The 72089-nt window shown below is 41.3% G+C and overlaps 2 protein-coding genes across 2 annotated transcripts; both read left to right on the plus strand.

Moving 5' to 3' along the window:
* Positions 1–6637: 6637 nt before the first annotated feature.
* GRPR (gastrin releasing peptide receptor) lies at positions 6638–37682 on the plus strand. The gene is given in 3 exon segments (NM_001278448.2): positions 6638–7703; positions 34464–34815; positions 36415–37682. Coding segments are annotated over 3 exon segments (1155 nt in total). The 5' UTR covers positions 6638–7290; the 3' UTR covers positions 36805–37682.
* Positions 37683–55655: 17973 nt separating this feature from the next.
* Positions 55656–59633, plus strand: MAGEB17 (MAGE family member B17). The gene is made up of 2 exons (XM_028842068.2): positions 55656–55948; positions 58502–59633. Exons 1-2 carry the CDS (start codon positions 55776–55778, stop codon positions 59559–59561), a joined length of 1233 nt encoding a protein of 410 aa, XP_028697901.2. The 5' UTR covers positions 55656–55775; the 3' UTR covers positions 59562–59633.
* The last annotated feature ends 12456 nt before the right edge of the window (positions 59634–72089 follow it).

Raw genomic sequence — 72089 nt, forward strand, 5'->3', positions numbered from 1 at the left:
CTGTACAATCAAAGGTCCTTGCTGAAGCAGGTTCCAGATTTTATATATGAAAAAAATGGAAGCATAGAGTTTAAAAGTAACTTCATCAAAGGCAGGCAGCTAATAAGCAGTTCCAATATAATTCAGACTCTGATATCTTGTGGTGGGGAAAGCAGAAGCTTAAATTCTGCAGTATGTGAAATTCTACTGGAGTAGGTTCCATTGTTTAAAAACAATGCTGGTTTCTGTTACAAAATAGCTTTCTTTCAATACATTGAAAACGTTGTCCTAGTTAGGCAATTAGCTACTTGAGGGCAGGAACCATTGTTTGCTAATTTTTGTATTTCTGGGACCTAGAGCTGGGACTGTCTGGGAAAGGAACTTAATATAAATGGCTGGGCATGGTGGCTCACACCTGTAATCCCTGCTCTTTGGGAGGCCAAGGCGGGTGGATCACGAGGTCAGGAGATCAAGACCATCCTGGCCAACATGGTGAAACCCCATCTCTACTAAAATGAAGGAAAGAAAGAAAGAAAGGAAAGAAAGAAAGAAAGAAAGGAAAGAAAGAAGGAAGCTGGGTGTGGTGGCGCACACCTGTAGTCCCAGCTACTCCGGAGGCTGAGGCAGAGGAATTGCTCAGGTTGCAGTGAGCCGAGATCGTGCCACTGCACTCCAGCCTGGCAACAGAGCGAGACTCTGTCTCAAAAAAAAAAAAAAAAATGCTGTCGAATGGCTACAAAACGTCAACATTATTACTTATTTAGGTGTGAGTAAAATCATACTTTTAGCAATGAAAAAAAATCTATCACCCCAAATATAACTTTACAGTGGAGAAATCCTAGCAGATACCACCTTAATCAAGTGGTCAAGGTTAACCTCACCACTGATAAATCATATGGATAATCATGTACCCTGTAGTAGGCTAAATAATGGCTCCCAAATATATCCACCCCCTAATCCCCAGAACCTGTGAATATGTTCCCTTATATGGCCAAAGGGACTTTGCAGACACAATTAAATTAAGGATCTGCAGATGGGAAGATTGTCCTGATTATCCAGGTGGGCCCGTTATACCACAAGGGCTCTTATAAGTGTGAGGCAGTGGGAGATTTGACTGCAGAAGAAGAGAAGGCAATTTGGCAACAGAAGAAGAGATTGGAGTGATGTGGCCGCAAGCCAAAGAATGCTGGGAACCACCAGCAGCTGGAAGAAGCAAGGAACAATTCCCCATAGGGCCTCCAGAAGGAGCCTGCCCTGCCAACACTCTGAATTTAGCCCTGTAAGGCTCATTTCTGACTTCTGGTCTCCAGAGTTGTAAAAGAATACATTTTTCTTGTTTTAAGACACTAAGTTTGGGGTATAATTTGTTACAGTAGCAACTAATACATACTCCCTGATAGGAAGTGATTAGAAGGGTGCCTTACCTCTTATGGTTTTTCTCCCCCAAATTTATATCCCTAGTCAAATCATGGAAATATACCAGGCAAACCCCAATGAAGGGACATTCTACAAAATACCTGACCAATATTCTTCAAAAATATCAAGGTCAGGAAAAACAGGAAAGTCTGAGAAACTGTCACAGCTAGGAGGAGCTAAGGAATCATGTTGATTACATGCAATATAGTATCTTGGATTGGACTCTGGAACAGAAAATGACAGTAATGGAAAGACTGGTAAAGTTTGAATAAAATCTGTAGTTTAGATAATAGTGTTATATCAATGCTAATTTCTTTATTTTGTAACATTTTAATAATAGAGGAAGTTACATCAGGGGTATACGGGAACTCTTTGTACTGTCTTTGTGACTTTTCCATAAACTGAAAGACATTTCAAAATCTAACATTTAAAAAGGAATCCATGCCAGCAACATGTTTTCTTGTCAGACATCTGTTATTGGAGGTGGAAATAACACAGGAATGTATTTCAGGGAGTCTAGGACTGTGCTGATCAAACACTCTCAGGGGAGAGGAAGAAAAGGCTAGAAATAGATGGCTGAGGGTAGAGAAACAGTACCACTCTCATTTGCCTTCCATGCTCCTGGTGGTGCTAATGCATCAAGTTGTCCTGGGGCATAGGCAAGGGGAAAATGTTCCTGTACTTTATGAATGGAGAATCCATAGCACAGAACAGCTCAGTGACAAATCATGTTCATTGAATTTATTTTACTTGTCCAAGTTCACTGAGCAGATGCAGAAATGAAATATAAACGGTCTAATTTCCAGGTACATGGTGGCTGAGCAAGAAAGTTCAGCTCATTTACAATATTTTAAAAATACATATTTCGATCCAGATAAGAAACTTTGGTGTTGCAGAATGACAAATGAATTTCAGTGTGCACGACCTTTCTAGATTTGACTATACTTTCCTTCCCTTACACCCTGTATAACCACTCCAGGTTTAAAGCACTTGCCTTTTCTGGTCTTCCTTTTCTGTTTTCTTTTGTCTTTGGGGTGATTTTCTTTTCTTCCTCTTCTCCATCCATTCTACTTACCAGGTGTTACCTGTGGGTGCATAACAAATTACCATAAAACAATGGGTTAAAACAACAAACATTTATTAACTCATGGTCTCTGTGGATCAGGAATTTAAGAGTGACTTGGCTGGGTGATTCTGGCTCAGGGTCTCTCACGAAGCGCAGTCAGAGTCAGCTGGGGCTGCAGTTATGTGAAGGCTGGACTGGGAATGGATGATCCATTTCCAAAATGACTGACTCACACAGCTATGGACAGGAGGTTTCGGTTCCTCACCATGTGGATCTGTCCGTAGGGTCACTTGAGTATCCTCATGACATGGCTGCTGATTTCCTTCAGAGCAAGTGATCCAAGGAGAGAGGGCAAAGAGGAAGCTGCAATGCCCCTTATCATCTAGTCTTGAAAGTTATACACTCTTTCTGCTGTGTCATTCTATTTGTTAGAAGCAAGTCACTAAGTAAAGCTCACACTTAAGGGGTGGAGGTGGGGGTTAAATTAATCTACATCTCTTGAAGCAAAGAGTGCTGAGAACTGGCGAATATATTTTAACCACCACACCAGGTGTTCTCCTAGCCTCACATGTATCTGAGAATTTCGTCTTCCTCTTTAGGCTTTCTTTTGGCATCTACATTTACTTCTGCAGTTTCATGTGACTCAAAACGAAACCCGATTCTTTTTTTCCTTCCAGAAGACTCCCTTCATCTTTCTTCTAAGTTTTTAAGCCCCATAAAAAGTCACAGAATGTTGAGAAAAGAAAAGGGAACTTGAAATGATCCCAGCATTACAGGATCTGGATAGAGTCATCTGCCTCTTTTTTTGTTGCTGCTGCAGTACTAAAATTTGACATCTCTGATTCTTCTCAAGCAATAGTTGCTGCAATCTTTTGAGCAACTTCTCCGTGGTGCTGTCACAAATCTAATATTGAAATCACCCTTAGTCTTCACTGACTTTTACCACATAATCTTCCTCTCAAAGCCTAACTTCACTTGATTCTCTGTGATTCTTTTACTGTACATTTAAACTATTTGGCGTTCAGGGTTCTAGTCCTGAGTCAGTCCTCTTCACTATTTACTTCTATGCTTTCAGACTTCACCTCTCATTTTCCATTGGCTTTCTTACATTCCCTTGTTCATCTAGCAAACTCAATATGCCTGAAGCCAAATTCAGCCTTTCCCTCCAGAGTGGCTTCCCTTTTGACCTTGCTCATAGCCAGTGGGAAGAGGCTTTGTCTCCACACTCCGTGGTCCCATTGAATCTACCTGTTCTCCTAAATTCTATCAAGTCACTGTTGCCCACCTCACATTAAAGCCCCACAGAAAATCCAATCTTTTGGAAGGATGAAAAAGGTGACTATTGACTGAAATAGAAACAGAAGTGACACGCCTGGCCCAACACATAAGAAAAGATGCTGAGTCATACTCCAATTCTATTCAGAAATTGGACTCCCTGAGGACAGAGATTTTATATTACATTTGTTCCATGTCATGTTCACATGTCAGAGTGACATCCCTGCCCCAACACACAAGAAAAGATGCTGAGTCATATTCCAATTCTATTCAGAAATTGGACTCCCTGGGGGCAGAGATTTTATATTACATTTGTTCCATGTCATGTTCACATGTCAAAGGCATCTCATGCTGACCAGTAAATAAAAAGCTAAGCAAATGTCTGAATATGTTTGGTGCTCTGCCAGAAGGTGACACATAATGGTAGGGATGGAAAGAGTCATTACAGTTAATTAGTTGAAATGACATAGAAAATATCGAGTTAGCTTTTTTTTTTTTTTTTTTTTTGAGACAGAGTCTCACTCTGTCGCCCAGGCTGGAGTGCAGTGGCATGATCTTGGCTCACTGCAAGCTCCGCCTCCCGGGTTCACGCCATTCTCCTGCCTCAGCCTCCCCAGTAGCTGGGACTACAAGTGCCCGCCACCATGCTTGGCTAATTTTTTGTATTTTTAGTAGAGACGGAGTTTCACCGTGTTAGCCAGGATGGTCTAGATCTCCTGACCTCGTGATCTGCCCGCCTCAGCCTCCCAAAGTGCTGGGATTACAGGCGTGAGCCACTGCACCCGGCCAGAATTAGCTTTTTAAAGCATCCTTGATTCCAGAAAATATTTGATGTCAAACCTCAACATACCTTTACTCCTAAAATATCATTAGAAGAATCCATAGTGCTGTGGAACACATAATGCTAACACCAGCTATGAGAAATCAATATCTATCAGCATCCCCTTCACTTACATTGGAAGAAACACTAACCACCCAATTAGATTTAAGTAGTGAGGCTGACTCAGGACACAGGGGTGTCTAAAGAAATAAAGGGAAATAACATCCAGAAGTTATCTTTGTGAACCAAAAATATGCCCTTTAGACCAAACTTCTTAGCAAGAATACAAGATCCATCACAATCTCGCCCAAACCTGCTTCTAGCCGCATTTCACGCTGTTCTTTTTCCACCCCTGTCTTCCAATCTGGGTGACCCTCTGGATTTATAGATGTCCCTCTGCTCAATGCCCTGCTCTTTCCTTTATGCCTTGATCCTAGGCGCATACGATTTTCTTCATTCAAAAGACCCTGTCAACACTTAACCTTTAAAGGTATCATCTTTTCTGGAGAAAAGGTAGTTGCTGCACTCCAGAGAGGGGTTGAGGTCTGAAGAGCTGTGAGACTACACATCTTCATGCTATTTTTCTCAGCCTCTTGCTCAGTGCCTGGCAACTGGTAGATGTTTGATAAACTTTTTTCAAGTGAATAGAGGAGTTGCTAATTCACTCGTATGAGTGCTTGCCTATTGATCCGAGGTCAATCACTCTTCTGAACTCATTGGGCTTTTCCAAAGTAAGCCTTTCCCCCTCAATCTAATAATGATAATAATAATAAGTGCTAACATTAATTGAGCACTTACTATGTGGCAAATACTATGCAGTCTTAACATGAATCATTTCATCTAACTTCACAAGTTCTCCTCACTCTGCAGATGAGGAGATGAGCTTAAGACACTAAGTAACTTGCCATGATTATAAATGAGGGAGCCAGGATTGAAGCAGAGCTTGTGTACTGTATCATTAAGCTACATTGCTAGCAACTAATCAACACCACTGGGCTCATGGCTATCGGCTCATTATTGGTGATACTGATCTCTGCCGAGAAGCTCTTCCACCTCTAGCCATGCAGCATCAGTCTCCCTCCTGCTGGCAGAGAGGAGCGCTGACTCTTTCATATTTACATAGGAAGCATGGCAGCAGCCTCAGTGTTGGAACCTGCCACTGGAAATGTCCATAACAACACACTTGGGGGACTTTCTTTGTGGGCCCTGGCATGGTAAGTGCAAGTTTTGTCATTCCTTATGGGTTCTGAAAAACGAGACTTTACCTGTTAGTGACTGGCTTCACGCCGTGTACCTGGAAGAGCTGGCTTCACATAAGCCATAAAGACGCACTCTAATAATGTATTTAGAAGTCGTTAGCTAAAGGTCTAAGCCTGATTCTAATAGTACTCCCTCAATGAAGCTTTTTCTAGCACTCCTTCAACTACAACTTACTTCTTTTACCACCCCCTCAATTCCTCAGTATTGTATCTATCACTCTTTCATAGTTCTTTATTTTCCACACAGGGCTATAAAGAGGATATTTGCCATAAAACATGGAAACATTCAATTCAAAAATGCAAATAGCTGCATCAAAATGCCAATTCATAAAATTTTTAGATCTGATGAGAAAAGACCCATTTTTCTGCAAAAGACTATTGATCTTTGAGAGTTAAGAATACAGCTGGTTCCCAATGTAATTTCTCCCTGGTAAACAGAATAGGAATGGCTTGGCAAATCTACAGGAAAGAGCATGTGTGCATTGTGCTTCTGGCTTTTCTGGATGTCAGTTGCTGAAGGTTTAAGGTGTGAGTCTGTGCATGTGTTTCTGAGGAGCAGTCCCTGTTCAAAGAGGCAGTGGGAAGACTGAGTGGGATAAGTCACACACGGACACCCTGTGCATCAGTGTGCATTTAATTCAAAGACAGACCTCATTTGATAGCAATATTAACATGTCATTCTAATGAATTAGAGAAAATGAGATGTAAATTCCCATCTGGATTCATGGGGATGGTATCAGAAAGATTTCCAGTGCCTTTGCAGAATGCTAGCAACATTTATTAAATACCTACCCTGGGTGCTATGTGCTTACATGAGAAGCCAAAGGTATCTGTTAAGCTAGGTAGGAACTGCAGTCGGCTGGTTGCTTCTCATCTGGAGAAAGCAGGCAACTGGGCAGTGATTGAAGTGTCCAGCAGGGGGCTGGCATTCTCTGTCTATAAGTAACACTGGTTCCTCTTCAAAGCCTCGGCTCAGCGGAGCTGCCGTTTGCTGGTGAAGCCCGTGACGTGCAAAGCATCCTGCCTATAGGATTTGAGGATTTCTCAGTGCAGTTTTTTTCTACCCACTTTAAACCTCCAGATTCTAAATATCAGGAAAGACGCTGTGGGAAAATAGCAGGCCAAAAGTTCTTAGTAAACTGCAGCCAGGGAGACTCAGACTAGAATGGAGGTAGAAATAACTGACGCAGAGTGGGTTTAATTCTAAGCCTTTCTGTGGCTAAGTTTTTGTTGTTGTTAACTTATTGAATTTAGAGTTGTATTGCACCGGTCATGTGAAAGCCAGAGCAGCACCAGTGTCAAAATAGTGACAGAGAGTTTTGAATACCATAGTTAGTATATATGGACTCAGAGTATTTTTATTAAAGAAGACAAAGAGCCCAGCACAGATCTCATCTTCATCTTCACTCGGTTGCAAAATCAATAGTTAAGAAATAGCATCTAAGGGAACTTTCAGGTGGGAAAAAAATCTAGAGATGGCTCTAAATGACTGTTTCCTTCTGAACTTGGAAGTGGACCATTTCGTGCACTGCAACATCTCCAATCACAGTGTGGAACTCCCCGTGAACGACGACTGGTCCCACCCGGGGATCCTCTATGTCATCCCTGCAGTTTATGGGGTTATCATTCTGATAGGCCTCATTGGCAACATCACTTTGATCAAGATCTTCTGTACAGTCAAGTCCATGCGAAACGTTCCAAACCTGTTCATTTCCAGTCTGGCTTTGGGAGACCTGCTCCTCCTAATAACGTGTGCTCCAGTGGATGCCAGCAGGTACCTGGCTGACAGATGGCTATTTGGCAGGATTGGCTGCAAACTGATCCCCTTTATACAGCTTACCTCTGTTGGGGTGTCTGTCTTCACACTCACGGCGCTCTCGGCAGACAGGTAAGTACCGGCTGAAAGTTACATGCTCTCCAAGGGAGGTAGACGCCTGGGTAAACGACCTACCATGTCGGGACAGGGAGCTGATTGCACAAGGGAAGTTTTACTCAAACACGGATTCCCTTCCAGGCAGGTTTTTGTTGTGGGGATGACTTCTGGAGTGTAACATATTGGTTTAAGAAAGAAAAGTAAGTGAATGATGGCGACAGAAGGAGACAGATGAGAAAAATAAAATCTCTAAGCAGAAAACTGAGGTGTCTTTTTCTGGAGACATATCTATTTAGCATTGCCTTTACCTAACTTCTCCCTCCTTGCAAAATTAATTGACCAGTGAGAAAGACAATCACGCCCAACAGAGTTTACACCTCAGGCAAATGTTTTTTCGAAGCAATTCAAACCCCTCAGAGAACAGGAAAGTTCCACTGGATTTCTTCAAAACGTTCTTTCAGAAATAACCAAGAGGAGAAAATAAGCCTCATTTCTCTGAAATTCATTTTCCTCAGACAGTTTAACTTTCCTCACAGCTGGTTTTGTATTTGACTCTCTGTGATAGAACAATTGTGTGCCGTTTTTTCTAAGTCTCTCTTAAATGAAAGCAAGCATTATTTGAGTTCTTAAAATTTTCTGGAGAAAACTCTATTCAAGGTTGATTTCTAATTTTAATATCTTTATTGACAATACTTCCATATACCATGTTTTTGGGGCTTATTGTGGGGAGAAAGAGGGAGTTCACTACAGTTTTTTATTCTGGGAAATATACATATTTGCAAATTGCATTTCTTGTGTGAGCACATTGCATAAAAGTTTACATTTATTCAGTCTTAAAACTTTATGTTCATTCTTTGAACATTTATCAAGTGTCTAGCAGGTAAAAAAACACTTGCCTGAATTAACAAGTCAAGAAATAGCTGCAGATTGTTCACACAAATAACATACTTTGTGCGCTTCTGTGTTCTGGGAATTGGACATAGTAATGAAGAGACTTTCAGACACAGCATAGGCCGTATGGTCAAACCCAGAAAAACTGCTGCAATGAACCTGAGACTATAAATTTTTCACTGATAATCAACTGTATGTTATGTGTTAAAGAGACAGAAGGATTTGAGAGTGTTCCAGAAAAGGCATAGACGCTGCTCTTGAAAGTTTATACTCTGAAGAAAATGTCCCACATGTTAATACATGTGGTGCTGGATTTTCATTTTGTAGAGGAACAAACAGTCCTCAGGTGATCTGGCTTTGTTGAGTAATGGACAAATAAAGATAGCGTTATCAGTATTTATGGACATGTGTTTATGCTTAGCTACCTGAAGCACACTGCCCAGCACACGACATTTTCAACGACTGAAAAGTAATAGCATAGATGTAAGGTTTTCACATTGTACCGACTCGACAGCGTTTCTCCATCCCCTCCATTCCCCTTTGGCTTGCTCCTACCCTGCACATCTGCCCACAGATACCAATGACCACAGACAGTTTCATGTACTGATTCATGGCTGGCAAACTCTGGAGGTGGCAGAAGGGCTGTGGCTTGTTACCAATGGCCGAGGGCTCTTCAGGATGAGGGTAATTTTCTTAATGGGAAGGAGAGATTTTGGTTTCCGGGTTGGGAAGTGCAGTGGTACAGATGGTGTTTACTCTCTTCTTGGAGAGAAAAACAGAAAGGAAAGTGAGGGCATGGAATGTAAAGATGCAGCTGCAGGGAACTCTGGAGTTTCAAAGCAGACCAAGTCCACCATCAACAGAAAGGGAAAGCTCTTTCAAAAGCCGGGTTGCACTCCTTCGCAGCTCCAGTGTGTTCCCAGTAAGTTTGTAGTTACTGCCTGTCTTTGCCAAGTTCAGAAATTACTAGAAGCTCCCATATAGCTAACTTTTGGTGTTTTGCTAAGTCTTTTAAAAGCTGATGGATTGCCTGAATCACAGGCAGTGCATCTAACCAATTCCAACAGAAAGAATAGGTATTGAGCTAAATGATTAAGACTGTACTTTTCTATTCATCTCATTTTTGAAAGCAATGGGATTCTTCTATCTTATATCTCATGAGGTTGGCAGGGTGAATATAAATTCTATATTTTTTCTTCTCAACAAGGTGTAATCTATATACACAGTAAACTGAACAAGTAACAGCTCAACACATTTTTGCATATGTCTATAGAACTGCATAACCAGATGGAGATATAGAACAGTTCCAGCATCCTCCAGAGTTTCTCTTATGCCCTTTCCTAGTTAATACCCCCATACAGAGGCAATCACTATTCTGATTTCAATCACCATAGGTTATTTTTGCCAGTTCTTTAATCTCATATAAATGGAATCATATAGCAAGTACTCCTTTGCATCTATCTTCTTATGCTTATCATTATCTCTGTGATAGTCACCCATATTGATACGTGTAACAGTGGTTTATTCTTTTTCATTGTGTGTGGTGTTCCATTGTATGAATATACTTTGGTTTATTTAGTTGTTCTAATACCGATGGACACTGGGTTGTTTTTTGTTTGGGGGATGGCGATAACCTGCTCTGGACATTCTTATTCTTGTCTTTGGGGGAACATAAGTGTTTATTTCTCTTGGGTATATGTCTGCGAGTGAAACTGCTGGGTTATAGGGGCCTATATTTACTAAATATTGCCAGTTTTCAAGGTGGTAGTCTGTATTAGGTAGATTGGTGAAAGAGTGAATGAACCAGAAGACCCTCCAAACCAGATGGTCACCAGAATCACAGGGGAGCTTTAAAAACATACAGATTCCTAGGCCCTGTCCTAAGTCTACTAAATTCAGGGTTCTGAGGCATGAGTGGAGCACATAGTGATAATCATCCATCCCTGCCCCCTATACGTTGCCCAGCATTGCCAGTCCTCATTCCAGCTTCCTTTCCCCCCATCACTGGGTGAATTCGAGTCTGTCAATATGAAAAGAATATCAAGTTTCTAGAAAAGTTTGTACTGGCATCACCGGGTAAAAGGGAGACTTCAAGGCAGTCCCAGAAACCAGAATTCTGGGGATTTGCACAGCTGAGCAGTTGCAGGTTTGCATTCAAGCACGTTCAATATTGATCCCCATCCTCCCTCTCCTCCCATGCTTTCTGTCCTTACACACACACTGATATCCTCATACACAGTGGTTGCACTGATGTGTTCCTGGCTTTGTTTCTGGGCTTATGCTGTGTCCCACCCACTCTCCAGCATGCTTTCTCCTTTCCTAAATACAGACTGTATTCCTCATCCCATGTGGCGTATGGGCTAGGAATGGGTATCAACAAACCTGTATTTTAGACATTTTCCTGCCATTACTACCCATATGAGAAAGTGGGACTAAGTCACTTAACTCTCTGACCTTAGTTTAATCATCTATAAAATGATGGAGTTGAGCTAGGCAATTTCTATGGTCCCTTCAAGTTCTAAAATCTTGTGATTTTTTTTTCTATCTTCTTCTCCATCATTCAGAATCTGATTCAAATCTCCTCCTTAAAACCCTAAGTTGAGCCATTCTAGCTCAAATTTCCTGACCCTCTTGAAATATCAGACTTATTATCTGAGACATGAATTATCTTGTGACACCTTTTATATTGCTGTTTTGAACTGTTTTGTTTGTCTGTTTATTTTAGCCTCTCACATATTCATTGCTTTACATTTTTAGGTAGATTATTAAGAATGTGAGAGGGCAGAGATTTTTAATATATTCTTAAATCTTCCATAGTGCCCCACAAGTTTTCTTGTACCAAATGGGTGATCAATAAATACCGACTAATTAAAATTATGTTTAGTTAATGCATACAATTTTCCTCATTCTTATTCTTCATTCTATTTTGAGGATTAATCTGAAAGCATACTCTTAAACATAATGTACTGGCCGGGTGCAGTGGCTCACGCCTGTAATCCCAGCACTTTGGGTGGCCGAGGTGGGTGGATCACTTGAGGTCAGGAGTTTGAGACCAGCCTGGACAACATGGTGAAACCCTGTCTCTACTAAAAATACAAAAATTAGCCGGGTGTGGTGGCAGGTGCCTATAATCTCATACTTGGGAGGCTGAGGCAGGAGAATTGCTTGAACCCAGGAGGCAGAAGTTGCAGTGAGCAACCTGGTTGCAGAGCAAGACTCCATCTCAAAATAATAATAATAATGTATCACATAGTCATCTGCTCATCTGTTCTCTATTAAGCTCTCATCTGGGTAGATGAGAGAAAAACTATTTTTTGTGAGTCAGTAAATAGATTCAGGGGATAAATAGATGGGTGGATGGATGGATAGACGGCTGGCTGGCTGGTTGGGTGGGTTACATGTATGAGTGGACAGATGGGTGGATAGATGGATGAATGGTTGGATAGATGGAGATATTTTTTACATATTGGTCGTTCCTATTAGATGTCCACCTTTGTGCTAGGTGCCTCATTATTATGTAAATGAAATTTGAGATCTGAATTGGACCCTCAACAGAAAAAGGGTGAGAGTGGTTTGTGTTTTCTTTTCCAATAAGGTTTAAAGCTGAATTTCATGTTGACAACATATACAATGCCCAACTTATATTAAGCCTGCTTCAGTGCTATTATTCAGTGTTATTTTTACTCGAATGTGGCTGGCAGAATGGATTCTAAGGACAGATGGATATGGCGGTTCCACTGTAACATGATTCTTGTTTGATTCTATGGAAAGACTGGTTATAAGTTTCTTTGTTACTTGGAATGTGGAAAGAAACAGGAAGGTGTGATATTTCTGCAAGCTTCTTGAAGTACAGATTCTTTGAATTTTCTGCAAGGAATGTATGTGATAACATGGTTTGTAGCTTTCCCAACATCTAGAGCTGTATGGTCTAACTTGGTAGCCACTAACCACATGTGGCTATTTCAATTTGCATTTAATTTAAATGAAATGGAAAATTTCATTTCCTCATCACACCAGCCACACATCAAGTGCTCAGTAGCCACATGTGGCTAGTGGCTACTCTGTTGGACAGTGGAGATACAGAACATTTCAGTCATTGCAGAGGGCGCTATTGGACAGTTTAGAAAACAGTTTGCTATATGCTTTGGGGTCCAATTCTCTTCCCCAGGATACACGTTTACTCCTCTCTCTCACAGAGGGTATCAGGAATTCCTCAGATAGGCAAATATCAAATGCCTCCCAGCTGCACAGGCTCTTTCTGGCTGGGAAATATCTTCTGTTGGAAGACACACACAAGTGAAGAGGGAAGAAATGAAGCAGCCCCATATCATCTGCAGTCACAGGGTTGGGGAATTTAGGCATCCCATTGATGAGGTTTTGAGACTTTCCAAAGACATGAGGGGTCAGCTTTCCAGGTCTCCACTGTGAACTTGTGTCTGATCTTTCCATTCTTTCTTGTAGGTCCTCTTCCAGCTGCCAGTCTCTCTTTTATATCCTCCTGTCCCAAGACTTGCCAGAACAAACACTGCTCTAGCCAAACTCTTCTCACTGCCTCCCACGTGTGCCGCCAGACTTCTCCCCTCTCTAACTTCATTTCCCCTTCTCTGATGGCTGGGCCCTGTGCTTTCCATCTACCCAAATCCTATCAGTCCTTCAAGGGATAGTTCAAGTCCTTTCTCTTCTATGAAGCATTCCCTGATCTTTTGCTTTCATTGATTTTTTTCCCTTCCCAAGATGTTTCTGCCTGTATTGTTCATTAAATGCCTAGTCTATCCTGTACTACTAGGTCTTTGTTAGAGATTTGTTTTATACTTCCTTAATCATATGGGGTAGTTCAGAGGGATCTGTGTCTTCTACAGTAGCCAGGCCCACTCTGCATTCAGTAAGAGTACAATAACGACACCTTGGTTGATGTTTGAGCAGTGACAAAAGGATAAAGTCCAGCAGCTAGAAGTAAAAGTCATCTTGAAGTTCACACCCTTGTTTGACACAGAGCCCAAAAGAGGTGATGGGATTTAACTTTGTCACAACAAATTCAGAATGGAGTCAGATTAGAAAGAACCCTTTCATCCTCATTCCAAGTCTTAATTCCTTCAGGGGAACTGGAAACTTTTCTTCAGAAACCATCAGACACAGAGTCTGATTCCATTTCCCTTTTCTGGACAGTGGGAACTACTGATGCCAAAACCTACCCTTCTGAAGGAAAATACCCTGAGTGACTCCAGGGTAATCCCCTTCTAATGGGGTCACCCCAGTAATTCTAAAGGCTCCTCTACCACTCTAGAGGCCCAGCTTCATTGATTTCAAGGAGATTGGCCCCTTTCTCACAAGCGAAGACTTACTTAATTTCATTTCTTGTAAAGCATCCTTCTAGAAATGCTTTACAAGAAAGTCCTTCTGTTGGAACCAGTTTACATGAGCTGCCAGTTCATAACTTCTGTATAGTTTGATTTTTCTGAAACACACGCTGCCCCTCTCTGGAAGGAAACTCAACTCATGTCTCTCCATGGCAATGGAACTACCACAGCTGCCAGCAGCCTCTGGGAGTGATGAGAGGGCAGGTGCTGTTGAAGTGAGGTTTCCCAGCAAGGCTCTTTCAAGTGGATCGGGAGAGAAGGGCAGCAAAGCACTTTGACCTTGTCTCTCACATGTTATCTTTTAAAGTGTTAGGCTTTTATGTGACTAATTAAGTATCATTTCTGGCAACTTAATATGCACAGAGGCAAAAAGGAAAGCACAAGCTTCATCATAAAACATAGAGTATAGCCGGAAAGGGCTCCCTGCTGAGGTTTTTTGAACTGTGCCTGTCAATAACATCCTTTGAAAACAGGCTAAATTTACATTTTTGAACTTGTAAGTCCTCCTATGGGTGGGGTTTGCATAAATTCTCTCTCACTTAAAACACATATTTTTCAGAATAAAAGAAAAAAAATTTCTCCATTTCTTCTTTTTATTTCCTAGTAATAATAGAACAAGGGTTTTTGAACAAGTTCATTTCACATATTACACATCATTTCCTATAGGAGGTCTTCCTTGACCACTCGATCTGAAGAAATCACCAGTACTATCCCATAATCCAATTTCTTTTTTTCAGGTCTACTGAGGTGTAGTTTATATACAATAAATTTTTTACACTCGTGTGAATTTTGACAAACATACAGTCACATCACTACCACCACCAGCACAGTCAAGATAGAGGATATTTTCGTCACCCCCCAATTCTCTCATGCCCCTTTGTAATCTATCTCCTTCTTCCACCTACAGATCCTGGCAACCACTGATCTTTTCCAGAATGTCATGTGAATGATATCACATAGTATGTGGCTGTTTTAAGTCTGGCTTCTTTTAACTCACTTTTTTGCACGTTTCAGTGATCCATTCCTTTTTATTGCTGAGAAGGATTCCATTGTGTAGATATTCCACATTTTGTTTATCCATTCTCCAGTTAATGAGCATTAGGGTTGTTTTTGGTTTGGGTGATTATGAATAAATCTACCATAAACATTCTTGAACAGTTTTTGTATGGATATATGTCTTCATTTCTCTTGGGCAAATATCATCCATTATTATTTTCTTGAGAATTATTTTGTTCATTTGTTTGTTTACTGTCTGTCTGCCACCACTGGAATGTAAGCTCCAAAAAAGTGGGAGGCCATCTCATTCTTTGGTGTATTCTCTGATACTAGAATAGTCCCTAACCTGTAGTAGGTGCTTGATAAACATTTGTTGAATTGATGAATGGATGGATGCATGAAGAGAGGAATAAAGGAATGAATGAATTCTAGTAGGTCCTACTGGGTAAACCCAGAATACTGGATTATGGTCTGTAAATCACATTGCTCCTTTCTTTTCATGATTAACAGAGTGATTGCAGGAGAACAATGGTTCCAACCCTAGATGACAAGAGTTTATCCAGATTTTATGGGGACTCTTGGGGTGGGGGCATTTTAAAAGAAAAAAACAAATAAAATTATGACTACAAAATTAGGAAGAAAAGTGGATATTTTTAAACCTTTAGAAATCACACATTAGATTTAGAAATCATAATAAATCACAAGTTTAAATAAGCTGGTAAATTTCACCATCATCATAAAATCCAGAAAAAGAACATAATATCTATTAAATAACTGCCTGACACACTTCTGTCATACTTGTTTTCTTAAATATTTTGGCTTCATCCTCATTTGTCTCCCTTTAAAATGACATTATTTGGTAAAATCCATTTCTATAGAGAAAATAGAAAGAGGAGGTCAGTCTTCTAGCATGGTTTATTAAAATTGGCTTTTTATTAACGAGAGATTAGAAAAACTTTCTTTCAGCTTCATATCTCATTATTGGTAGTGTCATATATATGTTTAGGATTAACATCCAACTTGGAAAAGCCATTATCAAGTTTTTTTCTCATCTGGACTGTAAAAACCCAAAGCATTTCAAGTTTTCTTGTGTTTTGAGTAATCTTAAATACTTATTCAACTGATGACTCCTAGTAACCTATTTATCATGGATGTCTTCACATTATGAGTTTTGTGCTATCTCCATCAATGTCAGTATTTTGTGAGTATGCACAACATCTGTGACTTTACACAAATATATTTGTTGTTTGTAATTTGGCTACATGTTTCTGCCCTATAAACACAGACACTCATAAATTCAATTGTACTCATATATTTGGATTTAAATCTGCCATCTAATTGTTTGGTTTCCATTGGTCTCACCTGTTTCATAATATTTTTTCCTTCCCTTCTTGCTTTCTTTTAAATTAGATATTTTAATTATTCTATTTCCCTTGTCTCTGAGTTTGTTAATTATACAAACTCTTCTTAATTTCTTTTAGGGGCTTCCCTAGAGTTTACAACAGCATGTATCCCTGACTTATTAGAATCTACTATAAATTGGAACTTTCCTACTTCCTGGAAGATGCAAAAATAATAGGACACTTTTAACTTCATTTAAAATTCCCTCTTGCCTTTTTGTTGGTTATTGTGATTCTCTAGTTTAATTCTCTCTAGATTTAAAAACCTACATTATTTTTATTGTTGGTACATACTTTACATATACTCACACGTTTACCTTTAGATTTAGATTTAGATTCCACTTATTTACCTTTCCTGTTGTTCTCCATTTTTTCTGGCATCTCTGTGGCTTCATCTGAGATCACTTTACTTCTCCCTGAAAATCTCCCTTCAGTATTTCATTTAGTGTACACATCTTCTCAGTCTTTGTCTGTCTGAAAGTGTCTTTGTTTCATGTACTTTTGGAGGATATTTTCAGTGGACGTAGAAATCTAGGTTGGCAGTTCTTATCTTTCAGCACATTGAAGTTGCCATTCATTGTCCTCTTACTGTATCTGACAGTCATATGTCAGTTTTATTGTTGCTCCTTTACCAGTATTGATTTTTTCTCTTGGACTAATTTTAAGATTTTTCTCTTTATTTCTGATTTTCAGCAGTATTACTATGATGCACTTAGGCATGGTTTCCTTTATTTCTGCTGCTTGGAGTTCATAGCATTTCTTAAATCTGTGGCCCGAACATTTTAGTTAGTTTTGGAAAATTCTCAACCATTACACTTCAAATATTGCTTCTATCTTATTATGTCTTTCTTCTTCTTCTTCGTCCTGGCTACACATAAGTAGAATAACTACAGGTTAACTTTAAGCTTTTAAAGTGTTTTCCCCTTTGGTTATCTTTGCTTTTACTAAGGCAGGCAATTTCATACTAGAGTCAGACCTCTATTACTGAGAAGTGTTTTAAGCACAATTTCATTTCACTGTTTTGCCATGTCCCATAAATTTCCTACTCTCTTTCCTGTATTTGCCATCTTTTGTTTCTCACCGTACTTCAGTCTGGCCATTTTCAGTTCTCTAATCCTTTCTTCAGTTGTGTGTAGGCTGCTTCTGAAGCTTCCATTTAATTCTTCATTTCAGTTATTATATATTGCAATTCGAAAATTTTCATTTCGTTCCATCTTGTAGTCTCATTTCTTGAATTAGTCCGAATACATTTTAAAATACCTTTCTGGTAACTGTTAACATGTAGGACCTCTATACATTTATGTATAAAGAATTGTAGATCATTTGAAGCTCTAGATGGTGCTATCTTCCAGAAGAGATTAGCTCTTGCTTCTTGAAGGTAATTAGGAAGTGGCATTACCTCTGATGCAGTCAGGGATTGAACAGATTGGAGGGTGGACTTTGGTCTTTGTGAGAGTTGGTCTATTTCTAGTTTTCCCCTGTCACCGAGGCTTACCCTTTCGGGCATCTCAACTAAAAGCCTGAGGTGTTATCCTGGGCTTCTCTCCTCGGTGGGCCCTGGATTCTACTTATCGTCCCCCTTCATCCTAAAACTCCTGGAAGTTGGGCTCAGCTCTCACTTTCTCTGCTGCTGCTTGACATTTGGTTAATGCCTTAAGGGGGAAATGATGCTGAATAACAACTTCATGTTTTTGCACATCATTTCTCTCCAGGATTTTGGACTGTCAAATCCCTATGACCTCGGTATTTCTCTGATGTTTTCAAATAGATTTTTAAAACTTTTCCTTCCAGGAGAGTTGGTCAGCAACAAACCAGTTTGCCATTATCAAAAAGAGAACATCCCCTACTACTACCTCCCTTAAAGACCTGATCTGCTGCCCTCAAAACGACACACAACCCAGTTTCTTTAAAGAGGCATTCGTAGCTACCTATTCAGGCCTGTGGGATCAACATTCACAGCCTCAAATTATCTCAGCAATTCTGAGTGAGAGAAGTGAGTTCTGGCTAACCTCAAAGTGAGTAAGTCAGGAATCTCAACTGATGCCTGCAGCAGTGGACACTGCCAACCATGTAGGTACATCAAAGCCTCTGGGATCTTTAAACTAAGCCAGGACTTTTAGCCCCAATAAGCAGGAGCTACAGATGACATTTCGCTATTCAGTGATTGATAACAGCTAAAATTTCATGGGAAGGAAAAAGCCAGAATGTTCCTAAGGTACATTTCTTTAAACTTCACATCTTTATTACTTTTTCTTTCTTTCTTTGTCTTCTTTCCTTTTTTTAATATTGTTTTTGTATTGTACTCAGGCCAGCTGGCCAGCGGTGATAGCTAAAGATTACATGGGAAAGAAGTAGGGGGAAAATGCAAAATTTGTCACATAAAGAATTTATTTTCCAGTGTGAGGAGAATTTACTGTGACAATAATGTCACAGTATGTGACTCACTTCTTTCTTCATGCTGTCTACATATACATAGAATAACTACAGATCAACTTTAAGATTTTCAAGGTTTCTTTTTTCCCTTTGGTGGTGGTTATTTTTTAATTGAGTCAGGCTATTTCATACTAGCCACAGGCCTCTGTTATGAGAAATACTTTAAATATGATCTTAAAACAATAGAAAATTATGTAAAAAAACAAAATCACAGTAGTTACCCCATGAGTACATATGGGAAATGCTTATTTCTTTTTAAATAAATGGTGATCAGAACAGATTTCTAAGAATTTCATTATTATCTTTTCTTCTCCCTTTACACTTTAAATGATTGGGAACATCATAGAAAACCAGAAAAATCAGAATTTGGCATCGTTTCTTTCCTAGATGTGAACAGAAGTGAAATTGAAGTTTAAAATGATGATTTAAGGAATACATGTACTGTGGGATGAAGACAAGTACAGTCAATATCTAGTTTTAAGTATTCTTCACTTGTGCTTTAAAAAGACCTGCGCATCTAAAGTGCTATAGGTAAACATAAACATCTCTGCTGACCTGGGGATCAAGAAACCCAGGTCTAGTCTTGGTTCTCAGCTAACTGGCTGTGGGACCTCTCTGGGCCTCAGTCTCTGGTCTGTCTCCTCTTCTATGACCTCTAAGTTTTATATTCCATAGTTACATATAAAACAGATTTGTAATTAGACATAGACTCATTTGTCTGTACCAGGATAGCAGCACTTTATATGCTGAGCTAGCAGCATCTAGTCTAAGAGCTCTTCATAAAGGCGTATGTCAGTATTCTTATACGGTTCATTAAGGGCTTTTCCTAGATGTATCTTGCTTCCCCATTTAGATTTTAAACCCTCAATGGCCAGGAACTATTATATCCATAGTGCCAAGCAGAGCCTGAGATGCCAAATTAGTGCTTAACTGTGCTGTTAGACGAAGCATCCTGAGCGATGAGTGCTTAGTACTGGAAGACCAACGACAGGGGTCAGTGGCCTATTATCTTCATTATCACAAAATAGTAAGTCTAACAGACAGTGCTGTGTGAGATGGAAAATGAGCTTACCTCTGTTTAAAGAAGGAACCAACAGCTCTGGTGTGGACAGTCAGAGAATAACAGAAACAGTAAAACTTTTGGCAAACTTTTTCTGCAACATATTAGGCTTTGTGAACCATACGGTCTCCATTGTAACTGCTCAATTCTACCCTTGTAGGGTGGAATCTGCCACAATGTGTAAACAAATATACACGGTGATGCTACAATAAAGCATTATTTATGTACCTTGAAATTTGAATTTTATGAAATTTTTACATCTCAAAATGTTCTTCTTTTGATTTTTTTTTCTCAACCATTTAAAATGTGAAAACCATTTTTAGCTCACGGGCCATATAAAAACAGGCAGTAGACCATACTTGGTCAGTGGGTCTTAGTTAACTGTCCCTGATGTAGAGTGTGCATGCTTTCTGAGGTGGTTATTTAGCAGTGAGAATTTCCTATATGAATGGAGTAGGACCTCGGGGAATCCACGACCCCTTTCCAGTTAGCCAGGACAGACTTCCTAAGGAATACTGTGAAGAGGAGGCATACATCTGTGTGATGCTTCAGGGTTTTGAGGCACCGTGATATCATGAACATTAACTTTTTAGATCATTTGGAATCCTTATCATTATCCCTGTTTTTAGATGGTGAAATGAGGGTTCTACATCACACGATTAGCAAACAGTGAAATTGAGAATCAAGCCGAAGTCTTTAAGCCAAGTGTTTTTTCCAGCGTGACCTGGGTCCTGTGTGATGCTAACAGTTGTTTAAATGAAACAAATAAGAGGGTTTTAAAGGAAGTTTAGCTGGATTCCAATTTCCATGGGTGGCGGACATGAGGGCAGGGCCTTGTAAATTGTTCACTGGGGAAGTAAAGGTGTAAACAGATGCTTCTCACCACCTCCTTTTAATGTTTCTCCATCATGCAAAGTGCTGCTTTCTCTAAGGTCTTTTCATTATAGGCTCATGTGAGCAAGTTGCCTTAAAATTGTCAAAAAGAGAAATTGAGTTTGGGAGAATCACTTCTTTGTTTACCCCCAGTGATTTTTCTAGTCTTGAAATGATGAGAGAAATATCAAGTGTTTTGGCTCTAGAGATCTCTTGGGAAAAGGCTAATAAGTTGGTATTCACAGTGATTTTGGGTAAGAGGGCGTGAGAGGAGTGTGTGTGACTAGGAGCATGCCAGGGGAGGAATGGATTATCTTGAGCATCTTGAACCCATTTCCTTATCTGAAAGGAAGACATTATAGGCCAGACAAATTGGATGAATAGTTCTAGATTTTTAGTTTTAGTCATTTATTTAATTCATAAATAAAGTAGGCAGAAAATGAACAAGACCTAGACCCTACTCTTTAGAAACTGATACTCCTGTTACTCAGGGTACAACAACCTTCTTAATTTCCAAAATGGAAAGAGCAAAAGTGTCACTGAGTGTCCAGGGCTTATGCTTTGTTTGAACTCTTGTGTACCTAGTACAGGACCATGCAAAAGTAGCTGCTTAAGATATGCTTTGTATTTGGATTTGTATATACTAGAGGTATTACTTTTTGGCAAGTAGGGGGTGCTTTGTGTCATTTTAGCATGATGTGTTGCACTGAAGCTAATTGTAGGAACAACCTGTGAAAGCAGGGACGTTGCCCTCTAGCGAGCACCAGGGTTCTTTGAAAAGTCATGGTGCCCAGAAGCAAGGGCAGGGCACTGCCTGTTGGCTAGCAGGGTCTTGGGCATCTGTGTGAAACTGGGAGATGTTTATGCTATAGATCATTAAGAAAAGATACAGAATTGTATACTCTCAATTCTGTACAAAAGACAAAAGGAAAAATTGGAAGGAAATATATCAAAACATGACATGCAAAACTTACAGATGATTTTTGTTTGTTTTTAGAATTCTCTACTAAGTTTTTACAATAAGCTCTTTGTAGTTTGATAATACTTTTTTTTGAATGAAAAACGTCCTTCAAAATAGCTAAATGCCTCTTAACTGCCTTACTTGTTGATACTTTTGCTGACTCAAAGCAACTATTTCAGTTAGTTCTTAAGATACCCCTGAAGTTGCATGATAACAAGCTTAAAAACTATTTCATCTTTCTTCCCTTTCTTCTTTTCTTGCTGTTTCGTTTTTTTTTTTTTTTTTTGAGACGGAGTCTCGCTCTGTCGCCCAGGCTGGAGTGCAGTGGCCGGGTCTCAGCTCACTGCAAGCTCCGCCTCCCGGGTTCACGCCATTCTCCTGCCTCAGCCTCCCGAGTAGCTGGGACTACAGGCGTCCGCCACCTCGCCCGGCTAGTTTTTTGTATTTTTAGTAGAGACGGGGTTTCACCATGTTAGCCAGGATGGTCTCGATCTCCTGACCTTGTGATCCGCCCGTCTCTGCCTCCCAAAGTGCTGGGATTACAGGCTTGAGCCACCGCGCCCAGCCTGTTTCATTTTTTTTTTTCTTTTAAAAATTGTATTGGGGTAAAATATACATAACAAAATTTGCCCTTTTAACCATTTTTTAGTGTACAGTTCAGTGGCAGTAAGGACATTCACAGTGCTGTGCAACTATCACCGTCATTCATCTCCAGAACTTTCTTCATCTTCCCAAACTGAAGCTCTATGCCCGTTAAGCAATAAGTCCCCTTATTTTTGTCATTTTCCTTTGTTTGCTTTCTTTTGTTTTATTTATTAATTTTGGGGGATCACATTTAGTACATCACTATTATTCATAGTGGAGATAAATTCAAAAGCATTAAATTTGAAGAAATGTCTGAGTTTGAGCCCTGGTTCTTCCAGTTGTCAGCTATGTATGTAACTTTGGGCAAATCACTTTAGAAGCTTCAGTTTCCTGATCTTTAAAATGGGGAGAGGATCATCTATGTTTAACATATCATAGGACTGTTGTAATTTTTGTAATGTTGTAATTAAATAATATATGTTGACTTCTTTATGACATGTTACAATTCCTAGTCAAAAGAGTGAGTGCACCATTAGCATGACTGCTATTTATGTTCATAAGGGAGCCAAGAGGTTGTCGTAGAAATCTTGACCAGTTGACATTCTAGTGGACTCTCTTTCCTTTTCAGGAAATACAATAATAACCTTTTATTAAATCAAACTTTTCCAACCCGCAGCCTGCGGACCACCTGCGGCCCAGGACGGCTTTGAATATGGCCCAACACAAATCTGTAAACTTTCTTAAAACATTATGAGATTTTTTTTTTTTAACTTATCAGCTATCATTAGTGTGTTTTATATGTAGCCCAAGACAATTCTTCTTCCAGTGTGGCTCAGGGAAGCTAAAAGATTGGGCACCCCTGATTTAAATAATGCTGTTTTTCAAAGTGCGTTTGAAAAATTTAGCTCATTTAACTCCTCATCATAGTAAGTAAGATCGGTATCTTTAGTTCTGTTTCACACATGAAGAAAATGGAGGCATCAAAATCTTGTGGTTTAAAGTATGGACTCAGAAGCTGGACGGTCTCTGTTTAAACCCCAGCTCTTTCACTTACTAGCTGTGTGACCGTGGACAAGTTACTTAACCTCTCAGTGCCTTCGTTTCTTTATGTGTTAAAAAAAAAAAAAAAAGGTGACAATAGTAATACATATCTTCTAGTATTATGTAGTAGGAATAGAGGAAAATCTTCCTCTAATTCTTTTTTTTTTTTTTGGGATGGAGTCTGGCTCTGTCACCCAGGCTGGAGTGCAGTGGTGCGATCTCCACTCACTGTAAGCTCCGCCTCCCGGGTTCACGCCATTCTCCTGCCTCAGCCTCCCGTGTAGCTGGGACTACAGGCGTCCGCCACGCACCCGGCTAATTTTTGTATTTTTAGTAGAGACGGGGTTTCACCGTGTTAGCCAGGGTGGTCTCGATCTCCTGACCTCGTGATCTGCCCGTCTCGGCCTCCCAAAGTGCTGAGATTATAGGCGTGAGCCACCGCACCCGGCCAGCTTCCTCTAATTCTTGAAAAGTGTTGAGAACTTTGTGCTAGGCACACAGTGAGTACTACATAAGTTTTTGTTAAATAACAAAAAATAAAAAGAAACGGAGACAACATGTTGTCACAAAAATAGTTAAACATAGAAGTGGGACTAGAATGCAGGGTTCCCAGTCCCTCCAGTCCCTCTCTCCCCATCTTGGACTCCTGCACCATACGGAGATGCCTCCCCAACACTGCCAGGATCAACCTCCTGGGCCAGTGGTCCCAGTAAGCTACAAAGCTGGGCCACTATTTCACCATTTATAAAACCTTTCCCAAACATTTATTTAAATCTAGTGCTGTAAAATTTTTATAATTAGACACAGTGACTCATATGCCATGATGGTATTTTTGAGCTGTAATGATTCTTATTTTGGAAAAAAAATGATAGTGCATTTTATTATGATAATTTAGAAATTCTATTTTTATCCTTAATGATTTGAAATATATTTAAAAACTGAAAACTATCTCTGATATTTCATTTTCTATATACGTGTTTGATAAATTGACTGGATCAGGAGAAAAAATGTACAGAGCGGTGGTATCCATATCCCCTGGCACAACTCAGAAGTCACTTACAGGCCTAGGCTTCCTGTGTTTCTCTGACCAAGGGTGATCTCTGGCCAAGGAAAGGTTTGAGGTAGGCTGAAGTGCCCCAGAATTACCACCAACAGACAATTCTCAACCAGAGAGGAGAGTTGGTGGGTAAACACCCCACCCACCTCATCCTTTGGTGGCACAGTGGTCTCTCGGGGGATTCCCAGCAAGAATGTGCCCCAGTTGCCCATTGTGGTACCCTGTACTGGTTTTTTCTACCTCCCCGTGCTTCCTGGCATCTTCTTCCAAATAATTACTTGCACCTAAATCCTTGCCTTGGGGTCTGTTTGGGGGTGAATGACAATTTACAAAGGCAATTTATGACCCTGAATCTATTATCCCTTCCACCTAGAGCACGGTTGATTTTTCTTTGTCTTTGTGATGTTTTTTCCCGTTCTCTGTGTAGCTTCTTTGCTACACAGTAGAGTAATTGCAGGCTCTGTCTAACTACAATTTGTAAATGGGATTTCGAAATGTTTTTCAAACATTTTGGCTCATAAAATTTTAACAAGTTATAAATGTATGTTCGTCCCTAACATTTTTGAGGAATGAACACTGTGTGCCAGGATGTTTGAACACCTACTGAAATTAAATGGATTACTACTTTCCTTTGTCATTTTAAACATATCCACTGGCAACTGTAGTATTTCATCCTTCATATACCCTTCTGATGGGCTCCCTTACAGGGTTAGCATTGAGCTCTGAAATTGGATCACTCTGCTGAAACTAATTTTTGGCCCAAGGGTCAATAGTTACCCAACTCCTTATGAGAAAGTGCCATAAGATGTCCAACAACTAATTGCATCTCTCTTTCCATTTTATCCCTAAGCTTCTACATCCCTCCTATCCCAGGATCAGTACCTTCCCACTGTCAGTAGCTCTTTCTCTAGCCTTGTTCCAGCCTCTGGTCTCTAGTCCTTCACTGGTGCCATTTTTCACCTTGGCTCTAAGATCAAGGTCTCACTCAGATGAACCCTGCTGGCCCTGAGGCCTCTGAATATTTTAAAGAGCCCAGACACTACTCTAGGCCTCAGGCCATAGGGAACTGCAAGGCGTGTATATGGGGGTGAAGAGAATCCTTGAGGCCTTAGCCAAATTTTCTGGAAAGTGTCTTCTGGGACAATGAACCCCAAAGTGAACTTCACATGCTCCGGGAAAGATGTGGCCTGATCCGACAGGTAAGGGAGGAAAGTACCAAAGCCTCTATTTATATTGATTTTTATTTTAATATAAGGATGAATTAAACATGAGTAATATGTAGTATCCAAATTGAGGCTCACCCACATCACAGGATTCCTTACCATGTGTGGCTCAGGCAGCAGGAGTGAGTGGCCCACTATCTAGAAGGCTCAGATAGGACACCATTACTCTTCTTTGCACTTTTAGCTTAAGAGAAGGCATTGCCGACTGATGTGTGTTGTGCATAATCTAGTTTTAATTAAACTAACCTCCTCAGATGGGCAAGTGGCTTAAAAATATTCCTGCTGAAACAAAATAGAACAAAACCAAACCCCACAGATTGTAGATGATATTAAAATTGCAAGCCTAAGAGAATAATATGAATATGACAGAGAGGACACTTGCCTCATTCCTGGTATAGGCTCTAATCAGATATGACACATTCAATCACATCATAGTTACAATAAGCTTTTCTGATGGCAAAAGGTTCACTGTCAATAAACTAGGATAAAATATTTCACACAAAATATTTAAAGTAGTCTTTAAAATTTTATTTTTCTGTTAGCTCATCTTTTAAAAATTCTACATTTTAGCATATGTTTTCTCCCTGACTTGTTTATGAACTCTTGTACAATACCCACCCACATTCAGCAATGACCATTTTCTAGATTTTTTTCTCTCTTTCTTTCTGTGTGGATGTTGTTGTGTTTTGTTTTGCTGAGCTTTGGAAAGTAGGGTGCACACATCCTCACCTTTCACCTCTAAGTATTTCAGTGTATATTTCCTGAGAACAAGGGTAGTCTTCTACACAACCCAATGCCACCATCACAACGAATGAAATTAACAATAATTCCTGGTAACGTAGAATGAAATTGTACCTAATATATTAGTACAGCAGTACATATATATAATTTATACATTAACATACATACAATGTAGTTGTATGTTCAATTTGTTATTACTTTCTTAAAGCTCTGTTCTTAAAGGATTTTTAAAGAATGGGAGTTGGTATACTTCCCTAAGTGCCCCCACTTCCCCTCCAACCTCCCACCACCCTTACTCCAGCTTCTTCTTGGGCATCAGAGTAGACTGACAAGGTCCAGATGAATGTTTTCTGCAGGGAACTGGCCCAACTTGTGTTGCTAGATGGAATATAACTTTTGTTCTTTTCTTCTCTTCTCCATCTCTTCTGTCTTCTCCCCTTTCCTCTCCTCTCCTCCTCTCCCTTGCCTCCTTCTCTCCTATCCTCCAATTTCCTTTCTTTTTCTCTTGTTCCTTTTTTTCTCTTCCCCTCCTTCCATCCCCTGACTTCCCCAGTGATTCTGCTCTTTTTCTTTTAGTCCCTCAGACATTCCTGCCCATGTCTGACAGCAGAAAAGTTGAGGAATTATTTATTTAATTGCCCTTTTGCTGGAGCTCTTCACCCCTCCACGCCCTGTTAATCACACACTCAGTCCTGTGAGCTCCAAAGTGGAAAGCTTGTTCCCTCCACGCAGGGACAGAAGTTCTCACCTGCCCCCTATTACTGCTCTTTTTTACCCATCCTGGTGGGACAAACTAGAGTTTCACCCCTCTCCAACACTTTACCTCTCCCTGTTGAGCCAAAAGCAAATCCCAAGACATTTCTTTTCCCCAGTTTAGCTTCTTCAGTCTCTCTGAATCATAGAGGTTTTCCAAGAAGTTGGTGCTCACACACAAATTAAAGCAATGAAGAAAAGGAGCCAAAAGATGGAGGAATGCCGGAGTAAACAATCAACATGAAGATCCCCAAACATTAATACTCCCCAAATGCAACAAGCCACCCAAAGTTCTAGAACCTCCCTGGTCTCCTTCCTTTGTTTGTTCCTATTGGAGGAATACCTTCTGACTCTTCCTTAGCTTCTCTAACAGGATGTGACTTTACTCCACTTCTCCCCAGTCTTCCCTCATCGATGTTTTCAATATTACTTGAAATGACCACAAAGACTCCTTACTCCTTTCTTTATAGGTTCCTCAAAAGCTTGAGGCTAAGAATTGCAAGTCCCTTGCGGAGGGTAGAATAGCGAAGTGGGATATGAGTTCTGTTTGTTCATTCAGTGTAGCACCTCAGTTCTTAAAGTAATGGGGAATGTAATACCTAATTTCTGGAGGGTTCTTTCTAGCTATTTTGTTAACATATCCCCATGAGCTCCCTGTCAGTAAAGAATTATCTCCTGTTCAAGGATGAGAATACTGAAGTGCAAAGTCTATGATTCATCCAAGACCATACAACTAGTTGGTAGAATCACCATTAGGAACTACATCTCTTGATCCTAGGTCTGCATTGACACCCAGAGGAAACTAGAGTATATTAAGAAGAGGTGAAAAGGAGCATTGGAGATATTTATCCTGGAGAAAACAGAAAAGCATAACTGCAATCTGTTACATACTTAAAGATAACAGTTGGATGGGCACCAAAGACCAGTAAGTTCTCCATTTGTGGAGTAATAGCTCAGAGAGATAAGATTCCATTGCTCTGGGTTATAATCATCACACAAGCCAGCTAATAATTGCCTCAGTTGTTCAGAAAAATTCTTGGTGCTATTCTCAGGAGAAAATAAAGTTGATGTTTAATAGTTTTGTCAAATCTTATCAGGTAGAATTCTAATTTTAAGGCAGGCAATGTATCAGTTACCCTAGAGACCATTTGGTTCATTTAATTATCTTCTTTACCTCAGTATTCTCCACATAGTATACATTAGGATTGAAGTGGAGGTTTAAAAATATTGTAATGCAACAATTCCTACAGACTTCCGTAGGTAATTATGGACAAATAAGGGCTGAAATGCTGGATCCTTAAAAATAAACAAACTGCCCATATTTGAATAAAAGACATACCTTTCTGTGGGCAAAGGTTTCCAACCCTGAGTGTGGGAGCCAGCTACTTCTACTTGCCAAGAATCTCTTTGACACATTAATCTTGCCACAGAGAACATTTTGTGACCTTTCCAATGTTTGCGTAAGAAAAATGAAGCACAGACGTTTTCAGAAGTGGGAAACAATTGTTTGAGCCCCATATTGTCAGAGGAGCAAATTTGTCAGTCTATTGAAGAATGATTTTTACTGACTTAATGTGTAAAAGGGAAACTTCTCTCACTCATTTGTGAGAAGTTGTAAATAAGAGACACATCAGCAAGTCACATACTATTCATCAACTAATTAGCAAGTATTTGCCGAGTCCCTACTTTGAAATAAGTGATTAGCAGAGCAAGGAACCTGGAACATTTTTAGGGAGACAGGAAAAAGAGAAGAGGAGAGGATGTAAGCTTCTGACCTCAGGACACTTAAGAAAAAGTCAGGTAGAAAAGACATACCCACAGAATGTAAAATAGTATAATCACCATGAACAGTTTGGAGGTTCCTCAAAAAGCTAAAAACAGAGCTAACATATGATCAAGCAATCCTGCTGGGTATATATCCAAAAGAAAGGAAATCAGTATATCTAAGAGATATCTGCACTCCCATGTTTGTTGCAGCACTGTTCACAATAGCCAAGATTAGGAAGCACACTAAATGTCTATCAGCAGATGATTGGATAAAGAAAATGTGGTACATATACACAGTGGAGTACTATTCAGCCATAAAAAGAATGACATCCTGTCATTTGCAACAACATGGATGGAACTGAAGATCATTATGTTAAGTGAAATAAGTCAGACACAGAAAGACAAACATTGCATGCTCTCACTTATTTGGGAGATCTAAAAATCAAAACAAATGAATTATGGACATGGAGAGTAGAAGGATGGCCACCAGAGGCTGGGAAGGGTAGTGGGATGGGGGGAGGCAGTGGTGGTTAATCGGTACAAAAAGTAGTTAGAAAGAATGAATAAAACCTACTATTTGTCAGCACAACAGGATGACTGTAGTCAATAATAACTTAATTGTACATTTTAAAATAACTAAAGAGTTTAATTGGATTGCTTTTAACACCAAGGATAAATGCTTGAGAGGATGGATACCCCATGCTACAGGATGTGATTATTATGCATGGCATGCTTGTACCAAAACATCTCATGTACCCCATAAGTATATATTCCTACCACGTACCTACAAAAATTAAACATAAAAAAGAAGGAAAAGACATACCCACAGAAAACTAGCAAACAATTCAAGATAGTGCATAATAAGCAGAAAATGAGAGGAGTTGATAATCTTGTCATAAAAGTCAGACAGGTTGGGAGAAAGAATGGGAACTATTAAGGCCTAGATTGGTCAGCACAAGCTTCATCAAGATGATACTTAAACTGAAATTTGGAAGGATTGGATTTAAATGAATCAAGAATCTCGAATTGGGCATGACAGAAGGAGGGAAACAGGAAAGTAATGGAAAATTTAGGAATGAGGCATAGACTAGTCTATCTCTTGAGTACAATGGAAAGTTGACAGCTTGTTCTTTCAGAGGGTAGCAAATGGGGAATGATCTATGCAAAATGATCTTGGAACTAAGTCTGGTGATAACTTTAAAGGGTTATCACATCTAATTGTTTTAGATAAGGCTCTTTTGTTGGCAAAGAACAGAAGCCACTCAAACTAACTCAAGTAAAAAGGGGATGGTAGTATTGTAAAATTATAACAGGAGATCTCTTGTACATTCAAAACTAGTACATAAGCCAGAAACCATACCCTCTATACGACTTAGGGCCACATTATCTCAGCTTCTCCTCTTATGTCTGCTTCATTCTTTTTCTCTCAGTCCCTTTACTCAGCTTATTCATCTTCTACATGTTTAAATACAGCTGCCCTGATCTTTTCCTTGACATCAAAATCTTGTATTTCCAGCATCTATTACTAACTATATTCTCTCTATTTTTCTGTTTAAATGTTTAAGAGAAAGAGAAAGAGAAACTCTTTAGTAGCTAGCCAGGCAGTTCATTGACTGGTTTAGATCGGGTATCCACTCCAATCCAACCAGCCATCTCTCCTAAACAGGAACTACCCAGTGGTGTCTCCCTGCATTGGGAGCTCTGGGCAGAGCAATCTAGGCCAGAATAGGATATAGACTGATATGCTTCATGCTATACAGAACCATTAGACTTGCAGGAAACATTTTGTATGTTCTATATACATTTGAGAAACATCTGGTCTATTTCTCTCCCTCTAGGAAAAATTTACCCAAAGCTCTCTTCTGAAAGAACTATGGGTTCTAAAAAACATTGGTTCTAAATTGAATGTTGACTCTACCACCTCTTAAACTGAGCTTCAATTTCCCATCTGCAGAATGGAGATAATAATGTCTACCTATTGGAGCTGTCTGGAATATAAATGAGATAATATAGATTCTATTCTCTGCTTGGAAAAAGGCAAGAGCTTAGTAAATGGGATTTCTTTCATTTATTTGCTATGTTCGGAACATACGATAACAGAAAATTGTTTGCAATGCATTTTAACTTACTTTTAATTGCACAAGTGATATATGAATATGTCAATACTTTAAAGCAAATACTAGATGTTATATTATTTCACTGGTAAATATTTTAGCATGTGTCTTTTATAAACAAGGTCTTTTAAGAAACACACAGCCACAATACCGTTATCACACTCAATACATTCAAAATAATTCCTTGATATCACCAAAAATACATTTATATTTGATTTTCTTCAATATTGATTTCACAAATATCTTTTTATCATTGTTTGGTTTGATTCAAAACCCAAAAGGAGTCTACACATTGCATTTGGTTGATATGTCTTATACATTTCAGTCTATAACCATTCTCCCTCATTTTCTATGCCATATATTTGTTGAAAAGAAAGGGGTAATTATTCCTGGATTTTCCAATTCAGAATTTGGCTGATTGTATCCTTATAGCATCATTTAGCAGGTTCTTCTATCACTATTTCCTGAAGACTGGCACATAAGTCTAGAGGCTTAATTAGATTTAGATTCAAATGAATTTTCTGGTAAAACTATTAATGTTTTATATTTTAAAGGTTGTGAATTTAAAAGAGCATAGTTCCCAGGGTATTTTGCATCTAGGAAGACAAGATTCCTAAAAGAGAAGGAAGTAAGCCATTTACTCTGGTTTCTGACTAAGTGAATCACCTTTACTCAGAGAGTTAGTGGTAATTATGACTACTATCTGCCAGAAAATGCAGACAGAAGTCTTAGTTATCATTTTATTTCTAACAAATGTATTAGGGATGTCTTTAGCCATAGGCATCTTTGGCTGAAGATGTTCACATACCTTTAATTAAAGATCCAATTTCTTGCCTACATTCTAAGCTAGGAAAATGTTTAAAATGGCTAATGAATAAAGAAGATATTAGAAGAAAATAGAACTTTCTTTTATTTTTTTATTTTATTTTATTTTATTTTTGAGACGGAGTCTCACTCTGTCACCCAGGCTGGAGTGCGGTGGCCGGATCTCAGCTCACTGCAAGCTCCGCCTCCCGGGTTCACGCCATTCTCCTGCCTCAGCCTCCCGAGTAGCTGGGACTACAGGCGCCCGCCACCTCGCCCGGCTAGTTTTTTGTATTTTTTAGTAGAGATGGGGTTTCACCGTGTTAGCCAGGATGGTCTCGATCTCCTGACCTCGTGATCCGCCCGTCTCGGCCTCCCAAAGTGCTGGGATTACAGGCGTAAGCCACCGCGCCCGGCCAGAACTTTCTTTTAAATTTTTATTTGTATTTGTTTAAAAATAAAGCAAACACAGGTACATTGAAGCAGGACTGTAGTACTGTTCTGGAATTTTGGGGTTTGAGGTGTCTAATAAATTATAGCCCTCTCTTCCTTACCTAATTTGAGAACAGAAAGCCAGATAAAGAAATCAGAGAGACTATGATAAAAAATAGTTGCATCTATGTCTGATAAAGCAGTTTGGAGAATGTAACTCAGGTCTATAGCAATAATGAACTTGCAGACACTCTCTTATCTTCTATATTACACTTGCCATTCCTCTAGACAGGGCCGGTTAAACAACCATAGTCCTCCCTGAGCCCAATGCACAAGCCAGGTTCTTTTTCCCAAACTCGCCACCGAATAATTCATTCCCCCTTCCCTGGTAGGAGGAGGAAAGTAAGTGAGGAGTCAGGGTGCAGCCAAGAGTGGTAAACCAATGGAGGCCTAATCAACATGAAAACAAGTGGAAATAAGTATTCCCCTTCCCTGAAGTCCATGATATAAAAGAGTATCATAGGTAGAACCCAGTTTAAACACAGCATTTTCAGCAATAAACACCCTCGCATGTAGTTGGTCTCAACTCATATCAACTTCCACATTATAGTAGCTCATGTTCAATTGAACAAACTTGTGTGGAGCGTGCAAATCACAGTGCTGGCAGATTTCAAGATGGAAAAAGACATACTCTTTGCCCACCAAAGGCTCATGCTCTAGTGGGTTCTCAGACAGGTGTACACAAGATAACTATGCCCTTGTCTTGTCGCCCACTGTGCTAGAGACCGTATGGGGAGTGTGCAGACATGGAGATGTGCTGCTCAGACCTCCCTTGAAGAAGAGACTTGCCCAGCTGCGGGGGTTGCGGTTAGCTGAAACCTCCAACTACCTGTTCTTTCAGGGCCCACTTCAGCTTTCAAGCTGTGGTCATGTTCTCTTGAGTGATTCCTGCCCAGTGACTGAGCCAGGTAGTAACTGAGATCACATTCTTCTTGGGGTGACCCCATGCAATGACTAAGCAAGGTGATTATACATGGGCCTGGCAATTTCCACCCAAAGCAGGACTTCCCCATTGGGTAATCTTTGCTCCTAAGCTTCCTGTTGGGCTGGCGTAGAATGACCAGCTATCCCAGTTTGCTTGGACTGAGAGATTTCCCAGGATGTGGGATTTGCCATGCTAAAACTGGAAAATTTCCAGGCAAACCAAGATGTTTAGTCATCCTCGCTGGTATAGACCTGACAAGCTCCCTCTTCCTATCCTACTTCCTCCCCTTTTTCCTTTCACAGGTACTGCTCCTCAATAAAACTTTCATTTCTTACTTCATCTCAGTGTCTGCTTCCCAGAATACTCAACCCAAGACATGGGCACAAACAGCTCACAAACCAGGAAGAACCTAAATACTTCAAGAGAAGATAAAGTCGAGATTAGGAAGGCAAGGGAAAAATCAATGTGAAAATTACAGGGATTCTCCTGGGTATTACTTTTTCAGGGGACCATTTATTATGCATACTTTGAAAAAAAAGAAAAGAGGAATATTTAAAATACTCAATGACTTAAGGTTCCCTGAAGTGGATCTGAATACTCAAAATGAAGGTTTTGCAAAAAAAAACAAAACAAACAAACAAACAAACAAACAAACAAAAAAAAAAACCAGCCTCCTTGTCTCTGTGTCCTTTAAGCAACAACATGCCTTGTTATTAATTTATATGATTTAAGAAGAAAAACAAAGGGAATTTCAGCTTTTCTAAGAGGTATTCTTAAAATCAAGAGAGAGTGTGAATTGTACAAAATGGTGACTATAGTTAATAACAATGTATTGCACACTCGAAAATTGCTAAGAGTAGATTTTAACTGTTCTCATTTTTAAAAGATAAGTATGTGAGGTAATGTATATGTTAATCAGCTCAATCTAGTCATTCCACAATGTATACATATTTTAAAACATCATGTTGTGTATATATACAGTAAATATATACAATTTATATTAATTTTTAAAAATTAAATTAACATGAAAAGAGAATATAAGCGGAATGGTACTTCTGGAGAGAGGAGAAGGCATCCTTCAGGGCTAGTTTAGAGTGAGGCAAGTGGTTATTTGGAGTACAAAATTTAAGGAGGCACTCACTCTTAGGGTCATAGAGCTCAATATCGGCACCCTCAGGACCTGAAAGTGAGCACCTCCTTAAATATTGTACCCTGGGTGTCTCGCTTGCCTCAACTTAGTCCTGGCTCTGGTATTCAGAATAATATTATGCAACTGATGGAGATCCTTCTTTCCTGCCCTAGATACAAAGCCATTGTCCGGCCAATGGATATCCAGGCCTCTCATGCCCTGATGAAGATCTGCCTCAAAGCTGCCTTTATCTGGATCATCTCCATGCTGCTGGCCATTCCAGAGGCTGTGTTTTCTGACCTCCATCCCTTCCATGAGGAAAGCACCAACCAGACCTTCATTAGCTGTGCCCCATACCCACACTCTAATGAGCTTCACCCCAAAATCCACTCCATGGCTTCCTTTCTGGTCTTCTACGTCATCCCACTGTCAATCATCTCTGTTTACTACTACTTCATTGCTAAAAATCTGATCCAGAGTGCTTACAATCTTCCCGTGGAAGGGAATATACATGTCAAGAAGCAGGTAGGTGCTTAGGATTGATTCATTTCCTCCTTGGGGATATAATTCCTTGCATTTCTTTTGGACCCCACTGACAAGCCATGACACTTGAATCTGCAATTAGATAAGGTGGGTGATGTGCGGCCAGATGCTAAATGGAAACGCCTGGCCATGGAAACCCAAGGTGTTCTTTATAATCTTACTCTCCTGTTAAAGACCTAAGCTAGGGAGGTGTTGTGAACCTGAAAGATTTCCAGTGTGGGCTTCTTTTTGAGAAATAATCTGAAAAAGAGTTGTATTTTAAAAATAAATAAATGAAGCTTTGAGGCTCATGGGATGTGACTTCTTTAAACTCCAGTCACATTGTTTGCCTAGAAAGAGGATTACCACATGGAGACAAAGCAGAGGAGGCTGGAAAGTGAGGTCAGTTGAAGAAAAAGAAGTAGTTTGATTAGGATGGGCTCACACTGATTTGGGCTCAAGTCCAAGCTTCATGATGTACTCAGCCTCTCTGGGACTTAGTTTTCTTACCTATCAAACAGGCTTATAATCCCTACATTGTAGAACTATTGGAAGATTACAAGAGAGAGTATATGTAAGGCCTATAGTGCCCAGCATGCAAGATGCCCTCCATATGATTAGACTCTCTCTCTTATTCCCTATAACACCCCATAATGTCATCCTTGAGGTACAAACAAATGGTAGAAAGCAAGGGCTCTGGCTTCCTCCTCTTTGTCAGGGCTTGCCTTCTAGCCCAGGTGTAGATCATGTAGCATCTATGATGGAAAAGCAGAAACACTCCCCACTCCATTTCAGTGAACAGCTGACTCACTTAAAGACCTTACCCTTTAAAGTTCATTACTTATGTATTTGTCTCAATTGTGGGGGAAGAGTGGCAATTTCCAATGAAACTACCTTCCTACTTGAAAAACCTCTCATTAGCCAACATCCATTGTACCCCAAACTCTTTATGGAGAAACATGTTTCCCATTGAGGTAGTGGATGGAGTTGGGAGAAAAAGGAGATGCCCATCCCTCTTTGCCACAGTCCCTTTCTATAGACTATAGTCCAGAGATAACTCAAGATTTTAAAATCATAATAGAGAGTTATCTTGGTTTAGCCAATGAAGAAGAACAAAGCTGGCTGCTCTTTTTGAGCATCAGAGGGAATAAAAAATTATTAACTGTGGAGAAAAGAAAGACATGAAGTCATAGGGCTGATAAACTGCACCAATGCTCTCCTGAGGAAAAAGGGGACACTTATTAGAATTTCATGTTGCAATCCAGTCAAATATGTAATCAACTTTGTTTAAAGATCTGTTCTCAGTGGTGTGTTCTAACTCTATTCTTCCTCATGGGTTTCTGCTTCCTGGCTCATTCATTTCTGTGTTTCTGACTCTTTTTTTTTTTTTCCTTTTCTGTCTGTTTCTGTTGCCTTTCTCTCATTTTACTGGATTCTCTCTTGCCCTCTCCTATTGAACTCTTTTTCTGTGGCTTTGTGAATTTATCTATTGCCCTAATTGTTTTTCCCTGTCTCTTTCTCTGCCTGAATCTTTGTCTCTCTGCATTCTTCTGACACTGTCCCTTGCTTCTTCTTTCTCTCTCCATGTGACTCTCTCCTTAGATTGAATCCCGGAAGCGACTTGCCAAGACAGTGCTGGTGTTTGTGGGCCTGTTTGCCTTCTGCTGGCTCCCCAATCACGTCATTTACCTGTACCGCTCCTACCACTACTCTGAGGTGGACACCTCCATGCTCCACTTTGTCACCAGCATCTGTGCCCGCCTCCTGGCCTTCACCAACTCCTGCGTGAACCCCTTTGCCCTCTATCTGCTGAGCAAGAGTTTCAGGAAACAGTTCAACACTCAGCTCCTCTGTTGCCAGCCTGGTCTGATCATCCGGTCTCACAGCACTGGAAGGAGTACAACCTGCATGACCTCCCTCAAGAGCACCAACCCCTCCGTGGCCACCTTTAGCCTCATCAATGGAAACATCTGTCACGAGCGGTATGTCTAGATTGACCCTTGACTTCGCGCCCTGAAGGATGGTTTTGCTTTATGGCTAGACAGGAACCCTTGCATCCATTGTTGTGTCTGTGCCCTCCAAAGACCCTTCAGAATGCTCGTGAGTGGTGTAGGTGGGGGTAGGGGTGGGGAGACCCAAGTGATGGATCACCATTATATTTCGAAAGAAGCCATCAAGTCTTAAGTTTTTCATTTCAACTTGTGAACGTTTCTTCTGATGTGAAGCAAACCTTCCCTTTTTAGAAAAGGGAACAAGTAGAAAATTATTTTTTAAGCATCAAGCCCTGTTAAACGGTTGTGACCAATTATGTCATAGAAACTGTATGAACAACCAGATTTATATAGCAGAGAAATCATACATTGAATTCTTACTTTGTGAAAGACTTCACCTTGTCATTTCTTTAAGCAGACGCTAGTACTTTAGAAATATGACTTGACTTTGTTTTCAGGAATATCTGTAATATATAAACCAAGGAATAACTTTCATTTGCACTCCTAATATGAAAAGTCAATCCTGTGAAAGAGCTCCATGTATGAGGGACACTCTCCAAGTTGCTAACAATGGAAGCTAGCTTAATATAAAACAATTCTCTAAGCATTTATTTTATTAAAAAAGATGTTACTGAGGACCTAGGAGAAATGCTAAATACATACTTTTAAAGCAAAAATACAACCAAACACATTGACAAATATATAAAGATCCACGTGTGGCTATGTGTGATATTTCACACTCTGAATTCTTACTTGATGGAGGTCTTGTTTGCTGCTACAGTTTTAATCATCCAGGGTGCCATTCCACCCTAGAAGAGAAATACTTTTAGGAAAAAAATTAATCATGCTATTAATTAATCAAATATCTATAAATGCATAAAGTACAGTATTTATTCTTGATACATAGGTTTTGAGTCAAGTGTATTTTACTTAGATTTGTCTTTGACTGCTATACTGAATCAGTAGTTTCACTCTAAGAAGGAAGGGATTGAGCAGATCACGAGGTCAGGAGATCGAGACCATCCTGGCTAACATGGTGAAACCCTGTCTCTACTAAAAATACAAAAAATAGCCGGGCGTGGTGGCGGGCCACCTGTAGTCCCAGCTACTCGGGAGGCTGAGGCAAGAGAATGGCATGAACCCGGGAGGCAGAGCTTGCAGTGAGCTGAGATAGCGCCACTGCACTCCAGCCTGGGCAACAGAGTGAGACTCAGTCTCAAAAATAAATAAATAAATAATAAAAAATAAAATAAAAAGAAAGAAGGGATTGTATCTGAGTAGAAATAGGAGCACGTTTATATTTAGTGTATGCTTCTGCTAACGTTTGTGGGAGGAAGTGAATAAAATTTCAGTAACAAGTATTTTTTGTCTGAATATGTATAAGAAAGTCACAGGGGTCTTTAAGAACTGATTGAAAAACAGCTACAGACTTGTTTCTACTTAAGAAGAGTATTTATGAAAGAGCCCATGTGCAGAAAAAGACTTGGCTGAAATATTTTTCTTTTTCTAAGTGAATGTAGTTGGCTTTAAAAAGATTTGATTCCCTTACTTTAGAAACCCTGAATGAAGTTTTTCTTCACTCAAAGAGAGGGCAATTTTGACAGGTTGCAAACATATTAACCCACTTTCAAATAAATTCAAATTTTACAAATGTGCCCTTACACATTAAAATCCTAAGACAATTTTAATTTAGGTTTTCTCTATCCAGATGAGACACAAACAGTTGGCTCTCATTTTCACATGGCACATATGAAAAGATTCTTGATATGAAGAAGTGCCCACTGTCTATTTGAGCTTTAGGAGTTAGGACCAAGACGGGGTGAAACTTCTTCAATTCTGCTTGCTACGTGCTCTTTTGTATTATACACACCTGCTTTCCTGGTAGTCCATAATTACATAGAACAGTTTGAAAACAAGACAGATAGTACAGCTTAAAGAATCAAGATTTCTAGCTTGACAGTCCAACTCTGCCTCTAGCTATATCACTCTGGCTATCAATTTCACTTGTCTAGACTCATGTTTTCATCGCTAGACTGAGAAGACAGTGCTAAGGTCTTGTCTATCGCTAAAATTCTGAGTCTCTTCATCGTCTCCAGTTCTGTCTCTGCAGCATTTCTGTAGCCCACTTAGTCACAGTAGCCTCACTTCTGCTACCCTTGCAACAACAACTCTTTGGAAGTCCTTCAACCACTATTCTATATTCGTGTTCACATTAGTGGTATGAAAGGAGACAGACCATTCTGTTGCTTCAAGGGGCCCCTTGGAATACTTTGCATGAATGATGTTCCGCAAGCTTGCTGTGTTTTGGAGTTAGAGCCGAAAGAGACATAAGAAAACATATTGCTGAGTTTTCTCATTATACAAAGGGTACTCTTCCTATTCTCCCTTCTTCAACCTCCATGCATCTATTATCTTGAACTAGTGTTCCACAATTTGCCCTTGGCTTTCTTCAAAACCCTTGATTATAAATGACTCTACACTTAGATAGTTGCTAACATGTATAGCCTTTTGAATACCTAGCATAACTTGTTCAGGCATCTCTGATCCACCTGCTTCCAGGGACATTTTGGGAGTAGAGCTCATCTTCATGTCTCCTTCAGTTAACATCATGGCATAGATTGTGTGTGGTCTCCTTCCTAGCTTCTGGACAAAGAGTGAGGAGATGGAGGTCTAGGTGTAGCTGTGTGTCCTTAGGCGAATCTTATTACCTTTTTTTTTTTTTTTTTTGAGATGGAGTTTCGCTCTTGTTGCCCAGACTGGAGTGCAATGGCACTATCTGGGCTCACTGCAACCTCCACCTTCTGGGTTCAAGGGAGGCTCCTGCCTCAGCCTCCTGAGTAGCTGGGATTTCAGGCATGCGCCACCATGTCCGGCTAATTTTGTATTTTTTTAGTAGAGACGGGTTTCTCCATGTTGGTCAGGCTGGTCTCGAACTCCTGACTTCAGGTGATCCGCCTGCCTTGGCTTCCCAAAGTGCTGGGATTACAGGCACCGTGCCCAGCCGAATCTTACTACTTCTTTGAGACTCTTAAATGAAAGGATTGGAGGAGGCCTTTGCCAGCCAGTGACCAAGGACTGGTAAAACAATTTTGTGAATCAACTAATGGATTGATTTAGACCTTCTTACCAGGAAGGACATAGTTGGGCCCTTCTCTAGGGAAGTCAAAATTTTATTATTTTATTCCACCTCAAGAACCTAAAATTACGTGAGAGAGACCCAAGTCCCCACGTGTATCACTTCTCTGCCAAAGCAGAGTGTGGCAGGGGCTGGAGCTGAGACATTTCACGCCTGGCTTCCAAAGATAATCACGTTTAGCACTTATGTCTTTGGCAAGAAAAAAAATCAATTTTTGCTGTGGAAAACCATCTGTGTTTATTCAATTGACAGACACTACCTTTCAATCTATCTTAAATTGAGCCTCCCTGAGGCAGGCAGCTCAACAGTGATAGATTAAGCAATAAACAAAGCAGTCTTCCCACCAACGGCTGCTGCTGGCAGGGAAGGTGCAGCTGCTATTGGGAGTGATATTCTTTAGCAAGATGATACTCCCTGCTTAGTGAAGACAGGGCCCCTCCCTGTTGTTGATTTGATGACTCTCCATAAATGTGGATGGCTGAACCCTGGTTTTTGGACTGCCTTCACTCTCGCACTGAACCTGCCTTCTGCCTCATTAACAAGCTCTGGATTTCCCTCTTTGTCCACAAAGAATTTGGTTTCATCTGGAAGGATGGAGAACCCTTAGGTAAATAAACTGTTTAGGGGCTGCTGCAGATGAACCAAGCTCATCTTGTTATGAAAATGAACACTGACTTTGGGAGGCTGAGACGGGCGGATCACAAGGTCAGGAGATCGAGACCATCCTGGCTAACACGGTGAAACCCCGTCTCTACTAAAAAATACAAAAAGCTAGCCGGGCGAGGTGGCGGGCGCCTGTAGTCCCAGCTACTCGGGAGGCTGAGGCAGGAGAATGGCGTGAACCCGGGAGGCGGAGCTTGCAGTGAGCTGAGATCCGGCCACTGCACTCCAGCCCGGGTGACAGAGCGAGACTCCGTCTCAAAAAAAAAAAAAAAAAAAAAAAAAGAAAATGAACACTGAACAGAAATAAACGAACTTGATGATAGCACATGAGCATCCTTGCATTGTAAAGTCTTCATTTATGTCAAAAGTAGCAGTTGGTTATTGGTTTCAGAGTGTCTTCATGCATCAAGTAGCTTCTGGTCATAGAAATTAACTTTGTTTGGGGAGTACACATTGAATGGCATCATCTGTGGACTAAAAGGTGGCTAAGTCACTGTTCCTGGAAGCCAGCTAGAAACCATCGCCCTGGGAAGCTGACTGTATGGGAGCTGAAGGAAGAGCCATCCACTTGCATCATGGTGAGATGGGAAGGGTGCAAATTTTCTTACCATTTGTGCTCTTCACATCCACAACAGGAGGTAGCTATTGTTAGAGAGTAGCTTAGAATTACCTCTGGGTTTCTGGGGGGATGGAGCACCTTTTGTACATTTGTCTAATTTTTGGCTATATTTTCATGAAATGGATTAACAGCTGAAAACAAAGGGATTAAAGAATCTTTCTTGGGCCTAGGCTTTCATGGGCCTAGGTTTTGTGCACACTGTTCAATGAAACCAAGGCTTACCAAGCTCTACTTTATTCTTTATCTGGATGGTCATTTCTCCTAGCCCACACCCAGACACACACTTCCCAAACACACAACAATTTCACTATCTCACAATCTCTTACTGTAACTTTGGCCTTCAGAGACACCCTTTGTTAGGTTGCAGGGGGCCAAACCTTAAGTACAGCTGAATATATTCAGAGCAATCAACAAATAACACACTGAGAACAGACTTTTCTCTTATGTGACTTCACATTAGAAATTCATTCAGTAGAATTTATCTAAATTTTTAAAAAGCTTCAATGTTGCACATATGTTAAATTTAAGGACCCCTGGGTTAGAATATTACTGTGGAATTATGTCCATGACTAATTTTTTAAGAACTTTGCATTTACCTAGTGTTCATGGTCTATAAAGTGCTTTTATACTCATTACCTCATTTCATCCAAGCCTTCCCTGCTGGCCAAAGAGCTGCTTTTACATCCTTTACTGTGGAAATGTGACCATCTACCATTACATTAAAAGGCCCATGGAACTATGAGGCTGAAACATGAAACTGTTAAGACTGGGCCATTTTTGAACTACAAAAAGGCAATTTAATCTGGTTCAGCTTAATCTGATTTCATATTGTTTCGAGGTGAACTAACTGTACTTCATTCCCATGGGCTATGCAGTGATATTGAAGAGCAGTGCTGATCACCACTTCCCCACTTTACAGAATATTCTCTTGTCCCCAAAGTGAACCTGTTTAATTTGGCACAAGGGAGTGGACAGGGTCATTGTTGGCTGCCCCAGGAGAGACATATTGGTGGGCACAACATTCAAGGCCGCAATGAAATGGAAGGCTAAGACAAAGAAGGGTGAGATTCTTGGGAGCAAAGACACTGGCCAAGAAACACATCAAATTTGACCAAAACCTGAATGGAGTGCTGTGGCTCTGTAAGTGCTGGAAAGGAAGGGGCTCATCTTCACCAAACATGACAATGTGCCAAGTCCAGTGCTGGACACATGAAGCCGTGGCAGGGAGATTACTTACTGATCCTCAAGTCACATGGGGAAGTGGAGTTGCAGAGTATAAGTGTGGAGCTGATCTCTCTATGTCAATGTCCATTCCACTGCTTAGCATTGCTTCCCAAATCCCACCTGTGTGAAAAATTAAGTTCACAGTACTTAGTAGAAAACTCCACTCCCTATTCTAGGTTTTGTCCAGAGACCTGAACTAATGATAGCGTCAAAGAATGTATGCAAAGAGCATTGAGGCACACAGTTTAAGGCATTGTTGAGGGCAGAGGCTGAAATGCAGCACAAAGTGGGTGAGTAGGAAAGTCCCTTACGTCAGTTGTTTGCATCCTCCTTCTCCCCTACTCAGAGACACAATTCAGTTGCAACTGGAAGCCCTGGGAAGAATTTCCCACCTGGTTCTGTGTCTGAGAGAAAAAACTTGCTGAGGACCAAGTTAGAGAGAAGACCCAAATGAGAACAGCGAATCTAGCCATCCTTCTCTGAATCAGAATTCGTTGGAGAAAAAGTGTCAGATAGAGGTAGAACCACCTACGCCCCCACTTTCCCCAAAATAGAGTAAGATATGACAATGGTTGGTTTCCTGGAGTCTGGGGACCCAGGCTACATAAATAGCCTCTAACAGAAAAGCATATCCTGGACTAAGGGGACAGATAAGAAACTCAGATATGGACTTAGGTATCTGAGTGCCTAGCCCTAGGTGCCCTGTTCTAAGTACAGACACCACTGTCTCTCTGCCCTCTCTGAACTCACATTTCTAGAAGATAAGATTATTTGCCTTTTTCCCCCAAATTTAAAATTCACTCACAGAGTCATATAATGACATGAAAGGACTCACATAATTTTATGACATTTTAAAAGAATCATTTTAACGGACAGTAAAACCTCATACATTCAAGGCCTCATTAACTCCCAGACAAGCTTAAAAATGTTGGCATAACTCAGAACTTCAATGTTGAAGGTACACTATATAATTTGAGCATATTGTGAATCCAGATTTTCATCACTTTGCTTCCATTTTAGCTAATAACATGAATAATACATGCACAACATTAAGAAAGTAAAACTCATTATCTTCTAAAAAGTTTTTTTTTTCTGCAATCTGGGCTTTACTGATTCAAACATGACATTTCTTGCATTTAAGTCGGTAGGGTTTTGGGTAATAAAATTCATAAAACAGTCAATTTGGTGAGTTGTAAAAATAAATGGCACAAACTTCTTTAATGTAATTTTATGTTTTGTTTTAAATATTAGACTCATATTTCATAAATTATAATTGTACTTGCTACTATTAACTGTAAATATTTATTGCATTGAAAAATGTACTCTGTGTTAAATAACTCAGAACAAGTTCCAGGTGTGGTACTTAGTGTAAATAATGTCATGGCTTAGCTTTGCCTGGACTCCTTGAACAAATGAATTATTTATAAGAAATGCACAATAGTAATATGAATGATTCAGCTCCCTTTAAATGTGCAAACTTAACTCTGTGACCATGTAAAACTCTATCTATAAAGTGTGCTTTGAGTGGAATTGTTATTTTTCAAGAAATGCTTCCAATGCTTCTATCACGTTGTAAGTGGTCTGTATGACATTAAGTCAAATCCCGTGTATAGTAAGCTGGATGTTCAAGTTGTAGAAGAAATGAGGTTTATTCTTTAATATAATAAAGCATAATTTGTGAAATGGACAGATACATGTATCCAACGTTCAATAAAAAATAGTTGTTGCATGAATGTAGTCTGTGGCTATGTGTCCCACAGTTCCTTGGTTCCTTGGACCGTCTACATCAGAATCGGCCAGGCTGCTTGTTGCAAAATGCAGATTCCCCAACCCTCTATTGACCTAGAACAATGTCAGTGTTTAGGCTGGGTGTGTGGTGTTTCATTAAATTTTTAAAATATGTATTTACCTTTTGAATATGTGAGCCATTCTCATGGTCCAAAACCAAAAGCCTAGAAAGGAATCCAGTGAAAACTTACTCAGCTACCATTGTCCCCTCTGTACAGTTTTTGCACCCATTACCAAACCCTTCCAAGGAGTGACCATTGTTATGCTGTTATTAGTTTCTTACTTGTATATACTACTGGACACTTTTGACACACATGCAAATAAATACAAATCTGTGTTTTCCTGAAGCCCACCACCGTTTTACAGAAATGGTAGCATCTACATTGTTTGCCCCCTGTTTACTTCACTAAATACCATATCTTAGAGATCTTTCCATATCAGTAAACAGTAGTCTCCCCTTATCCACAGTTTCACTTTCTGCCATGTCAGCTACCCACAGACAACTGCAGTCCAAAAAAAGGTAAGTACAGTACAATAAGATATTTTAAGAGAAAAAGACCACATTCACATAACTTTTACTACAGTATGTTGTTATAATTGTTTGATTTTCTTGTTAGTTTTTGTTATTTTGCTACCTTTCCTAATTTATAAATTAAACATCATAAATATGTATGTTTAGGAAACAAAGATAGTATCTATAGGGCTCAGTACTATTTGTGGTTTCAGGCATCCACTGGGGGTCTTGGAACATTATCCTCCACAGATAAGGGGGAACTATTGTATAAAGCACTTCCTGATTATTTCTTACACCTGCATAGTAGCCCCTAATTTATTTACCTAGTCCCCCGTTGATGAACTTTCAGGTTGTTTCCAATATTTGGCTATTATCAACCAGCTTGCAATGAATAACATACACAATTTCATGCATGAGCAAGTGTTGCTGTAGGAAAAATTCTTAAATGTAGAACTGCAGAAACAAAGAGCATATGCTTTTATAATACTGACAGTTATTCTAAATTGCTCTCTTGAGGACTTGAACACTAAAGTTTGGGAGTGTCTGTTTCCTGGGATAATCGTAGGCATCAGAGAGCAGGAAAGCTTGTACAAATTACAAATCAAAGTGAGGAAGTCTAGCTGAAAGTTCCAGATGTTTAGCCTACTGCCTACCTGAAGCCTACTTTTCTTTCCATCTTGGATTCTGCTTATTGTGAAGAAAGAGTACTTGATTATAAAGTTAGCTTTCCAGAGACAGTGAGGAGAGTTGGCATTTAGTTCATTTATCCATTCCTGCAGGATCAGTTGTCAGGAAGCAAATTCTTTTTCCCTTTGTCGCCAATTCCACTTATTTGAAGTCTGCCCAATGACTAAGCCAGTGATCAAGTCTCTGGGAATATTTAAAATACTCAACAGCAAACATAAGGCAGCACGAGAAATACCACAATCTCAAAGCTGTGAACAAAATAAGCTGATGACAAAGGAATGACATAGCTACAGTGGATGCAAATTAGGGCTGTCCAAGTTCCCTGTACTCCAGGTGAGAAGAGGTAACACCAGAGATGTCTATGAGATGCAGTCACAAAACCCCTTGAGAGGCACACTGACAGCCATGCCAAGGGAGCTCCTGAGCGTGCAGTCACCACCATGAAATCATCTTGGGAGAAAGCCCTCTGTTTCCCAGATATCTTACCACTTCTGCCATGTACCCCACCCTCTCGAAGTGTGGCATATACAGCCCATGATTAAATTGTAAATGCTTTCTGAAAGTGTCAATGCTTCAAATAGATAAAGGAGATCATTCACAACTGTGTCTGACGTAGACCCTGTATCTCTAGTTTTCCTGGATTAGATGGGAAGATAAGTAGACAAAAATCTTTGAGATATTCAAGCCATAAAAGGCCAAATTGACAATTAAGGTTGGTCAAGGTTAATTGCTCAACACTCTATCCAAAGTCCAGATGACTTTTTACTGCTAGAAAGCCTGGATTCAGCTGGGCTCGGTGGTTCAAGCCTGTAATCCCAGCACTTTGGGAGGCAGAGGCGGGTTGATCACAAGGTCAGGAGTTCAAGACCAGCCTGGCCAAGATGGTGAAACCCTGTCTCTATTAAAAATACAAAAAATTAGCTGGGCGTGGTGGCACGCGCCTGTAATCCCAGCTACTCCAGAGGCTGAGGCAGAGAACTGCTTAAACCTGGAGGGGCGGAAGTTGCAGTGAGCCGAGATCACGCCACTGCACTCCAGCCTGGGTGACAGAGCGAGACTCCATCTTGAAAAAAAAAAAAAAAGAAAGCCTGGATTCTCTCTTTGTAAGCATGCTGCCTACCACGTCAGAAAAGAAAGCTTTATTAATACAAACACTGTAATATAGAGAATTTCATATTCTCTTAAAAGCATGAATTATTGGAGTTGGAAGCCACTGCAGAGAATGCCCAGACACACCTCCTCATTTCACAAGGAAGTGAAAGAAAAGTGCTATGATTTGTATCTCCACACAGTCATAGGAGTTTGAAGAAATGAAAACTTAGTGACTTGGAGAAGATGTGGATAAGGTGAGCAGATTCATCAGTCACTTCCACTAGAGGGAAGGCAAATCCATGCAGGACTATGTTGTAACACAACAGGCAGAGACCATTCCCGTTCATTGGGCTCAACATTGATAAGCAATGAGTCTAATACAAAAGAGATAAGCTAACATCTTGTCAAGAAAATGACATAAAAGCAGGACTCCTTGCCGGGCGCGGTGGCTCAAGCCTGTAATCCCAGCACTTTGGGAGGCCGAGACGGGCGGATCACGAGGTCAGGAGATCGAGACCATCCTGGCTAACACGGTGAAACCCCGTCTCTACTAAAAAATACAAAAAACTAGCCGGGCGAGGTGGCGGGCGCCTGTAGTCCCAGTTACTCGGGAGGCTGAGGCAGGAGAATGGTCTAAACCCGGGAGGCGGAGCTTGCAGTGAGCTGAGATCCGGCCACTGCACCCCAGCCTGGGTGACAGAGCAAGACTCTGTCTCAAAAAAAAAAAAGCAGGACTCCTGTCCCTTGAATATGGACTAAATTCATGTTCAACACAAAAACAAATGAATTTCTTTTTTTTTCTTCAACTTTTAAGTTCCAGGGTACATGTGTAGGATGTGCAGGTTTGTTACATAGGTAAAAGTGTGCCATGGTGGTTTGCTGCACATATCATCCCATCACCTAGGTATTAAGCCAAGAATTCATTGGCTATTCTTCCTGATGCTCTCCCTCCCTACATCCCCTCAACAGGCCCCAGTGTGTGTTGTTCCCCATAACGTGCCCATGTGTTCTCATCATTCAGCTCCCACTCACAAGTGAGAACATGTCATGTTTGGTTTTCTGTTCCTATATTAGTTTGCTGAGGATAACAGCTTCCAACTCCATCCATGTCCCTGCAAAGGACATGATCTCATTCCTTTTTATGACTGCATAGTATTCCATGGTGTATCTATACCACATTTTCTTTATCCAGTCTATCATTGATGGGCATTTAGGTTGAATCCATGTCTTTGCTATTGCGAATAGTGCTGCAATGAACATGTGAGTGCATGTATCTTTATAATAGAGTGATTTATATTCCTTTGGGCATATACCCAGTAATGGGAATGCCAGGTAAAATGGTATTTCTGCCTCTAGATCTTTGAGGAATCACCACACTGTCTTCCACAATGGTTGAACCAATTTACACTCCCATCAACAGTGTAAAAGTGTTTCTATTTCTCCACAGCCTTGCCAGCATCTGTTGTTTCCTGACTTTTTAACGATCACCATTCTAACTGGCATGAGATGGTATCTCATTGTGGTTTGATTTGCATTTCTCTAATGATTAGTGATGTTGAGCTTTTTTTCATATAAAACAAATGAATTTCTAAAACCATACCCCCTTTCTTGGAGCAGAAGTCATTTCCTGAAGGGGGAGTGCTGTCTCAGGGAGGTGGATTCCTTGCACTAATGGGTGAGGCCCCATTCATCAGAGGGAGGAGATCAATTCTTTTCCAAGATCTTTTTGTGTCCCTCTTGCCTTCTAATGGCTGTAAAAATTCCCTCAATTGTCTAAATTCAAAACCTTACCATCATCTCTGGCTCCTTCTACTCAGCTCACTCACTTCCAACTAGACGCCAAGGTCTGTAAAAGTCTTTCCAAAATGTCTTGGGTATAAGAGACCATCTCCCAAGGGCTGTATTCAGGAAATAGATGCTAATGCAAGTGGCCAAGTGCCTCCTTGTAGCCTCAACTTTTCCTCCAGGATTCCATATTTCTCCATGATTCAGAAACAAAAGGGTAATGCCTCCAGAGCAGGGACCTCCAGGACTGGATAGTACGGGCCATTCTCATGGATTGGTGCCCATACCATGCCTAAATTGTTGTAATTTTAACCCTCACTCCTGAATCTGCCAAGTCACATGTTGTATTAGTCCATTCGCATGCTGCTAATAAAGACATACCTGAGACTGGGTAATTTATAAAGGAAAGAGGTTTAATTGACTCGCAGTTCAGCATGGCTGGGGAGGCCTCAGGAAACTTACAATCATGGTGACAGGGGAAGCAAACACGTCCTTCTTCACATGGTGGCAGCAAGGAGAAGTGCAGAGTGAAGTGGGGAAAAGCCCCTTATAAAACCATCAGATCTCATGAGAACTCACTATCATGAGAACAGTATGGAGGTAGCCAACCCCATGATTCAATTACCTCCCACCAGGTCCCTCCCACAACACTTGGGGATTATGGGAACTACAATTCAGGATGAGGTTTGGGTGGGGACACAGCCAAACCATATCATTCCACCCCTGGACCCTCCCAAATCTCATGTCCTCACATTTGAAAACACAATAATGCCTTCCCAACAGTCCTTCAAAGTCTTAACTCATTCTAGCATTAACCCAAAAGTCCAAGTTCAAAGTGTTATCTGAGACAAGGCAAGTCTCTTCTGCCTATGAGCCTGTAAAATCAAAAGCAAGTTAATTACTTCTTAGATACACTGGGGCTGGAGGCATTGGGTAAAAATACACCAGTTCCAAATGGGAGAAATTGGCCAAAACAAAGGGGCTACAGGCTCCAGGCAAGTCTGAAATCTGATAGGGCAGTCATTACACCTTAAAGTTCCAAAATGATCTCCTTTGACTTCATGTCTTACATCCAGGTCACACTGATGCAAGAGGTGGGCTCCCACAGCCTTGGGCAGCTCTGCCTCTGTGGCTTTGCAGGGTACAGCCCCCTCCTGGCTGCTTTCACAGGCTGATGTTGAGGGACTCTGGTTTTTCCAGGTGCACAGTGCAAGCTGTCGGTGGATATACCATTCTGGGGTCTGGAGGACTATGGCCCTCTTCTCACAGCTCCACTAGGCAGTACCCCAGTGGGGATTCTGTGTGGGGGATCCAACTCCACATTTCCCTTCTGCACTGCCCTAGTAATATGGGAGCAGGGCAGGGAAGTTCTGGGTAGAGAAGGCCATGGTCCCTGCTAAGGGCTCCACCCTCAGGCATGTGCCCGCAGACCTAAGTGAGAACAGGCACTCCTGTTTTTGGATCCAAATGTTGCATTTTCCAAGATCACTCTGGCCCACTACGCCCCCATCCCGTGCCTATATAAACTTGAGAGACACAAAGTGGCTGGATGTCAAGAGCAACACACTAGCAGGAGAATACACCAACAGACACCAGCAGATGCCAATAGGCCATCAGTGGTGGAACAATGTGGACACCAAGGGGAATTTGACCAGGGCAGTCAGAGGAGGATCTGGCTACTGGGTGGCCTGACTCCAGGGGAAGACCACCTTCCCACTCCATCCCCCTTCTGGCTCTCCATCCATCTACTGAGAGCTATTTCCATCACTCAATAAAACCCTGTACTCATTCTGCAAGCCCACATGTGATCTGATTTTTCTGGTACAGCAGGGCAAGAACCCAGGATACAGAAAGCCCTCTATCCTTTTGATAAGGCAGAGGGTCTAATTGAGCTGATTAACACACAACTGAAAGAGCATACTGTAACACATGCCCACTGAGATTTCAGGAGCTGTAAACAACCCTAGACACTGCCATGGGGTTGGACCCCCAAAACACTCCCCATGACCTGCCCATCTGCATGCTCCTCCTAGGGGTTTGAGTAGCAGAGCACTGAAGAAGTGAGCCACATCCCTGTTGCATGCCCTGTGAGGGGGATGAGGGAATTCTCCTCCCTTTTCAGTAGCAGAGGTTCTCCATGAGGGCCCTGCCCCTGCAGAAAACTTCTGCCTGGACATCCAGGGGTTTCCATACAGCTTCTGAAATCTAGGCAGAGGTTCTCAAACTTCAATTCTTGACCTCTGTGCACCCGCAAGCTTAACATCATGTAGAAGCTGCCAAGCCTTGGGGCTTGCACCCTCTGAAGACAGGGCCTGAGCTGTACCTTGGCCCCTTTTAGCCATGGCTGGAGTGGCTGGGACACAGGGCACCAAGTCCCTAGGCTGCACACAGCAGGGGGGTCCTGTGATGGGAGGGGCTACCACAAAGGTCTCTGACATGCCCTGGAGACATTTTCCCCATTGTCTTGGTGATTATCATTTGGTTCTTTGTTACTTATGCAAATTTCTGCAGAAGGCTTGAATTTCTCCCCAGAAAATGGGTTTTTCTTTTCTATTGTATTCTCAAGCTGCAAATTTTCCAAACTTTTATGCTTTGCTTCCCTTTTAACACTTTGCTGTTTAGAAATTTATTCAGCCAGATACCTTAAATCATCTCTTTCAAGTTCAAAGTTCCACAGATCTCTAGGGCAGGGGCCAAATGTCACCAGTCTCTTTGCATAGCAAGAGTCACCTTTATTCAAGTTCCCAAAAAGTTCCTCATCTCCATCTGAGACCACCTCAGCCTGGATTTCATTGTCCATATCACTATCAGCATTTTAGTCAAAGCCATTCAACAAGTCTCTAGGAAGTTCCAAACTTTCCCACATCTTCCTGCCTTCTGAGCCCTCCAAACTGTTCCAACCTCTGCCTGGAAGCCAAATTCACTTCCACATTTTCAAGTATCTTTATAGTAGCACCCCAGTCTCTGCGGGTACCAATTTACTGTATTAGTCTGTTCTCATGCTGCTAATAAAGACATACCCAAGACTGGGTAATTTGTAAAGAAAAGAGGTTTAATTGACTCACAATTCTGCAGGTCTGGGGAGGCCTCAGGAAACTCACAATTATGGTGGAAGGGGAAGCAAACACATCCTCCACGTGATGGCAGGAAGGAGAAGTGCCGAAGGGGAAAAGCCCCTTCTAAAAACATCAGCTCTCATAAGAACTCACTCACTATCATGAGGGCAGCAAGAGGGTAGCCACCCCCTGATTCAATTACCTTCGACTGGGTCCTTCCCACGACACGTGGGGATTATGGGAACTACAATTCAAGATGAGATTTGGGTGGGGACACAGCCAAATCATACCGCGTCACTGCCCTAAACAAGATACGCTCCTTGTTTTGCTTAAACTCTTGCAAAAAAACCCTAACAGGCTCTTATTTTTATTCTTTAGGTTTTTTTCTAGATTATGCTTCCTTATACATGCCTCTGATCATGTTGCTGTCATGCCCACATTGTCCCCCTTTTGTTATTGTCCCCATTTCCCATGACAAAATCTAATTTCTCTGACCTTGATTTGACTCCCTACTTCCCAGGCTTATCTCCCACTGCACTATCCCTTCCCTCTGCACCCAGAGACTCCCTCCATTCACACCTTACTCCTAATTGTTCCCTGACACTTCTTTGGCCCAGTGTTTTTCAAGCTGGGCTGCCCTTAGAATAACCTGTGGAGTTTTAAAAAATCCTAATACCCACCAGGTGCAGTGGTTCACACCTATAAGCCCAGCACTTTGGGAGGCCAAGGCAGGAAGATCACTTGAGCCTAGGAGTTTGAGACCAGCCTGAGCAACCTGGTGAAACTCTCATCCCTATAAAAAAAAATACAAAAATTAGTCAGGCATGGTGATATGCACCTGTAGTCCCAGTTACTCTGGGGATTGAGGTGGGAGGATCACTTGAATCCGGGAGGCAGAGGCTGCAGTGAACTGAGATTGGGCCACTGCATTCCAGAGCAAGACTCTGTCTAAAAAAAAAAAAAATCCTGATGCCCAGGCCCTGTCCCTGAACAGCAGAGTCAGAATCTCAAGGAGGTGGAACCCAGACATCTCTATTTCAAAACTCTCCAAGCGACTGCAATAAGCAGACAGGGTTGAGGACCACCTCACCTAAAATGTCCTCTTGTCTCTCAGCTGGCCGGAATCCAACCCATTCACCAAAGCCCAGCTGCAGTGTTCTGTCTCCATGAAGCCCTCCCATGCTCCTGTACTCACACAGTACTTTCTACATGGTTCCTATTTTTTTTTTTTTATCATATCCTGCTTTGAATTATACTTACTTGTGTAAATGCTGATCTATCCCACTAAATCAGGAATTGACAAACATTTTCTGTAAAGGGCCAGAGAATAAATACTTTAGGCATTGCATGACATACAGCGTCTGTCACGATTACTAGATTCTGCCTTTGTAGTATGAAAGCGGTCACAGATAACATGTAAATGAGTGAGTGTGATTGTGTTCTAATAAATCTGCATTTGCAAAAACAGATGGTGAGCTAGATTTGGCCTGAAAGCTGTCATTTGCTGACTCCTGCATTGGACTAATAAAGCTTCTTAGGGCCAGGGACCTTTTCTTCTCTATAAAGCTTTCTTTCCTTCCTTCCTTCTTCCTTGCTTTCTCCTTCCCTCCATCCCTTCCTTCCTTCTTTCCTTCATTTCTTCCTTTTCTTTTCCCTCCCCCTTTCTTTCTCTCTCCCTTCCTTCCCTTCCTTCCCTCCCTCCCTCCTTCCCTCCTTTTCTTTTCTTTTCTTTCTCTTTCTTTCTTTCTCTTTCTTTCTTTCTTCCTTTCTTTCTTCTTTCCTTCCTTCCTTCCTCTTCCTCCACCCCTCTCTCCTTTCTCTCTTTCTATCTCTCTCTTCTTTCTTTCTTTTCTTTTCTTTCCTCTTCCCCCACCCCTCTCTTCTTTCTTTCTCTTTCTTTCTTTCTTTCTTTCTTTCTTTCTTTCTTTCTTTCTTTCTTTCTTTCTTTCTTTCTTTCTTTCTTTCTTTCTTTCTTTCTGTCTCTCTCCCTCCCTCCCTCCCTCTCTCTCTGTCTCCCTCTCTTTCTTTATTTTTCTCTCTCTCTCTCTGTCTTGCCATCCTTCATGTCTATTGCATTGTCTGAACCAATTAGAGAAAACCACAAAATTCCCTTTGTAGAGCTCTATGGGATCAGTTTCTCACAACCACAGACCCAGAGAATGAATAGCCAAATGAGGGGGGAAGTGTCAGAGTTAATAAATTCTGCCTTTTAGGCAACTATTAGTACTTACCTTACTTGTCATGCCCAATAGGACCATCAAATAAACAACTGTCATTTGTGGTGCACAGATTAGCAGCACCAACTAACACTGATTTAATTCACCATTATTAAAAATGATGCCCACTCCAGACAAGAAGTAAAGGAATCATGACTCTCTGGCCTGTAGTCAAAGGCAGGGGAACGTTCTGAGAACTTAATGTACATCACTGTGAGTGGTCAAACTTGTCATAGGGGCTCATATTAATTGGGAAACATGTTGGGGAATGCCACGGAAAGAAAAAAATAAACTTTCTTGCTAACCATCTGCAAGTATTGCTTTTTTTTTTTTTTCTTGAGATGGAGTCTCACTCTGTCGCCCATTCTGGAGTGCAATGGCACAATCTCGGCTCACTGCAACCTCCACTTCCTGGGTTCAAGCAATTCTCCTGCCTCAACCTCCCGAGAAGCTGGGATTACAGGCACCCATCACCATGTCCAGCTAATTTTTGTATTTTTTCAGTAGAGACAGGGTTTCGCCATGTTGACCAAGCTGGTCTCGAACTCCTGACCTCAGGTGATCCACCCACCTCAGCCTCCCAAAGTGTTGGGATTACAGGCTTGAGAGACTACACTCAGCAAGTATTGCTTATTTAAAATAAAACTATTCCCATACTGTCACACTCATCTCAGCCTGAGACAGACCTTGTGTATCTTAATTCACTTTTCTTCTCCCTACTCCAAATTGCATATCAAGTAATACGAAGAAAAATATTGTGTACAAACTACTGGTTTGGAATACATAGCCAGAGCAATAAGAATACAAAAATAAATGAGAGCTAAGAATAAGGAAAAGAAAGAGACAATACTCAGTGACCACATGATCATCTACATATGTGATGTCAGATCACCTGAAAATATCAGGGACTCACAAAATCATGTGGCCCTACCCTTCCTTGGAGAAAGCCAATCTATTAGAACCGAAGTTACAGCAGAGGCTAAGTCTGGCTGGTGAAGAAATGGAATAGACCAACTGGCTTTATTTGGACCGCCCACCACTTGTCCTGGGCCCCCTGCCTTGAGCTACAGCTTCCTGATCTCTCATCACTTCAGGGCAAGGAGCCATTCTCCACAAAGTCTGCGGAAGAAAAACTGTTCAAGAGATTGCAGGGATTTTGGCATTTCCCAGGAAGCCTTCAATTAACAAGACAGGAACCAAGATGTGAAGCCCCATGTAGGAGGGCTGAGGATACCATCATCCCAGAATATTGGAGGTCCAACACAGACCAGCCTGTGGCTGCTCTCAGACTTAGAGGGCCACAGGCAGGGCTGAGACTGAGCGTCTCCACAATTATCCTTCAATGTTCTCAGGAGCATGAGAGACTTCAGGAAGACAAACTCAGGTCAGTAGAAGGACTGTGAGCTTCTGATAGATACCGAGGTGATGACCCTGAATGAAGAATAAAGGAAGGAACAAGCCAGAACAGTGGGGTCCCATAGAGTCCTGCCCTGGCTGACAGCCCTTGTCATTCTGGAATAGTCGTTGGTGGATTTGGCTCATCCTGATTACAACTCTGTAGTCTCAGGAAGGTGAGAACCTTGATCAGAGGTGAGCAGCCTCAAGTCCCATGAGGATCAAGTTCCAGGACTAGTCAGGTGTCAAGGTGAGGAATTTCAGGGAGGAATTAGAAAACCACACATCCACACTAGAACAGAGGAAGACACAAAAACTCTTACCTCCACCAACCCACATCTCCCCTTTCCTGCACTGCCGCCGCCACACCATCCCCTCCCCACTCCTGCCACCCCATCAGTACCTCTCCTGTGACTCGGGATGCCCAGGAATAGCTGTCAGGTTTGGGTGGCTGTCATTTCGGCCTGGAGGGTCTCAGGGAAGGGAGAATCTTGGTCTGGTGGGGGCAGCCCCAGCTGTGCATAGTGGAGCCCCAGAAACTGACTCGAATCAAGGTGAGGACCCTGAGTGACATAAGGGAATGGTTATCAGCAAAAAATAAAAACAAAAGTAAAAAAATGCTTCATCTTGTCAGTCATAACAAAGACCTCAGCTGAGGATCCCCTTTTTTCTGCTTAGATGCTCTAACGAGGGTAGTGACTCTGTCTAAAGGCAATAGCACAGGTCAGCTGAGGGAGGAGAACTGGACACTCACTGGAGTCCCGGAGAGGACACTGAGTACACTGGAGAGGACTTCTATGCAAAAAGAGGCCCTAAGCAGAGCCCCGCCCCTGGGCGACCCCGCAGGGACTTGGTTGGATGTGGCTCACTCCGACTTCCGCCCGCCAGGGAAGCTGCCGGAAGGTGAAGATCTTCATCTGAGGGACGCCACCTCAGGCTACCAGAACCCCAGGACTGGTTGGGTATCAAGGTAAGGACCCCGATCGTGGACTGAAAGGCCCACCCGCACGCAGCCAAGGTGACCACCCTGTGTTCCCCAACCTCCGCCCCCGGGCACCCACCTCCCTCAGCCGCGGGAGGCTCCAGTCAGGCTGTGGCGCTGATTTCTGAGAGGGTACCAGGGAGGGGAGGGTTTGGTGTGAGGGTGAGGCTCCGATTCTGCAGAGGGATGGACACCTAGGCCCTAATCGAAATGAGGCCCCTGATGCTGATGAGGAGACCTCTCCCAAACACAGGAGGCCCACGAGGTGGGCGTGGTAGCGCACACCTGTGATTCCAGTGCTTTGGGAAGCTGAGGCGGGAGGATTACCTTAGCCTAGCAGTTCCAGACCAGCCTGAGCAACAAAGCAAGACCCTCTTTCTCCAAGAAAGAAAAGAATAAAAACTAGCGGGACATGGTGGCCGGCGCCTGTGGTCCCAGCGACTCGGGAGGCTGACGCGGGAGGATCGCGAGAGCCTAGCAGATGGAAGCTGCAGTGAGCCATGGTCACGCCATGAACGTGGCGACAGACAGAGACCCCGTGTCTGTCACAAAGAAAAAAAAAAAAAAAGAAAAAAGCAAGAGAGCCAGGGAGAGCCCGAGAGCCAGGTTTCTGCTGCCCTGTTGTCAGCTCTGGGAGACCCCGTGCAGACATAGCCAGACTGGGCATGCCCTGACTTTCCCTTTAGCAACTTTGGGACGTGAGACCTTGGGCCTGGACCTGGCTGACTTAGGTCAGTGAAGCGACCTGAGTCGCGTCCCAAAGAGTTGGAGGTCCCACCCTGAGGCAAGTTCAGAACCCTGAGGTAGAGCAGTGGGGTCCCCTAGAGTCCCACCCCAGCTGTCACGCCTTGAAGGCCCTAAACAGCCTTGAGAGGATGTGGCTTACCCTGAATGTACAAATCTGATGTCCCATTGAAGCAAGGACCTTGCTGTGAAGGGTGCTGCCTGTGATGAGCTGAGGATGGAGTCCCAGGACTGGTCAAGTAGCAAGGTGAAGATCCTGAGCCCTCAGCAGACAGGGCTGCACAGAGGGTGTCAGCAGAGGAGGGCTTTGGTTGCAAGACTGGCTGCCCCAGGTCAGCAGAGAAAGGAGTCCCAGTCTCTGTGGGGAGTGAAGGTAAAAAAAAATCCTGCATGAGGAGGGAGGAAAATGACCACTCCAAAACACAGGAGAGGACATAAAGTCTCAGCTCTGCTGTGCGCCCTGGGAAACCATGGGCAGAGCCATTAGCATTTGGTGATCCTGGTGTCCTGAAGGGGTCAGGGTGGTGTCTCAGAGAAGTGGCTCTTTTGCACCAATGGGCGAGGCCCCATTCATGGCAGGATAGGAAGGAGGACTTAGTCCCTGGTGGGAGTCAAGGGGAGAACACTGAATGACAAGAGGGAGCCCCTCCCAGGGAGAAGTAGACCACATAGAGCACCACCCCTACCCTCACCCCTGGGAGACCCAGGCACGTTGGCGTGGTGAGTGGCATTTCCTCCCAGGGCATCTCAGGGAGGTGAAGAGCCTGGGTAAAAGGGACAGCCTCAAGACAGCTGCTGGAGGTTGTTAAGCTGTTGCCAGGAGTCAAGGTGAGGACCCTGAGGACCGAGGGGACCACCCATGTGTAACTGCGGGGCCAACACAGAAAATCTCCGCTGCTCCCAGTCTTGGGAAATGATGAGCATTTGTGGCCAGCTGAGGTGACCGTCACTACTTCCTCGGGGTATTTCAGAATGGAGGGGCTGGTATGAGGGAATAAGTCTCAGGTTAAGACAGGAGTGTTTTCCAGGTAGTGATGGGAGTCAGGGTTAAGACTCTGAGTGAAGGCTGAGGAGAGCACTCACCTGGATCTGGGAGCACCACAAAGTCTGGCTTCCCTCTCAGGCCTGGGAAACCCCGGGAGAGGGAGTCGAATAGAGGGCCCCTCACTTCTAGCCCATGGGGGCTCAGGGTGGACAGGGCCTGGAGCTGAGGCTGGAGGAATCTGGTGGGCTGAGGGACATGTCTCATATCCTGCCTAAGTGAGGACTAACAGGGCCACCCAGCCCAGAACATCAGAGGCTCTGAGAGTCCAGACCCTGCTACCAGTCCAGAAAGGCCATGAACAGAGGTGGCTGGAGGGGCCTCATGCTTTCTTTCCCCTTGGGGTGGGGGCGGGGTCTCAGGAAGGTGAGGGCCTTGACCTGAAGGGAAGGGCCTCAGATAGTGAGGACCCTGAGGAGTGTGGAGCCACTGGCCCCAAATTAGTAAGAGGACCTCAGGATCCCTCCCTATGTCAGAGGTTTGAGGCCCCAGACAGGGATGTCAAGCCCAGATGCCTCAGTTTCCCCTCAGAGGAAACAGAGAAGTGAGGATCTTGGTCCCAGGCAGGGCTGGCAGGCTGCAGGGCAAGGAGCACTGTAACTTCTTCCCCAGGGTCCCCAGGGGACAGGCTGCCCTGGAGAACAGGAGCCAGGTGGGGCTGTGGAGCAGGGTCCTCAAGGACACCTGCATGGGGGCCTCCTTAAGGTGATACCTCCCCACTGAGGGGCTCACGCCCTCTGTTCCTCCTGCTCCAGGTGCCCACCTCCTGCACCCTCTTGCCTGCTGCCCCTGAGCACAGTCATCATGCCTCGCGGTCAGGAGAGTAAGCGCCGTGCCCGTGAAAAACGCCGCCAGGCTCGAGGTGAAGACCGATGTCTCAGGGGTGCTCAAGCCACCGCAGCAGAGAAGGAAAAGCTGCCATCCTCCTCCTCGCCTGCATGCCAGAGTGCTCCCCAGAGCTTCCCCGCTGCGGGCATTCCTCAGGAGTCCCAGAGAGCCAGCTACCCCAGCTCTCCTGCTGCAGCTGTGTCACTCACAAGTTCTGAGGAAGGTGCCAAGGGCCAAAAGGGGGAAAGTCCCAACTCCTTCCAAGGCCCGTCCTCCTCTGAGAGCACAGGAAGAGATCTTCTGAACAGGAAGACGGGCGAATTGGTGCAGTTCCTGCTCAACAAGTATATAAGGAAAGAGCCCATTACGAGGGAAGCCATGCTGAAGGTTATCAACAGAACATACAAGCAGCACTTCCCTGAGATCCTCCGGAGAAGCGCTGAGAACGTAGAGGTGGTCTTTGGCCTCTACCTGAAGGAAATGGACCCCAGCCGTCAGTCCTATGTGCTTGTCAGCAAGCTGGACTTTCCCGATCAAGGAAGCTTGGGCGATGATGGGGGTTTTCCCCGGAGCGGGCTCCTGATGGTTCTCCTGAGCACCATCTTCATGCATGGCAACCGTGCCACTGAGGAAGAGATGTGGGAATGCCTGAATGCATTGGGGATGTATAAGGGTAGGAAGCACTTCATCTATGGGGAGCCCCAGGAGCTTCTCACCAAAGATTTGGTGCGAGAGGGGTACCTGGAGTACCGGCAGGTGCCCAGCAGTGATCCTCCACGCTGTGAGTTCCTGTGGGGTCCCAGGGCCCATGCTGAAACCAGCAAAATGAAAGTCCTGGAGTTTGTGGCCAAGCTCAATGATACCGTTGCCAGTACCTACAAGTCCCAGTATGAGGAGGCTCTGAGAGAGGAGGAAGAACAAGCCAGAGCCAGAGCAGCAGCCAGGGCTAGCGCCAGGGCCAGGGTTAGCAGGTCCTCTCAGCCGTAGTGAAGTCTCAGGCAATCCTCACTAAGAGATTGAAAAGGGCTGTCCACCATCTCAGTATTTGGGGGTGAGGTGGGGCTAGAGGGAGCCCAAGACATGTGTCCTTCTCGTGTTCTGGTTATTTGCAAGCCACTTGTAGATTCCCTCTTTTTCTTCTGTGTCTACCGTGTGTTCCTTTGAAAGAGATTGACTTTGATTCAGAATCTAAATTCATGAATTAGGTGCCTCACAAAATTATTACTGTTTATCACATTGAAGAGTGATGTTCTTGTATTCTGTAAAATGAATTGGAAATTTTTACTTATTAGATTGTGATCTAGTGCAAGAAGAAATAGCAATGGAATAGGGATTGGCTTTAAACTGTGAAACAACCAAACGCTGCATCAGTTGGGATTAGAAGACGGTGGGAAAAAAGTGTCACTTGATTGGCAACCTTTGACATTTAAAAATCTTATTTCTTTAAGTCTTTTGTTGTGATCAAATAAAAAGCTATATACTCACAGTTGCTATGTGTATTCAAGAATGTTGGAGAAATTAAATCATCATAAAGGAGAACACTTGTTCACTGGCTCTTTTGTTCCTTGTGCTAGGCAGTTCTTGTGTTGCTCTAAAGGCATACCTGAGACTGGGTAATTTCTAAAGAAAAGAGGTTGACTTCGCTCACGGTTCACCAGGCTGTATGAGCATGGCACCAGCAACTGCTTCTGGGGAGGCCTTGGGGAGCTTTTTCTCATGCCAGGAGGGGAAGAAGGTGCAGGCATGTCACGTGGCAACAGTGGGTGGAAGACAGCCAAGCAGAGCGGGTATGGGAGGTGCCACATGCTTTCAAATGACCAGATCTTGTAAGAAGTCACTCACTATGGCCAGGGCACCACCATGCCATGAGGGACCCTCCTTAATGGTCCAAACACCTCCCACCAGGCCCCACCTCCAACACTGGGAATTACATCTCAACCTGACATTTGGAGGGGACAAACATCCGAATTACATCATTCACCAAACATGAATTGAACATCTGCTCTTTGAGAGTCTTCATGCTAGTTCTGGGAAAGCACAGACAAAGAAGACTCAGCCCCTCACAATGATATTTTAGAATCCAAGAGCAGCTCTCCTATTAGGAACACGGTGGGGTTGGGGGGCGGGGCGGAAGAGACACATTGGAATACCTAAGGGGCAATCAAGGGACTGGAGAGGAGGGAGGAGATTCAAGATAGGATCCTCCCCCCATTGCCCCTCCCCTACTATAAATGCCCTGGGACAGGGCAGGCTGGGAACTTGGGACACTGCCAGTCCCTCAGTAGGAGGGCATTTCAAGTTAGCCTGCCTCAGGGGAATGAGAGAGTTAATACACAAAAATCTTCACTGTCATTAGAGAGTAATCCCAGCTACTTGAGTGGCTGAGGCACGAGAATCACTTGAATTGGGGAGGCAGAACCTGCGGTGAGCTGAGATCACACCACTGCATTCCAGCCTGGGCGACAGAACGAGACTCTGTTTCAATAAATAAATACATAAATAAATAAAATAAGTGTGATGAATTTACTTTCTTATCATAATGAACTATATCCAAAGAGTCGGCATTATGATTTATGAGAAAATGCTAGCAACATCCCTATTAAAACGAGGACAAGGATAGTTTTTATTACCGTTGCTGTTTAACTTTTAGAACAAATTTTAGCCAAAACAATTAGACAGAAAAATAAATCAAAAGTCGTAAAAACTGGAAAGGAGTGAGTCAAGTTGTCATTTCTTATGGATAAAAGATTTTGTTTTGCTAGAAAACCTAATAGAATGAACTAAAAAAAGTTACAAATAATAGGAAATTTGAGTACGTTTCTAGGTATAAAGTTAATATACAGAAAACAATAGCTTTCACACAAATAAACAACAACTAATCACAAGATGTACTGGAGAAGCCAGGCACAGTGGCACACATGGTAGTCCCAGCTACTCCAGAGGCTGAGGCAGGAGGATTGCTTGATCCCACGAGTTTGAGTCCAGCCTGGACAATGTAGCAAGACCCCATCTCTAAATATATATACTGGAGAAGACCCTACTTACAATAGCCACAATAGCCAAAAAAATGAAATGCCTGGAAATAATAAGAAATATACAAAATTTATATAAAGAAAATGTTTAAAGGATCTTGAGGGATAAAAGAAATATATACTATATCCTTGGATAGAATGACTCAATATCATAAAAATGTTGGTTCTCCCTAAATTAACCTATAAATTTAGCAGATCCTCAATAAAAATTCTATGGACTTTTGGGGAAAATATAGAAGTCGAATCTAAAGTTTTTATGAAAAAATTAACAAGCAAGAAAACCCAGTAAATCTCTGAAATGTAAAAGTTCTAATGGGGGGACTAGGTCTATCAGATATTAAAATGTTGCAAAAGTATAAAAGTATTAAAAGTAATGCATGAGTATAGGGATCAGTTGAACACATGAGAAATTTCAGAAATAAATCTAAGTACACATGATAATTTAGTAGATGATAAAGACAACATTTTAAATCAGTGTGGAAAAGATGGATTGACTAATAAACGATGCTGGAACAACAGGGTAGTATCTTTAAAAATGTATTTTGGGGCCGGGCGCCGTGGCTCATGCCTGTAATCTCAGCACTTTGAGAGGCTGAGATGGGCGGATCACGAGGTCAGGAGTTCGAGACCAGCCTGGCCAACATGGTGAAACCCCGTCTGTACAGCCAGGCATGGTGGCACGCACCCATAATCCCAGCTACTCAGGAGGCTGAGGCAAGAGAATCGCTTGAACCCGGGAGGCGGAGGTTGTAGTGATCCAAGGTCACACCAATGTACTCCAGCCTGGGCAACAGGGTGAGACTCCGTCTCGGTTCTTTACAGCATCTCTCACAAATATAAGTAAATATGAATGTGCACTATTCAAACATAAATAAATATGACAGAACATGTATGTAAATAAATGCCATGCAACATGCAAATATAAATAAATATAAACATGCACTAAACTTTTAAACAAAAAACTTGGTACTACAAAAATACTAGAAAAAAACAGAGTCCTTTAAAAAAATATATAGTGCATAAAGCCATTATAAGTAATGCACCACTTTAAAAAGACAAATACATGCAAAAATATTTTCATGGCAACAAAATGCCATAAGCAAAATCAAGAGACCAAAGGATTATTTTAACTTTTATAATATTCAAAGACAATGTCTCTAAATATATCTTCTAGATGACAAGAACAAAAAGATAAAATCACTGTAAAAGATGAAGAAAGAATATCAGTTAGCTATTGCCATAATAATGCTGAGTAACAACCCATCCTTAAACTCAGTGGCATAAAAAAATAAGCATTTATAGGCCGGGCATGGTGGCTCACGCCTGTAATCCCAGCACTCTGGGAGGCTGAGGCAGGCAGATTACTGGAGGACAGGAGTTCCAGACCAACCAGGCCAACATGGCAAAATCCCATCTCTACTAAAAATAAAAAAATTAGCTGGGCATGGTGGCTCACGTCTGTAGTCCCTACAGAACACAATCCCATTTACAATAGCCACACACACACACACACACACACACACACACACACACACACACAAAAATAAAATACCTAGAAATACATCTAACCACGGAAGTGAAAGCTCCCAACAAGGAGAATTACAAAACACTGCTGAAAGAAAGCATAGATGACACAAACAAATAGAAAAACATTCCATGCTCATGGATTGGAAGAATCAATAAATGGCCACAATGTTCAAAGCATTATACACATTCAACAGTATTCTTATCAAAATATCAATGTCATTTTTCACAGAATTAGAAAAAACTATTCTAAAATTCATATAGAACCAAAAAAGAACCTGAATAGTCAAAGCAATCCTAAGTAAATGAAACAAAGCCGGAGGCATCACGTTACCTGACTTCAAACTACACTATAAGGCCACAATAACCAAAACAGCATGGTATTGGTACAAAAACAGACAAGAAGACCAAGAAAAAGAATAGAAAACTCAGATATAAAGCTGCACAGCTACTATCATCTGATCTTTGACAGTGCTAACAGAAACAAGCCATGGGGAAAGGACTACCTAGTCAATAAATGGTGCTAGCATAACTGGCTAGCCATATGCAGAAGAATGAAACTAGACCCCTACCTTTTACCATATGCAAAAATTAACTTAAGATGAACTAAAGATTTGAATGTAATACCTCAAACTACAAAAATCCTAGAAGAAAACCTAGGAAATACCTTCTTGATATAGGCTTTGGCAAATAATTTATGGCTAAGTCCCCAAAAGCAATTGCAACAAAAACAAAAATTGACAAGTGGGACCTAATTAAACAAAAGAGCTTCTGCACAACATAAGAAATGATCAGCAGACTAAGCAGGCAACCTACAGAATGGGAGAAAATATTCACAAAATATGCATCAGACAAAGATCTAATATCTAGAATCTATAAGGAACTTAAACAAATCAACAAGCAATAAACAACCCCATTAAAAAATGGGCAAAGCGTATAGCCAAGACAATCCTAAGCAAAAAGAACAAAGCTGGAGGCATCACGCTACCTGACTTCAAACTATTCTACAAGGCTACAGTAACCAAAATAGCATGGAACTGGTATAAAAATAGACACATAGACCAATGGAACAGAATAGAGATCTCAGAAATAAGACTTCACATCTACAACCATCTGATCTTTGACAAATATGACAAAACAAGCAATGGGGAAATGATTTCCCATTTAATAAATGGTGCTGGGAAAATTGGCTAGCCATATGCAGAGAATTGAAACTGGACCCCTTCTTTACACCTTATACAAAAATTAACTCAAGATGGATTAAAGACTTAAATGTAAAACCCAAAACTATAAAATCCCTAGAAGAAAATCTAGGCAATGCCATTCAGGAGGCATGGGCAAAGATTTCATGATGGAAACGTCAAAAGCAATTGCAACAAAAGCAAAAATTGACAAATGGGATCTAGTTAAACTAAAGAGATTCTGCACAGCAAAAGAAGCTATCATCAGAGTGAACAGACAACCTACAGAATGGGAGAATATTTTTGCAATCTATCCATCTGACAAAGGTCTAATACCCAGAATCCACAAAGGTCTAATACCCAGAAGCTTAAACAAATTTAAAAGAAAAAAGCAAATAACCCCATTAAAAATGGGCAAAGGACATGAAAGGACACTTCTCAAAAGAATACATTCATGCGGCCAACAAATATATGAAAAAAAAGCTCAACATCACTGATCATTAGAGAAATGCAAATCAAAACCCCAGTGAGATACCATCTCATGCCAGTCAGAATGGCGATTATTAAAAAGTCAAAAAACAACAGATGCTGGTGAGGCTGTGGAGAAATAGGAACGCTTTTTACACTGTTGGTGGGAATGTAAATTAGTTCAACCATTGTGGAAGGTAGTGTGGCAATTCCTCAAAGACACAGAACCAGAAATACCATTTGACCCAGCAATCCCATTACTGGGTATATACCCAAAGGAATATAAATCACTCTATCATAAAGATACATACACTCGTATGTTCATTGTAGCACTATTCACAATAGCAAAGACATGGAATCAACCCAAATGCCCATCAATGATAGATCGGATAAAGAAAATGCCATGGTGGCTCATGCCTGTAATCCCAGCACTTTGGGAGGCTGTGGTGGGTGGAACACTTGAGGTGAGCAGTCTGAGACCAGCCTGGCCAACATGGTGAAACCCCATCTCTACTAATAATACAAAAATTAGCCAGGCATGGTGGTGCATGCCTGTAATCCCAGTTTCTTGGGAGACTGAGGTGGTTAGAATCGCTTGAACCTGGGAGGTGGAGGTTGTAGTGAGCTGAGATCATGCCATTGCACTCCAGCCTGGGTGACAGAGTGAGACTCCGTCTCAAAAAAAAAAAAGAAAGCAAATGTGGTACATATATACCACGGAATACTATGTGACCATAAAAAAGGAATAAGATCATGTCCTTTGTAGGGATATGGATGGAACTGGAAGCCATTATCCTCAGCAAGCTAACAAAGGAACAGAAAACCAAACACACCACATGTTCTCACTTATAAGTGGGAGCTGAACAATGAGAACACGTGGACACAGGGAAGGGAACAACACACACTGGGGACTGTCAGGGGGTGGGGGGAGGGAGAGCATTAGGATCAATAGCTAATGCACGTGGGGCTTAATACCTAGATGATGGGTTGATAGGTGCAGCAAACCACCATGGCACACATTTACCTATGTAACAAACCTGCACATCCTGCACATGCACCCCGGAACTTAAAATGAAATAAAATAAAATAAAAATAATTATTAAAAATGGGCAAAGGATGTGAACAGATGTTTCTCAAAAAAAAAAAAAAAAAGACATACAAGTGGCCAAGAAACATATGAAAAAAATGCTCTTCATCACTAATCGTCAGAGAAATGCAAATCAAAACCATTACGAGATACCTTCTCATACTAGTCAGAATGGCGATTATTAAAAAGTCAAAAAATAACAGATGCCGGCAAGGCTGTGGAGAAAAGGGAACACTTTCACACTGTTAGTGGGAATGCAAATTAGTTCAGCCACCGTGGAAAGCAGTTTTGAAATTTCTCAAAGAACTTAAAACAGAACTACCATTCGACCCAGCAATCCCATTACTGGATATACACCCAAAGGAAAATAAATCATTCTACAAAAAAGACACATGCACTTATATGTTCATCACAGCACTATTCACAGTAGAAAAGATATGGAATCAGCCTAGGTGCCCATCAACAGTGGATTGGATAAAGAAAATGTGGTACATATACACTATGGAATACTAAGCAGCCATATAAAAGAACAAAATCATGTCTTTTGCAGCAATGTGGATGCAGCTGAAGGCCATTATCCTAGCGAACTAATGCAGGAAAAGAAAAGCAAATACCACATGTTCTCACTTATAAGTGGGAGCTAAGCACTGAGTACACATGGACATAAAGATGGGATCAATAGATACCAGGAACTACTGCGGGGGGCGGGGGGAGGGCAGCAAGCAAAGGCTGAAAAACTACCTATTGGGTACTATGCTCACCACCTGGGTGATGGGATTATTCATACCCCAAACTTCAGCATCATGCAACATACCCATGTAATAAACCTGTACATGTACCCCCTGAAGGTGAAGTAAAAGTTGAAATTGTATTTTTTAAAAAAGAAATAAAATTATGGTGACCACTAAAAAAAAAGAGAGAGACTATTTCTATTAACACTGTTTGTCCTATGCTAATCTCTTGCTGATTTTGGTAATACACCCTGAATCTCAAGTTTGTCATCTATCACCTTCAAAAACATATTTCTATCTTGTGCCTCTGAATTCCTTTCCTCAATGAAACAAAATAAAGACACCTAGTATATGATTGATGGTTTTGGTAACAAAATTTTAAAATTTCTTTCATTTTGATCTCACAGATTAGATTTAATCTTTGACCAAGGTTTCTCAATCTTGCCACTATTGATATTTTGAACCAGATCATTCTTTGTCATGGGGGACTGCCCTGTGCATCATAGGTTGTTCAGCAGCATCCCTGGCCTCTACTGATTAGATGCTTGTACCACTCTCCAGTTCTGATAACCAAAAATATCTCCAGACATTGCCAAATGTATTCTGGATGGCAAAATCACACGTTCAGTCTTTGATTTTTTATATTCAGGGGTTTCTTAAAGATTTGATCATAGCTTTTGGCATTAGATACTGCCAGGAAAATAATTTGACTTCTTCAACTAATAAGTATAGTTTGAGAAGTTGTCAAAGAAAATACCACAGCATTTAACAGAAATGATCAATGACAAGGTTACATCTTAACCAGGCACCTCCTGAACAACTGATAAGTGCAAGCTAAGTAAGTTATTTTATTATTGCCTACATTGTCAACCTAAGGAAAATCCTTGTTCTTTATTTAAGGACATCACACTAAAGCTATTTTCTGTTAACTGTAGTGAAAAACCACTTCCAGAATGGTGGTATAAGAACATCTGAAGCCAGGCGCGGTGGCTCAAGCCTGTAATCCCAGCACTTTGGGAGGCCGAGACGGGCGGATCACGAGGTCAGGAGATCGAGACCATCCTGGTTAACACGGTGAAACCCCGTCTCTACTAAAAAATACAAAAAACTAGCCGGGCGAGGTGGCGGGCGCCTGTAGTCCCAGCTACTCGGGAGGCTGAGGCAGGAGAATGGCGTGAACCCGGCAGGCGGAGCTTGCAGTGAGCTGAGATCCGGCCACTGCACTCCAGCCTGGGTGACAGAGCGAGACTCCATCTCAAAAAAAAAAAAAAAAAAAAAAAAAAAAAAAAAAAGAACATCTGAAAATTCACTTCTACATAAAAAGTTCAAGCAACACTGTAAACAAACTAGACCTAACATACCTCATCCAACGAAATCAGAATACATGTTCATGTCAAGTGCACATGGAGCATTGTCAAAAACAGACCATATGTTGGGCCACAAAAACACATCTCAATAAATTTTTTATAACTAGAAATTATACAAAGTACATTCTCCAAACACAGTGAAAGGAAATTAGAAATCAATAACAGAAGGAAATTTAGGAAATTCATACACTTGTAAGAACTAAATAACATACTCCTAAATAACCAGTAGGTCAAAGAAAACAATCACAATAGAAATTAGAAAATATTTTGAGGTGAATGAGAACGGAAATACAACATACCAAAACTTACGAGATACCGCTAAAGCAGTACTCAGAAATTTACAGTTGTAAATGCTTATATTAAGAAAGGACAATCTCAAGTTAATAACCTAATCTTCCACCTCAAAAATTATCAAAAGAAGAGCAAGCTAATCCCAAAGCAAGCAGAAGGAAGGAAATAATAAAGATTAGAACAGAAATAGATGAGAGAGAGAATAGAAAAACAATAAAGAAAATCAATGAAACCAAAAGTGGGTTATTTAAGAAGATCAATGAAACTGACAAACCTTTAGCTATACAGACCAAGAGAAATAAGGAGAATACTCTAAAACCAGGAATGAAAAAAAGGGACATCATCACTAACCTTACAGAAATAAAAAAAATTATAAGTATATTCTATGAACAATTATGTGCCAACATATTAGCATAGCCTAGATAAAATGGACCAATACTAAAAAGACAAAAACTGTCATAACTAACTCCAGAAATGACTGAAAACTTAATAGACCTATTAAGTAGGAGTAAAGAGATTGAAATAATAATAATAAAAACTGTCTACAAAGAAAAAGCTCAAGCTCAAATGTCTTCACTGGTAAATACTACCAAACATTTGAAGAAAAAGTAATGCCAATTATTCATAAACCCTTCCAAAAAAAAAAAAAAGCAGAAGAAGGAACACTTCACAACTCATTCTATGAGGTCCTGACACTAAAACCCAAAGAAGATATCACAAGAAAAGAAAAATAAAACTAATAAAACTATAGACCCATATCCCAAATGAATATAGACACAAAAAAAATCCCAACAAAATACTAGCAAACTAAATCCAGCAACATACAAAAAGGACTATACACCACGACCAAATCTAACCTATTCCAGGAATGCAAACTTGGCTTAACATGTGTAAATTAATTTAAGACATTATATTCATAGACTGAAGGACAAAATCCACATGATCATCTTCATAGATGCATAGAAAGCATTTGACTTTCTGTTCCTGTGTTAGTTTGCTGAGGATGATGGCTTCCAGTTTCATCCATGCCCCTGCAAAAGACATGATCTCATTCCTTTTTATGGCTGCATAATATTTCATGGTGTATATGTACCACATTTTCTTTATCCAGTCTATCATTGATGGGCATTTGGGTTGGTCCCATGTCTTTGCTATTGTAAATAGTTCTGCAATAAAAATACGTGTGCATGTGTCTTAATAGTAGAATGATTTATATTCTTTTGGGTATACACCCAGTAATTGAATTACTGGGTCAAATGGTATTTCTGGTTCTAGATCCTTGAGGAATCGCCACACTGCCTTCCATAATGTTTGAACTAATTTACATTCCACCAACAGTGTAAAAGCATTCCTACTTGTTCTCACTCATAAGTGGGAGTTGAACAATGAGAACACATGGACACAGGGAGGGGAACATCACACACCGGGGCCTGTCAGCGGGAGCGGGGTGAGGGGAGGGAGAGCATCAGCATCAATAGCTAATGCACGCAGGCCTTAAAACCTAGATGACTGGTTGATAGATGCAGCAAACCACCATGGCACACGTATACCTGTGTAACAAAACCTGCATGTTCTGCACATGTATCCCAGAACTTAAAGTAAAAAAATAAAAAATAATTTTTTTAAAAAAAGCTGGGCGTGGCGGCTCATGCCTGTAATCCCAGCACTTTGGGAGGCCGAGGCAGGTAGATCACTTGATTCATGAGTTTGAGACAAGCCCTGCCAAAATGGCAAAACTCCATCTCTACTAGAAACACAAAAATTAGCCGGATGTGGTGGCGCGTGTCTGTAATTCCAGTTACTCGGGAGGCTGAGACAGGAGAATCACTTGAACCTGGGAAGCAGAGGTTGAAGTGAGCCAAGATTGCACCACTGCACTCCAGCCTGGGCGACAGAGTGAAAACTTGTCTCAAAACAAAACAAACAAACAAGCAAAAGAAAAAGCATGACAAAATCTAACACTTTTTAAAAATTAAATAAACACACTTAACAAACCAGGAATAGAAGAGAACTTCCTCAAGCAAATGAAGGGCGCTTATAAAAAACTGACAGTTAAATCATATTTGATGGTGAAAGTTTCTGCTTAAGATGAGAAACAATACAAGAATATCTGCTCTTGCTACTTCTAGTCAACCTTGTAGTGGAAGTTCTAGCCAGAGAAGTTAGGCAAAGAAAAGAAATAAAGGCATCGGTTTGAAAAGGAAGATGTAAAGCTATCTCTATTAGCAGATGATATAATCTTGTATATAGAAAATCCTAAGGGATCCACAAAAAATTATTAGAACTAATACATGAGTTCAGTAATTAGGATACTTGATCAGGATACAAGATCAATATGCAGCAATTAATTTTATTTCTATACACTAGCTATAAACAATCCAAAAAGGAAATTAAGAATACCACTCCATTTATAATAGCATCGAAAAGAATAAAATACTTGGGAATAAATTTAACAAAGGAAACACAAGACTTGTATGCCGAAAACTACAGAACATCATTGAAAGAATGTAAATAAAAGACCATGTTTATGGATCGAAAGGCTTAATATTGTTAAGATGGCGATACTCCCCAAATTGATCTTACAGATTCAATGCAATCCCTATCAAAATCCAAATTGCCTGTTTGAAGGCAATTGCCAATTTTCCTTAAGTACGAGGGACTCAGAATAGAAAAAAAAAAAATCTGAAAAAGAACAAAGATGGAAAAGTAATATTTCTTGATTTCAAAACTTACTACAAAGCTACAGTAATCAAAATAGTGTAATACTCACATATGAATAGACATATAGATCAATGGAGCAGAATTGAGAGTCTAGAAATTAACCATTATATTTGTGGTCAATTCATTTCAACAAGAATACCAAGAAAATTAAATGGGGAAATAATAGTCTTTTCAACAAATGGTGCTGGGTCAACTAGATATCTACACGCAAAAGACTAAATTTGGAGTCCTAACTCACCTCATATACAAAAATAACTCCAAATGGATTATAGACCTAAAAATAAGAGATAAAACTATGAAACTCTTAAAAGAAAACGTAGAAGTAAATCCTGACTTATGATTAGATGACGGTTTATTAGATATGACACCAAAAGCATAAGTGACAATAGAAAAAAGAGACAAATTGAACCTTATCAAAATTTAAAACTTTTGTGCTTCAAAATAATATCCTGAAAGTGAAAAGACAACCCACAGAATGGGGAAAATATTTGCAAATCATTTATCTGATAAGGGACTTCCATGTAAAATATACAAGTGACTGCTAACCAGCACAAGGTTTCTTTTTGAGGTGATTAGGGTGTTTTAAAATTAGATAGTGATGCTGGTTGCACAATTCTGTGAATATACTAAAAATCACAGGTATATTTCCAAAAGGTAAATTTTATAGTACATGAATTATCATTAAAGCTATTTTTTTTAAAAAATGAAGTGGGCTTTTCTCCCTGCCTTTTCAGCTGCCCAGAGCCAGCTTGTTTAAATACCTGTGAGCATCCCTTTCCAGAGATTACAAAGTGAAGATGCAGACATATTTATTTTCAAACTTCCCACAAAGGAACCCATTCTTTATCTCTTGGCTGCTTATTGAAAGCATCTGGACTGAGGATACGCAGGACACCTTGAAGCTATGACTGTTTTGCATCCAAAATTACAGGGTTGCAGTTGTTGTTTGTCTTTTCAATTCCTTCAAAAATCAGTGCCTAGGGCAGGAATTTATAGCATTTGTTTACTCTGTTCCTATATCCCTGAGGCAGAGCGGAGAGATAGACAAATAAAAATTGGTAGTCCCACACAGCTCCCTTTCTTTCAAGGTGTCTCACAGACACCTTGATTGGA

Source organism: Macaca mulatta, chromosome X (genome assembly GCF_049350105.2).
Source record: "Macaca mulatta isolate MMU2019108-1 chromosome X, T2T-MMU8v2.0, whole genome shotgun sequence".
In the NCBI taxonomy this organism is placed as follows: domain Eukaryota; kingdom Metazoa; phylum Chordata; class Mammalia; order Primates; family Cercopithecidae; genus Macaca; species Macaca mulatta.

Coding starts and splice junctions, on each gene's coding strand:
- MAGEB17 (XM_028842068.2), top strand. CDS start 55,776: ATGCAAAAAGAGGCCCTAAGCAGAGCCCCGCCCCTGGGCGACCCCGCA. Junction 55,949..58,501: donor AGGACTGGTTGGGTATCAAG/GTAAGGACCCCG, acceptor CTCCTGCTCCAG/GTGCCCACCTCCTGCACCCT.